The sequence below is a fragment of the Hylobates moloch genome, unplaced genomic scaffold, assembly GCF_009828535.3.
Source record: "Hylobates moloch isolate HMO894 unplaced genomic scaffold, HMol_V3 SCAFFOLD_18, whole genome shotgun sequence".
NCBI classification, from domain to species: Eukaryota; Metazoa; Chordata; class Mammalia; order Primates; family Hylobatidae; genus Hylobates; species Hylobates moloch.
The window spans coordinates 25,891,490-25,963,578 of NW_026652293.1; the positions used below are offsets into that span (position 1 = coordinate 25,891,490).

The 72,089-nt window shown below is 36.8% G+C and overlaps 1 long non-coding RNA gene across 1 annotated transcript; it reads left to right on the forward strand.

Annotated features, from left to right (window-relative positions):
• Nucleotides 1-7,812: 7,812 nt before the first annotated feature.
• On the forward strand, nucleotides 7,813-44,507 carry LOC131381866 (uncharacterized). The gene is made up of 3 exons (XR_009210880.1): nucleotides 7,813-8,230; nucleotides 11,136-11,252; nucleotides 44,235-44,507. It is a non-coding gene; the product is annotated as an uncharacterized LOC131381866 (long non-coding RNA).
• The last annotated feature ends 27,582 nt before the right edge of the window (nucleotides 44,508-72,089 follow it).

Here is a 72,089-nt window from a genome sequence, read left to right on the forward strand (position 1 = left end):
ACAGAACTATCTATCCGAAATCAACAGAAATTCATTCTTCTCAGTACCACATGGCACTTATTCTAAAATTGACCACATAATTGGAATTAAAACACTCTTCAGTAAATGCAAAATAACTGAAATCATAACAAACAGTCTCTCATAACACAGTGCAATCAAATTAGAACTCAGGATTAAAAAACTCACTAAAAACCACACAATTACATGGAAATTGAACAACCTGCTTCTGAATGAGTCCTGAGTCAATAACGAAAGTAAAGCGGAAATCAAGAAGTTCACTGAAACCAGTGAAAACAAAGAGACAAAATATCAGAATCTCTGGGGCACAGATGAAGCAATGTTAAGAGGAAAATTTATAGCACTAAATGCCAACATCAGAAAGCTAGAAAGTTCTCAAATTGACACCCTAACATCACAACTAAAAGAGCTAGAGAAGCAAGAGCAAATAAATCCAAAAGCTAGCAGAAGACAAGAAATAAATAAGATCAGAGTAGAATCAAAGGAGATAGAGACATTTAAAAAACCCCTTAAAAAATCAATGAATCCAGGAGGTGTTTTTTTGAAAAGATTAACAAAATACATAGACTGCTAGCTAGACTAACAAAGAAGAAAAGAGAGAAGAATCAAATAGGCACAATAAAGAATGATAAAGGGGATATCACCACTGATCCCACAGAAATATAAACTACCGTCAAAGAATAATATAAACACCTTTACTCAAATAAACTAGAAAATCTGGAAGAAAAATGTATACATTCCTGGACACATATACCCTCCCACGACCAAACCAGGAAGAAGTCGAATCCCAGAATAGACCAATAACAAGTTGTAAAATTGAGGCTGTAATTAATAGTCTATCAACCAAAAAAAAAAAAAAAAAGCCCAGGATTAGACAGATTCACAACTGAATTCTACCAGAGATACAAAGAGGAGCTGGTACCATTACTTCTAAAACTATTCCAAATAATTGAACAAAAGGGACTCCTCCCTAACTCATTTTATGAGGCCAGCATCACCCTGATACCAAAACCTGGCAGAGACACAACAAAAACAGAAAACTTCAGGCTAATATCACTGATAGAAATCGATGCAAAAATCCTCAATAAAATGCTGGCAAACTGAATCCAGCAGCACATAAAAAAACTTACCCACCATGACCAAGTCAGTTTCATCCCTGGGACGCAAGGCTAGTTCAACATATGCAAATCAATAAACATAATCCATCACATAATCAGAACCAAAGACAAAAATCACATGATTATCTCAATAGATTCAGAAAAGGCCTTTGATAAAATTCCACATCCCTTCACGTTAAAAACTCTCAATAAACTAGGTATTTAGAGAGCATATCTCAAAACAATAAGAGCTATTTATGACAAATCCAAAGCCAATATCATATTGATTGGCAAAAGCTGGAAACATTCCCTTTGAAAACCGGTACAAGACAAGGATGCCCTTTCTCACCACTCCTATTCAACATAATATTGGAAGTTCTGGCCAAGGCAATCAGGGAAGAGAAAGAAATAAAGGTTATTCAAATAGGAAGAGAGGAAGTCAAATTGTCTCTGAAGATGACATAATTCTATATTTAGAACACCCCATCATCTCAGCCAAAAAGCTCCTTAAGCTGATAAGCAACTTCAGCAAAGTCTCAGGATATAAAATCAATGTGCAAAAATCACAAGCATTCCTACACACCAATAATAAACAAGCAGAGAGCCGAAGCATGAATGAACTCCCATTCACAAGTACTACAAAGAGAATAAAATACCTAGGAATATAACTTACAAGGGATGTGAAGGACCTCTTCAAAAACTACAAACCACTGCTCAAGGAAATAATAGAGGACAAAAACAAATGGAAAAACATTCCATGCTCATGGATAGGAATAATCAATATTGTGAAAAGAAACTATCATCAGAGTGAAGAGGCAACCTACAGCATGGGAGAACATTTTTGCAATCTACCCATCTGACAAAGGTCTAATGTCCAGAATCTAGTAGGAACTTAAACAAATTTACAAGAAAAAAAAAACCAACCATCAAAAAGTGGGCAAAGGATATCAACAGACACTTCTCAAAAGAAGACATTTATGCAGCCAACAAATGTATGAAAAAAAGCTCAACATCACTGATAATTAAAGAAATACAATCAAAACCACAATGAGATACCATCTCATGCCAGTGAGAATAACGATTATTAAAAAGTCAAGAAATAATAGATTTTTGCCGGGCTGTGGAGAAATAGGAACACTTTTACAATGTTGGTGGGAATGTAAATTTGTTCAGTCATTGTAGAGGATAGTGTGGTGATTCCTCAAGGATCTAGAACCAGATAACAATATGACCCCACAATCCCATTACTTGGTATATATCAAAAGTAATAGAAATCATGCTACTATAAGGACACATGCATACGTATGTTTATTGCAACACTATTCACAATAGCAAGGACATGGAACCAACCCAAATGCCTGTCAATGGTAGACTGGATGAAGAAAATATGGCACATATACACCATGGAATACTATGCAGCCATAAAAAGAAATGAGATCATGTCCTTTGCAGGGACATGGATAGAGTTGAAAGCCATCATTCTCAGCAAACTAACACAGAAACAGAAAACCAAACACCGCATGTTCTCATAAGTTGGAGCTGAAAAATGAGAACACATAGAGGGGAACAACACACACTGGGGCCTGTGGGGGTGCATTGGGGGAGGGAGAGTGTCATGAAGAGTAGCTAATGGATGCTGGGCTTAATACCTAGGTGATGGGATGATCTGTGTAGCAAACCACATGGGCACACGTTTACCTATGTAACAAACCTGCACATCCTGCATATGCACCCCTGAACTTAAAATAAAAGTTGATGGAATAAATAAACAAATAAATAAAGTAAAATATGATAATGACAAAGGGAAAAGAGTTGCTTTTGCTCTCTTTAAATAAAAAAGGAATGCACTTAAAAAAAATAAAAAATAAACTATTTCCTCTGGCTCAAAGACTAAAGAATGTTAGGCTGCCTATCTCAGGAATTCTAGTGTTGAGGTGATGAGAGACAACCCTTATGATTTTCTCATCCCGTCTCTAATGTGAGGAATATTCAGCACCTCTCTTTCTTCCTCCCTACTCCAAGCCAAGCTGGTCTCTCCTAAACATCACTGTTCTAGCTTCCTAACCTCACTCTGTTTTCTCTCTTAATCTTCAGTCAATACAGAAGTTCAAGTCATCTCTTCAAAATATATATCAGCATATCATACTATTTTCTATTTCGGTGCTTTTTGATAGTTTCTCATAATAATAAAATAAAATCTAGTGTCCTCAGTGTTCTTTTATACTGTGGTCCCTGGCAACCTTCCTAAATATGTTTCCTATTTCTCTATGGTCCCTTCTGCTGAAGCCATACTAGCATTCTTCTCAAACAGCCCAGTCATGCTCCTATCACAGGGCCTTTGCATCCACCATTGCCTCAGCCTAGAATGCTCACCCCACAAATGTTTGTCTCACTCACCCTTTCATTTTATTTAGTTCTCTGCTCAAATGTCACCTCCTCAAGGAAGTCTACTCCAACTACCTTAACTATACTAACCCTCCCATCTATTCCCTTATATTTCAGATATTTTAGTTTCATATTTTAGATATTTTATCTAATACCTAATACTATCTAATAATTATATAAAAGAATATTACTTATTCATTGGTTTATTTACCTATTGTTTAATTATCTCGTGAAAATTTAAATCCCATGAGGACATGAAGTTTAATTTTTGGTGTTATATATATATTTGTTCACTGTAGTATTTTCAGCATGTAACCTTGCAGATATTTCAGCCTCAAAAATTGTTTGTGAAATAAATGTCCTAGCCACTTAGACAATAATACCAAGAGAAAATTCCTCAAACAACAGCTCCCATTTTTCCCCACATTAGAGGAATTTGCTGTTTAGGTCTCATGTCTTGTAAGTTGTTATGGTTAATGAGAAAATGGTAGTAATAAAGACCCATCAATGTCAAAGTAGGTGGATTTTCCAGGACTTAGTACTAATTTTAAGGGAAAAAAAATCAAATAAGTTATAGAGAGAAAGAAGAAGATAAGTGTTGACAAAGATTTTGGTTGTTTTGAGAAAGTAAGATCAGAGATTGAGGGAAGCAACTGGGCCATGTGAGCCACTTGCAGTCAGATTGGTAATTACAGGTTTAATAGTTACAATTTGCTTTGTCAGGCTGTGCATGGTGGCTCACACCTGTAATCCCAACACTTTGGGAGGCTGAGGTGGGTGGATCACTTCAGCCTAGGAGTTTGAGGTATTAGTCAGGTATGGTGGTGCACACCTGTACTTTCAGCTACTTGGGAGGCTGAGGAACAAGAATCGCTTGAACCCAGGAGGAGGGGGTTGCAGTTAGCCAAGATTGCGCCACTGCACTTCAGTCTGGGCAACAGAGTTAGACTCTGTCTCAAAAACAGAAACAAAACAAAAAACCCCCGCAACATTCTGCTTTGTCTTGTGGCCTCCCCACAAGGTCATGATAGACCCCAGCTACCCATTCAAACTTTGGATCAGATGTCGAAGCTGATAACACCTCACACACAACACGATGATATAAAGCTTTATTACTCACCTACCAAGGCTTTCTGGAGAGGGCGAGGTTGCTCCCAAAGAATTACTAAAATGACTTCAGAGAACCAGGGATACTTGGCTTCAGATTTTTTTGGTGGTTAGAAACCGGGGCCAGGTGCAGTGGCTCACACCTGTAATCCCAGCATTTTGGGAGGCCGAGGCGGGCAGATCACAAGGTCAGGAGATCGAGACCATCCTGGCTAACACGGTGAAACCCTATCTCTACTAATAATACAAAAAATTAGCCAGGTGAGGTGGCGGGTGCCTGTAGTCCCAGCTACTTGGGAGGCTGAGACAGGAGAATGGTGTGAACCCCGGGGGGCGGAGCCTGCAGTGAGCCACGATCTAGTTACTGCACTCCAGCCTGGGTGACAGTGAGACTTCGTCTCAAAAAAAAAAGAAACTGGGACTGGGATGGTAGTACCTTAGGTGGGTGGTAACCAGTGTGGTTTAAACCACTCACCATTGACAAAGAAGAGAGCATCTAGGCTTCTAATTAAGCTTGTGAGGCACAATGAGATGAGAGGGTGGTAAGTCTTAAGGGCTGCCAGCAGCCAAACATCAAAAAACGATGTCAGGTCCTTTATTAAACTTTGGTTATGAAAGAGCTGCATCTTTGCCACCTCTACCTGAAATTTAGTTTTTTATGTTGTGAGATTTTTAATCTTTTTTCTTTTGTTTTTCCAATGAACTTTCCCAATACAGTTTAATAACCACTTCTTAATTATTTAAAATAATGAACTGAAGTCACAAATATGAGTATCTTCCTGGATTTTTCATTTTGGACTTTTCATTATTATGCTTTCCAGAATCACAGTATTTTAAATATTATAATATTTTAAATACCATATTACACTGTTTTATGTATTTCATGGATAGTATATTTTTTCTTTTCTTTTTTAAATGTTTTGGCTATTCTTGTGCTTCTTTTTTTTTTTTTTTTTTTTTTTTTGAGACGGAGTCTTGCTGTCGCCCAGGCTGGAGTGCAGTGGCGCAACCTCGGCTCACTGCATGCTCCGCCTCCCGGGTTCACGCCACTCTCCTGCCTCAGCCTCTCCGAGTAGCTGGGACTACAGGCGCCCACCACCACGCCCAGCTAATTTTTTGTATTTTTTAGGAGAGACGGGGTTTCACCGTGGTCTCGATCTCCTGACCTCGTGATCCGCCCGCCTCGGCCTCCCAAAGTGCTGGGATTACAAGCGTGAGCCACCGCGCCCGGCCTCTTGTGCTTTTTATTATTAAAAACTTTGGAATCAGCTCCTGCATTCTTCAGATTTAAAAAGCTATTAAATTTTTTATTGAGATTTCATTGGATTATATGTTAATTTATGAATATTTGATGTCTTTTGGCTATTTAATGTTTACCTTCTGATACGGTTTGGCTTCGTCTCCACCCAAATCTCATCTTGAATTCCCATGTGTTGTGGGAGGGACCCGGTGGGAGGTAATGGAATCATGGGGGCAGGTCTTTCCCGTGCTGTTCTCATGATAGCAAGTCTGTCTCAGGAGACCTGATGGTTATTTTAAGGGGGAGTTTTCCTGCACAAGCTCTCCTTTTTATCCTACTGCCATCCATGTAAGACGTGACTTGCTACTTCTTGTCTTCCGCCATGATTGTGAAGCCTCCCCACCCACGTGGAACTGTAAGTCCAATAAAACTCTTTCTCTTGTAAATTGCCCAGTCTTGGGTATGTCTTTATCAGCAGTGTGAAAATGTACTAACACACTTTCAAAATACAGTATGCCACTCCCCACTTATTCAGGTCTCTTTTTGCATCTTTAAATGGGAAAGCATTGTCTTGGTAGAGGGCTTGTGCAATTCTTACTAAGTTATTTCCTTATATGTTCTAATTGGTTATTGGCAGTATATCAAGAAACCAACACTTGATTTGAGTTGTTTTTCTATTTGGTCTAATTATCAAACCCCTATTACTTTGTAAGTTATGTGACTTAATTATTTTAGAATTTCAAGGTAGGCAATATACATACAGTGCATGTTTTGAGTCTTCTCTTCTAAAAATAGATCTCATTTTTCTCCTTCACATAGCATTGGCTAGGGTCTCAAGTACAAAGTTGAATAGTCAGATGCTATAGTCTGAATGCTTCCCCAAATTCAGATATTGAAACTTAATTCCACTGTAGTGATATTAAGAGATGAGGCCTCTGGGAAGTGATTAATTCATGAAAACTCCATTCTCGTAAATGGATTAGTGCTTATAGAAGAGCTGGAGGAAACCAGCTTTGGCCCTTTTTTCCTTCTATTCCTTCTGCCATGAAAGACACAGTGTTCATCCGTCCAGAGGATGCCACAACAAGGCACCATCTTGGAAGCAGGAAGACTGCGGCATCACAGACACTGAACAGGCCAGTGCCTTGATCTTACACTTCCCAGCCTCCAGAACTGAAAGAAATACATTTATATTGTTGATAAATTACCCAGTCTGTGGTATTTTGTCATAGCAGCACAGACTAATGAGAGGTGACAACGTGCTACCAGCCCTTGCTGGCTCTCAGCACCTCCGCAGCCTCCGCGTCAGCTCTGGCGGCGCTGGAGGAGTCTTTCAGCCCGCCGCTGCGCTGTGGGGGCCCTTCTCCCGGGCTGGCCGAGGCCGAAGCCTGCTCCCTCTGCTGGCGGGTTGGTGTGGAGGGAGAGGCGCCTGCCGCAGCCGGGGCTGCGCACACCGCTTGCGGGCCGCACGGCTTCTGGGTGGGTGGGGGCTCGGCGGGCTTGGTGTGGCCAGCCGGCGCCTGCTGGGCTTGGGGGACGAGCTCCCTCTGAGCTGCCGGTGCCAGAAAGTCCTGCAGCGAGTGCCATTGAGAGGTGAATCCCGCTGGGCTTCTGGGTTGGGTGGGGACCTGGAGAACTTTTCTCCCTAGCTAAAAGTTTGTAAATGTACCAGTCAGCGTTCTGTGTCTAGCTAACCTGATGGGGACTTGGAAAACTTTTGTGTCTAGCTACAGGGTTGTAAATGCACCAATCAGCACTCTGTGTCTAGCTAAAGGTTTGTAAAGTCACCAATCAGCACTCTGCCAAAACGGACCAATCAGCTCTCTGAAAAAGGGACCAATCAGCTCTCTGTAAAATTGACCAGTCAGCTCTCTATAAAACGGACCAATCAGCAGGATGTGGGTAGAGCCAGGGGAATAAAAGCAGGCCACGCGGGCCAGCGGCCGAAACCTGGTTGGGTGTCCTTTAGGTTGTGGAGGATTTGTTCTTTTGTTCTGGGCAATAAATGTTGCTGCTGCTCGGTGTTTGGGTCTGTGCCATCACCGGGAAGGTCTCCAGCTTCACTTCTGAGGCCTTTACTCCTGAGGCGGGTGAGACAACGAGCCCACCAGGAACCCAGCGGGAGGGAGGAACAACTCCAGGTGCACCTCCTTAAGAGCTGTAACACTCACTGCGAAGGTCTGCAGCTTGACTCCTGAAGCTAGTGAGACCGCCAAGCCACCAGAAGGAAAAAACTGTGAACACGTCTGAACATCAGAAGGAACGAATTGCAGACACACCATCCTTAAGAACTGTAACACTCACCGCAAGGGTCTGCGGCTTTATTCTTGAAGTCAGCCAGTGAGACAAGAACCCACCAATTCCGGGCACACTGAGACATCAGGTGAGAGTGGGCATGCTTGTTTACTGCTACTGACTCGAGCAGAGATGTTCCTCATATGACAATGGTAGATACAACATCATTTTTGTTTTCTAGTAGACAATCTCAGTTTGTTAAAGGAATGTTATTTTTTTATTCGTGGATTGATTTATGCAAAATGAAGGTTTAATTTTGCCAACTGTTTTTACTGTGTTTTTGTATCTTTTGAAATGATGTAACAGCATATTTTTCTTTACTCTGTTAACAAAGATAATTAAATTAATTTTAATGCTATGTTCTCAAGTAATCCATACCTGGTCAAGTTCAATTACTCTTAATTCTAGTGGATTCTATTTAGGCATTTTGCATATGTTTAACAAGTCGGTTTATTGTTTAGAGATGGAGAGTACTTGTGTCAGGGTTCCATCAAGATACAGAAAATATACCAGTTATTTGATTACAGGAAATTTAACGTACAGAATAATTAATAGAACATGGGTTACTAATAATGAAGGTTGGGGTAAAAGAGGACTGTAAGCGATCCAGAAATAGCAAGTGCAACAAAGTAATTGTCGGTAGCAGCTCAAAGTAGCAAGCAGCTACTATTTTTAGGCCAGGGAAGAGAGTCCGATGAGAGAACTAGAGTAGGAGAGCTGCCTCCCCTCAACCAGATGCTCTCCAGTGGTAAGACTCAGATTTCTTCATCAAGAAAATGGCAACCACAGTAAAATGCAACCTGCCAAAGATGAGAAAACTCACCAACAGTCATAGACAGAGCTAATTTCTGTAAGTGGGATACATTGCCTGGACAATGTGGCTGGTCAGAGATAATTGGAAAGACCGGCTGGTGAGGAGAGCATGGCCCAAGGGTACCACTAGTGCTCAGCAGCACAGGCAACTGGGCTCTCAAATTGTATAATGATAACAAAAGAAAGTCAGAAAGCAAATGTTTTCCTGATATTGTTGCCTTGCATCAGCCGACAAAAGAGAAAAGTTTAGTGTCCAGACCCAGTATCACAAAACAGGGCAAAGAAGAGTGGATATGGGGCTGCGAGAAAACAATTTGATAACTGGCTAAGAGTGGTGTGTTTGTTTGTTGTTTTTTGTTTTGTTTTATTTGAGATGAAGTCTTGCTCTGTCACCTAGGCTGGAGAGCAGTGGTGCGATCTCAGCTCACTGCAAGCTCCACCTCCCGGGTTCACACCATTCTCCTGCGTTAGCCTCCCGAGTAGCTGGGACTACAGGCGCCTGTCACCACGCCTGGCTAATTTTTTGTATTTTTAGTAGAGACGAGGTTTCATCGTGTTAGCCAAGATATTCTCGATCTCCTGGACCTCGTGATCCGCCCGCCTCCGCCTCCCAAAGTGCTGGGATTACAGGCGTGAGCCATCGCGCCCGGCCTTGTTTTTTTTTTTTTTTTTAAACTATTGCTATATTTGTTTGTTTAGATAGCAAGTAAATGCTAGCTGTATAACAGGAGTGAGAACGATTTTTAACTTCTGTTGTGATTTAAATTATTACACATAGGACTTATTTATGAAAGATTAGAATCAACAACAAAACTGTTCTGGTGGCTCTGGACTCTGACTGGATTTAATCACTGGGTCTGTTACTAAATGCTTGAGAGAACTTAAGCATTTAATCTCTGTGTCTCATTTTACTCTTCTTTAAAAGTGAGAATAACGTGAGTAAACTCATTGCTGTGGATGGCTTTCCTCATGAGGCAGACTCTGAGATGAAAAATAACATGGCAGAAGTATTAGGACTACTGATGGGATCAGAGCAGGGGAAGGCAAATGAAGGGGGTTGGCAGAGGGTGAAGTTTTACTTCAATGCCAGAAGAGAGTGTGACTTTGGCTAAGTTGCTCTGCCTACGTGTAAATGGTTCAGTATATATACCTTAAAAATAAAATTATGGGCCGGGCGCGGTGGCTCACGCTTGTAATCCCAGCACTTTGGGAGGCCGAGGTGGGCGGATCATGAGGTCAGGAGATCGAGACCACGGTGAAACCCCGTCTCTACTAAAAAAATACAAAAAATTAGCTGGGCGTGGTGGCGGGCGCCTGTAGTCCCAGCTACTCGGAGAGGCTGAGGCAGGAGAATGGCGTGAACCCGGGAGGCGGAGCTTGCAGTGAGCCGAGATCGCGCCACTGCACTCCAGCCTGGGCAACAGAGCGAGACTCCGTCTCAAAAAATAAAATAAAATAAAATAAAATAAAATAAAATAAAATAAAATAAAATAATGCAGTTACTTACAGGTGGAAGAAGCTGAATTTGTCCATTGAACCTAAGAAGCTTAAGAGAAATCAATAGATGCTGAATACATACACATACACACACACATGCATACACACACACGTGCACACACACATGCACACACATACACATACATGTGTGGGAAACAGGAGTGGGAAAAGTAGAGTATAAACTTTTCAGTTTTTAGTCAAGTTTTTTGTGAATCATAATAATATTAAAACATAAAATTGCATGTGTTAATACTGCTGTGTATATTTTTGAGTGGTGTTTTAGATCTGTGCCTCCCAAAACTCTGTATGATAGTTATCTCAATCTTCAGATAAGGAAATTAAAAAGCAGAGAGGAAAAGTGATTTTTTTTAAGATTGCAAGGCTAGAGAGAAGCAGATTCAGGACAGGAAACCAGGTATTGACTTCTTCATGAGTCTTTATCCACTGACGTTCCTGTTTGCCAAAAGTGTCAGACACATATGTATGAATTAAAAAATGCATTTTACTTCAGAGTTTAAGTAATTTTGAAATACATGTAATGGTTATATGTGATTCTCATTTATTCCACAATTATAAGAAATGGGAATACATAATGAACTGATTCATGTTTTTTTCAAGCTAATGTGAAAATATAAGTATTAGAATGAATCTCTCACAAGAAGTTTTTCTTTTTTCTGAGACAGGGTCTCACTCTGTCACTCAGACTGGAATGCAGTGGTGTGATCATAGCTCACTCAGCCTCAAACCCCTGGGTTCGAGCAATTCTCCCACCTCAGCCTCCAAAGTAGCTGGGACCACAGGTATGTGCCACCATGCCAGGCTGATTTAAAAAAAAAAAATTAGAGATGGGGTCTTGCTATGTTGTCCAGGCTGATATCAAATTCCCGGCCTCAAACAGCTTCCCAAAGTGCTGGGCTTGCAAGTGTGCACCAACACACCCAGCCTGGAGGCTTCTTAAAGAAAGATTATTCATTTTTTCAGTAGTCCAAAATGACAATTGCATTGTAATTTTAGGTAATCTGTGTCAAGTTAATTTAGGTTATTTAAAATTTCTCTGATTGAGAAGTAATTTCTACTAGAAGCTTTTAAAGTAGATTGCAAAGAACGCTATTCCTCAAAATAGAGGAACAGTTTATATTATCTGTTCATTTTCTTTCTTACTGGCATGAATATTTGAAATCAATTTGTAACAAGCAACGTGTCTGAGTTTTCTTTATTTGCTACTTCCTAGCTAGACACTTCATAGCCCCATGCAAAGAAAACATACGTTCAATTAAACCACATATAGCATGCATCAATAAATCCATGCTGAAATTATCTTAGAGATGAGAACTTATGATATCTTCACAGAAACTATAAAATAAATTATTGCTTTAATCTTAGGTTTGAAACACAAGGACTGACTGCCAGACCTTTTTAGAATGTTTAAAACTTACAGGTATTGTTCCAAAATGTTGCTTTGTTTAGCTATATAATATGTAGATTAGCCAGCAGTAGACATGTAAGTACAGTATGGGCGCTGTATGTACATTAATGAGAAAATGTTTTTCTGTACATTTTCACCCTGCAGTATTATGGAATAATTACCATTTTTCATTCTTAACATAAAGGTAGAATCTAGAAAGTTTCTTCCTATTTCTAGCACTGATTTAATTTGCTGCTTTAATTTGGAGGGCATAAGGACAATGAATGCATGGTGGAAAATGAGTGTGTATGAATATGTGTGTGTGTGTGTGTGTGTGTGTGTGTAGAAAAGGAAAGTTGTCCTGGGGAAAAGTACTGGATTAAAAATTTCTTGATTGTTGCTGGAGGGCACTGTATTGCCAGGTCCCTGGATGTGGCATGAAGACTGTTCTTTACAAAACTCTAGAAGGCACGATTTTCATCAGATTCACAGCCAGCATGGCCATATACAGTATGCCTGTATTAGGTAGCCATGTTTATTGCCCCAAATACTACCGAGCCATAGGCAGTAACCTGGCTTTCTTTTCTGTAAAAATTATGTTAGTAAAACTTGACTACCTTATTTAGAAGTTTGCGTTAACTCAAGTTTAGCATGAAGTTGCTTTCTTACATATTTTAAGTTTAGCCTAAAGGTCTCTCTATACATAGTGAACTATAACCTAAATGGACATATAAACAGACTGTAACCTATTCTTGTGCCAGTCACTGAGTTTTGGCCAATCAAAAGGGGACAACTGTTCAAACCATGTTCAAATAAGGCAAACATTAAGCTGTAAACAATCTGGCTGTTTTTCTACATCATGTCTTTTTTTGTTGTTGTTTTTTTTTTTTGAGACAAGATCTCGCTCTGTCACCCAGGATGGAGTGCAGTGGTGCAATCTCAGCTCACTGCAACCTCTGCCTCAGCCTCCAGAGTAGGTGGGATTACAGGCAAGCACCACCACGTCTGGTTAATTCTTGTATTTTTAGTAGAGACTGGGATTTCACCATGTTGGCCAGGCTGGTCTCAAACTCCTGACCTCAAGTGATCCACCCGCCTTGGCCACCCATAGTGCTGGGATTACAGGTGTGAGCCACCACACCTACCCACGTCCATTTTCTACAGGTCGCTTTCCTTTTTCTGTCTATAAATCTTCCACCACGTAGCTGTGCTGGAGTCTCTGAGCCTACTCTGATGCAGGAGGTTGCCCAATTCATGAATTTTTCTTTGCTTGATTAAACGCTGTAAAATTAGTTTGCCTGAAGTTTTTCTTTAAACAGTATAAAGATGGCATTAAATTTAAAATAGGCCAAAATGTTTTGAAACAAACCTTAAGTGAATGTCAACCTTTCACTGAGGTCAACACCACAAAGGTGAGGTAAGACTTTCAGCATGAACAAATGAACCAAGAAAAGCTGGCAATAAAAACAATAAACCACTGTCAAAAACAAAACAAAACAGTAGAGCACCTAAAAAAGGGGGGAGGGGAAGAGAAAAGAATAAATAGATAATTATATGCATGGCAAATATTATATTAAAAGTTAACGGGTGCAGCACACCAACATGGCACATGTGTACATATGTAACAAACCTGCACGTTGTGCACATGTACCCTAGAAGTTAAAGTATAATAAAAAATATATATATATACATATATATACATGTATATATATAGCATTTATTAGTGCATATCCTTTGTGTGTAAAGATTAAAATCTGGCCTACGCTAATGCAGGCCAATCTCAGAATGACTTCACAGCAGGAAGGAAACCTAAGTAAGACAGAAAAGATATACTTAAATATGAAGGTGTAAATGTCCTAAAGAAAAGAAACACAATTTTATGAGGTCGTAGAGTATAGGAATCTGTCTTAATCTGAGTGTCTAGAAAGTTCTGGACAGCCGTTGAGCAGAGATTTGTCTGGTGAGTAGGGATTAACTGGGCAAGGAGGGGTGATGACATTGGAGGTCATTTCAGAGAGAGGTATTCCACATTCAGAGCTGTGATGGGAAGAAACATGGCCTGTCTGAGGAAGTAGAGAGAGACCCATGTGACGGATGCTCAGAGAACCAGTTACTGAAAGAAGACAGAAGAATGGGCAGAACTACATGTGAACAAGTGGTTCTTACAAAATTGTTTGATCTGTAAATTAAAAGCAATAGGGTAATCAGAGAGAGTTTTAAGTTGGGTAAGGTTTGACAGTGGTTTGGGGATGGAGTGTATTTCAAATGGTAAGTTCCTCATTTTGAAAAGATGACTATGAATACAGTACAGAGAGCTGCTTTGGCAAGGAAGGTATTTGGAGAAGGCAAAGGTGGTTGCTCCCTTGATTGCAATTTGTACAGGGATTACTAATTCTACATTAGTACTGTTAGAATTCAAGAGATGTTAAGATGGTAATAAAAGCTTTGGCATTGGATTGCTATACAAGAGTCGATAGGAAGACAAGATTTCTGGCTTGTGCATCTAGAAGTTTGGTGATGCCATTTCCTAGGACATGAAACACAGAAAAATGATGAGATTTGAGATAGGAAAGGATGAAATGGATATTAGGAGAACAGTTTGGGACCTGTTGAAAGTAAGGATCTTTTTAAGGTGTCCCCAAATGGAAATGTCTATATGAGTCTGAACTCAACAAAAAAGAATTTGAGGACTACATAAATTTGCTAGTTATTGGTATGTAGAGGGTAGTGAATCACTGGTTTAAATGCAATGACCTATAGAGAGGAAGAGCAGAAAGGAGAAATTAGTCTGAAACTAAGCCCCACAGAATCCTAGCTTTTAATGGCTAATTAATGGGTGGGGAAGGGTGAACCAATGGTGCCTGAGGGGAGGCCAGACAGCTTGAAAAGTAGAAGCCAAATGAAGTCAGAGTTTCAATAGGGAGGATGCGGTGAATAGTGTCACACAGTGCTCTGGACCCCTTTATGATGAGGGTTGAGACATATTCCTTGGCTTCTTACCCGATTCAAAACATTTCCTCCGACTGGTGGAGGAAGATTGTATCAGTTAAAATACAGCATGTCACTTGGAACTGGACAATACAGAGTTAAAGAGATATATGGATTATTGGTTTCCTTAGAAAAATCAGAAGGTATAATATTGTGTCTGAAGTTTTACCATTTTCAGGAGTTCACTTAAGAAAACTTGGTAGCTACAGTAGGCACACAAATTCATATGTCTAGTATTACGCCTACCATTTACATTTTCATTAAAATGTAAAATCATTAGGAGAGGTATTAACTTATTAATAAAAATGGTTGATTAGTAATCAGAAGCATTTTCATGAAAATGATAGCAGATGCATATTAGATTCCGAGACAGACAAAATATGCCAAAGTAAATCAGTTTGGGTGAATTGTTTCCTCATCAGTTCCTGTTTTAAGGCAGAATTATATATTTATTGTCTCAGAAACAGACTAAAATGATAAAATTTAAAGGTGAATTGGAAGAGAAATAGGAAAGTAAGTGGGTAGATTATAGGTTTTTCCTAGTAAAAACCTTCTCTTTTATAAGTTAAATGAACAGTGGAATTGTTCCTGGGATATAGGGACTTAGCATCTCTGCATCAGTATTTGTGGATGATAAAATATCCTGTTATTATAAGAGTGAGTAGGAAACAACCTTGTCTATATCAATACCATCTTTATATGATTAATTCATCACACGAAAAATATACCCCATTCATTCTAGTAAATATAGTAATTTTAATAAGATAGCGTAATAATGTGGAAAATAAAATGACACCCAGTTTCAGAGACTTGCTTACATATCTTTGATGGGTGTTGAGATCAGAATGTAAAATAACTATGATAGCAGTTTTTTCTTGTTTATGAACTAAAGTTGTTTGGATAACCAAGTAAAAATGTGTCATTGAATTACATACTGTGTTTATACAAGACACATAGATGAAATAAAATATATCACAACACATGAGGCAAGAAACTTAAAGATGCATGATATTGCTTTTCGCATAGTCAAAGAGAGAAGCACGTAAAATATTAAATTTCTCACAAGTGGGTTCTCCATGATCTCTCCCCTGTTCCTAACCTGACTTCTTATTTTCAGATCTTATCTCCTCTCCCGTATGACATTTTCTTCTAATATTCAAACCTTCACTCACATTTTGGAAAAAAAGTCTCCCATCCCAACTCTGTATCACATGTTCTTCTCCTAGAATATACTTCTGACATCTGGAACAGCTGGAAAATAACCACAGGTTTTAACAGTACCATTAACAGTCCCCTGTGGCATCATCAGTCGCACAAAATATTCTAGGGCAGCACTCGATTGACTCTGTCCCCTAGCATGATTTCAGACATTTTCACCCTCACACACTCCCAATTTCTCTGATTGGACTCTTTGAATCTTTCCCTCTACTGTGGGTTCACACACACATTTACACGTGTATGTGCACCCACACACACATATCAGTTGCTTACACTGAAATTGTTGAGTTTTTACATCTCTCTTCTACAAAGACTATACTTTCTTGATGAAAAACATTACTTTTCAGAAGTAGTCCAATCCAAAGCCATATAAGGTGATAAAGAAATTGTTTTCTGACTATCACATACTTCAACTATTCTAAGCAATAGATAAAGTGATTCACATTTGTATATATGTAAGTCCAGATTCTTCATTCCTGGCTCTTAAATGAGGCACTTCATAGTACATATTGCTGAGACATAGGGGCTACTACCTGGGCTACATATGCAATTATTTCTAATAATACTGTATACTACGTTCTGATTCTTAATCAGGGGCCCACTTCACATTCAGGCTGTGAAGAGAGGGAGGTTCTGTTGCAGTTATACGTGTCTTCAGATGTAAGTGAACATGAGGCTTCACATTCTCCAACATTTTGAAATGTTTTTCTAGGCTCTATAGGGAAAATTGTGTTTGATAGAATTCCCTTTCTGTCACAACATAATTGATACTTTACACATCTTCAGGGTTGATTCATTATTTAGTCATTAATTGATTGTCTCAAATTGTTATTTTGTTCACTTAAAGTTTGGCTACTATTCATAGGTTGTTTATAAATGAGTGAATTGGAGTAGAGTATCTTCAAGCTCTCTTTTTATTTTCTTTCTATATGATTTGTGCAGATTGATTTATACACTCACCTACTTCAGTTATCATTACACAGGTTTGGGCTCTGCCTTTTTAAATATGCTTCTTTGATCTCCTAACAGTACTAATGCTCCCCATTCCATTCCAGCAAACCGAGCCCTATGAATTCCCAAGTATTTTTTCTATATTCAAAGAATTTCAGTTCTCACTGGAAGAAGACAATTGAATAGCTGATAACAGCAGCAAGGGTATATTTCCAGTGCTTTCTGATCATTTCCTGTAAAAAAAAATGAGAAATTGTCATGTTCTGATAGTGTTCAGTGAGTTTGAAACAATTTTGCTTAGGCAGATACCAGGCTGGCTGCATAAAAATCACCAAAGATGATTTTTAAAATACAACTTCTCAGTATCTCAGTAGGTCTGGAGTGTGGTCCAAGAATCTATATTTTTTAAAGTTCTTCCAAGCAATTCTGATGCGAAGCCAAATTTGGGAACCTCTGCTATGCTCTGTTTGCTTCAGTTTGCCATCTAGCAGATTGCACTGTTCTAAACTGCTTCATCATTTAATATACATATATGCACATGAATTCCAAAGTTTGTCACTCACTATCGATGAAATCTTGGCCAAGCAATTTAATATCTGAGTGCTTTAGTTTCTTCACTAATAGATATTTTAAGCATAAAATGAATTATATGTATCTAAAATGCTTAGAATAATGCCTGAGATTGAAAGATGTTAGTATTTTCATTTTTATTAATCATTTATTTTTTAGTCATCAGACATTTATGAAGAATTTATAAAATTTCAGCCATAGCTTTTCAAACCTGGGGAATAGTAAATAAAGATCATCCCGCTTTACTGCTGTCCCTAGAAGTGTAGTATGAAAAACAGATTTATAAGTAAATAATTAAAATTGATGTGTTTGGATCAAAGACCTAAACATAAGAGCTAAAACTATAAAACATTTTGAAGAAAAATAGGGGAAAAATCATGACATTGGAGTTAGCAATTTTTTTGGATATAATACTAACAAAAGAAAAAATAGATAATTGTACTACTTCCAAAACTTTTGTGCATCAAAAGAGACTATTAATATAGAGAAAAAGCAGGGAATGGGAGAAAAGTTTGCAAATCATATATTTGTTAAGGGGTTCAATCCAGAATATAAAAAGAACTCCTACAATTCAACAATAATGACAATGACATAAACCTGATTAAAATATAGGTAAAAGATTCGAATAGGCATTTTTCACAAGGTATACAGATAACCAATAGGCACATGAAAAGATGTCTAACATACTGATCATTAGAGAAATGCAAATCAAAATCAGATATAAGAATGAGATATCACGTCACACCCATTAGACTGGCTATTATTAAAACAACAACAACAACAAATGTTGACAAGGACGTAGAGAAACTGCTTCCTTGATGTCCGGAGTCATTTTAATCTGCATATTTCTGGTTCATAATTAATTGTCTAAATTATATGTAATTTTAAAGGACTACTATCAAGGGAAGAATCTTATGTTAGAAATTTGTATATTTTCAATGATAACTTCCAAAATGCCCATGACAGATCATAGTACAATAGCTTTCAAGTTAAATCTGCACAGTGTTGACTGTGTTAGCTTCCACTAACAGAGTTTGTCCTGCCTACTGCCAAGTGGCATATGGACCCCAATATATGACCAAATAGGTCTCTAGAGCTACAACTATAGAAGAAAAAGTCTGCAGACATAAAAATTAGGGTGAGAATGGATGGGAAAAGAGTTACAAACTTGGTTTTCATTTACTGTGAACAGATGATTTTGGTTGTAAAACTTACTAAAGGCGAGAAATGTGAAAACAATGAGATAATATTTTATACCCATAAGAATGGCTATTATCAAAAAAGGGAAAGAATAGTAAGAAATAACAGATGATAGTAAGTGTGATAAATAATTTTACATGTCAAATTGGCCAGGCCACAGTACACAGACACTTGGTCAAACACTATTCTAGTTGTTTTTGTGAAGGTGTTTTTTAGATGCTCAAAGGCTAAATCGGCAGACTTTGAATAAAGCGGATTGTCTTCCACAATATGAGCTGGCCTCACCCAATCACATAAAGACTATAATAGAAAAAGACTGAACTCTCCAGAGGAGAACTTCTGTCTTTGAAGTGAAACTACAGCATTAACTCTTCCCTGGCTCTTCATCCTTTCAGCCTACTATCTTGCAGGTTTTGAACTTGCTAACTTCTACTATTGTATGAGACGATTTCTTAAAATCTCTCTCTCTCTTGCTCACTCTCTCTCATCTCTCTCTCTCTCTATATATTTATTTAGATACACATGTATGTATATGTGTGTCTATGTATATTTATGTGTATATTGTTTTTAAAAAATAATTGAGTTTTGTGTGTATCTGTGTGTATATATAAATACATATATATACACACATACATTCTATCAGTTCTGACACACATACATTCTATCAGTTCTATTTCTCTGGAGAATCCTGCCTAATACCATGAGAACATGAAGTTAGAACCCTTGTGCATTGCTTGTGGGATGCAAAATGGGAAGCCACTGTAGAAAATGGTAAAGCAATTCCTCATAAAACTAAACATAAAATTACCATATTAATCATATATCCAGCAATTCAATTTCTGGTTATATACCAAAAAGAAGTGGTAGCAAGGACTCAAACAGATATTTATATACCGTGTTTATAGCAGCATTATTACTATAACCAAAAAGTAGAAGCAATCAATATGTTCACTAACAGAAGAATGGACAAACAAAACGTGGTATATACATACACTAAAATATTATCCAACCTTAAATAAAGAGAAAATTCTGACATGTACTATAACATAGATCAACCTTGGAGACATTATTCTAAGTGAAATAAGCCAACTCTAAAGAAAAGAAAATTGCATGATTCCACTTCTATAAAGTACTTAGAGTCAAATTCATAGAAGTAAGAAGTACAGTGATAATTGCCGGGAGACGGGGAGGGAAAAATAAAAAGTTGTTAAATGAGTATAGAGTTTTAGTTCAGTAAGATGAGAAGAATTCTGGAGATGGCTAGTGGTGATGTTTACACAACAACATGAATGTAGTTAATACCACTGAACTCCATGTCTTAAAATGGTGCAGGTAGCAAATTATGTACATTTTACCACAATTTTTTAAATCGAAAATAAGTTTTGGTATAAATATATAAAAACAGAACCATATATTTTAAGAATTACTAAAGTGACAGTGTTGTCACTATTAAGTGAGAAGGCAACAAAACAGTTGTTTAATGGGTACATATTTTCCATTTTGCAAGATGAAAACAACCCTGGAGATTGGTCACACAACAGTGTGAATATATGTAACACTACTGAACTGTACATTTAAAAATGGTACATTTTATGGTCTATATATTTTACCACAACAAAAACTCAACTATTTAAAAAAAATCAATGTATATGGAATTAAAATGGAATTAAATATAAGGAACTGTGGGTTCACAGAAGAAAGGAACAATGAATCCTGCTGCATAGGATAGTGTGGGAGAACATTCATCTCTCCTTACAGAAAATACAGTGGTACTAATATGTTTTAAAGGGTTAAGGAAGGAGCACTGGAAGAACAGAGAGGATCCACGCGCAGTGTTCAGAGTCAAGTGAACATTTTAACCAGTTAAAGTATTTCAATAATTTGGAATTTGAGGGTGGAGGATGCTCAAAAATGAAAAGATTGCAGGATTCCTTCCTGCCCGCCCGCCCGCCTGCCTGCCTGCCTGCCTGCCTGCCTGCCTTCCCTTTCTTTCATCTCGCGCTGTTGCTCAGCTCACTGCAGCTTCCGTCTTCTGCGTTCGAGAGATTCTGCGCTTCAGCCTCCTGAATAGCTGGGATTACAATCACATGCCACCATGACTGGCTAAGTTTTAAATTTTTAGTAGAGACGGGGTTTTGCCATGATGGTGAGGCTAGTATGGAACTCCTGACCTCAAGTGATCCGCCCACCTCGGATTCCCAAAGTGCTGGGAAGACAGCCGTGAGCCACCGTGCCCGACCTTATTTCATTTTCAAACCTGCATGATCCACATGAATTATTTTGGAAATTGTTTTAAAAATACAGTATCAGGCCCTGAGACATTTCCCTCATCCTGAGTTTTCTGGAATAATTACTTAGTGTCTTTCACTGCTTGGCTTATATTCCTGTATTATTATTATTATTATTATTATACTTATGGGATACATGTGCAGAATGTGCAGGTTTGTTACATGGGTATACACGTGCCATGGTGGTTTGCTGCACCCATCAACCCATCATCTACATTAGGTATTTCTCCTAATGCTATCCCTCCCCTTGATCCCCACCCTCTGACAGGCACCAGTGTGTGATGTTCCCCTCCCCGTGTCCATGTGTTCTCATTGTTCAGCTCCCACTTATGAGTGAGAACATGTGGTGTTTGGTTTTCTGTTCCTGTGTTAGTTTGCTGAGAATGATGGTTTCCAGCTTCATCCATGTCCCTGCAAAGGACACAAACTCATCCTTTTTTATGGCTGCATAGTATTCCATGGTGTATATGTGTTACATTTCGTTTACCAGTCCTATCATTGTTGGGCATTTGGGTTAGTTCCAAGTCTTTGCTACTGTGAACAGTGCTGCAATAAACATACATGTGCATGTGTCTTTATAATAGAATTATTTATAATCCTTTGGGAATATACTCAGTAATGGGATTGCGGGGTCAAATGGTATTTCTGTTTCTAGATCCTTGAGGAATCGCCACACTGCCTTCCACAATGGTTGAACTAATTTACACTCCCACCAGCACTGTAAAAGCATTCCTGTTTCTTCACATCCTTTCCAGTATCTGTTGTTTCCTGACTTTTTAATGATTGCCATTCTAACTGGCATGAGATGGTATCTCTTGTAAATTTTTTTTGAAGTTCTTTGTAGATTTTGGATATTAGCCCTTTGTCAGATGGATAGATTGCAAAATTTTTCTCCCATTCTGTAGGTTGCCTGTTTACTCTGATGATCATTTCTTTTGCTGTGCAGAAGCTCTTTAGTTTAATTAGATCCCATTTGTCAATTTTGGCTTTTGTTGTACCATTGCTTTTGGTGTTTTAGTCATGAAGTCTTTACCCATGCCTATGTCCTGAATGGTACTGTGTAGGTTTTCTTCTAGGGTTTTAGGTCTTACATTTAAGTCTTTAATCCATCTTGAGTTAATTTTCAACATCTTGAGTTAATTTTTGTATAAAATGTAAGGAAGGGGTCCAGTTTCAGTTTTCTGCATATGGCTGGCTGGCCAGTTTTCCCAACACCATTTATTCAATAGGGAATCATATCCCCACTGCTTGTTTTTGTCAGGTTTCTCAAAGATCAGATGGTTGTAGATGTGTGGCATTATTTCTGAGGCTCTTTTCTGTTCCATTGGTCTGTATATCTGTTTTGGTACCAGTACCATGCTGTTTTGGTTACTGTAGCCTTATAGTATAGTTTGAAGTCAGGTAGCGTGATGCCTCCAGCTTTGTTCTTTTTGCTTAGGATTATCTTGGCAATGCGGGCTCTTTTTTGGTTCCATATGACATTTGAAGTAGTTTCATATTCCTGTTTATTTATTTTAGTGGTTTTAAAAAAATTATGGTACAGTACATTGTCTCAAACCACATTTTGAAAGTAAGCAAAGTAAAAGTAATGAATGAATGAATGAACAACAACAATGAAAACGGTGGTGATTAGAGGTATGAGCACTGGGTTGGTTGGTTTTGCATTTTAAAGGTACACTAGTTGTTTAATATTTCTAGGAATTGACTATTCCTTGGAGAGACACTTCCCTACAGGGTCAGCAAGGCTCCAGATATTAAAACATCAGAATACAGAAAATAAAATATATTATTAAGATAGTCATATATCAAGGAAACAAAACAAAAATCTCAGTAACAAGATAGTTAAGAGTGTCACTTTCTAGCACTGTAAAAAGAGATGCTCTTTTAGATTAGAGATGACGTTACTAAGCTCTTTCTGTCAGGTAATGAGGTCAAACTGAAATTGCAATTAATTTAGTTGGGATTTGAAGTTTAAGGAGAGAGAGCATATATAAACTGTTCTATAAATAAAGCTAGTTTTGAAGACAGAATGCTAGGGTAGGATCTGGAGGGGGAAGTTTCTCTTTTTTTTCAGAAGAAAGATTTGGATATCCTTAGACTAAATGAAAAATCATTATAAAGGGAGAACTGTGAGATAGAGGAGAGTATGTATAATCTTTGGAGCAAAGTGCTGAGTGAAGAGGATCTGAATCGCAGGTGGAGTGATTAGATTTGAGTAAAAGAAACAATCGTTTCCTTGGGTGCAGATGTACTTGTGCATATGCCTATGTGAATGTAGATGAGATCATTAACTTCTGACAGCCTCTATCATCTTTGTGCAGTAGATGAAAGGGAATATAATGACAATTTAAAAGTTGAGGGGAATATGAGTTTCTTAAAGTGGCAGGGGAAAAAAGTGTTGGCAATAGTCCAAATAAAATTGAAAAATATAAATTTGTAGTCATTCCAGTGTGCATGATTCTGCCTTTTTTTTTGGCAGTCCACAGCAGTCGATGTAAAATATTCTGAGGGTGGATTCTTAACTACATTTATAGTTTGCAATTTCATGAATGTGGAATTATGGACACGTATGTTAGGAAAGGAAAGCCAGCTAAGGCAGAGATAATGATAAATCTAGGTGGAAAGGGGTCAAAGAACAAAGTACTTCAAAAGGTAAGAGACATAGAAAGATTAATGAAGTATAAGAGCTAACAAAAGTGTTCAAAACAAAATACTGGAGTTTAGACTCTGCAAGGCAATAAACTCCAACTTGTATAAAAGTAACTCCATTTTTGCAGTTGTACAGGCCAATCCTTGAAGTCACCCTTGTCTTCTCTATTTCTAACATAGCTCCATCCAATCTCTCAGTAATCCTTCAAATACATTTAGATCCCAACTACTCAGCACCATCTCTCCTGGATTAATTAGACTTTCTGCTTCCACCTTGCCTTCCCAGAGTCTATCCTCAGCCCGTAAGCCAGCAAAAGCATTTTTAAAAAGTAAATTCGTGTCACTCCTCTGTTCAAAACCCTGTATATATCCCCATTTCACTCTGAGGGAATCTTTACAATAGCCTCTCTTACTTCACCTTCTACAATGCTGCTGCTTGCTTAATTTGTTTTATTGTTGCTATTCCTCAAACTCAGCAGGCATACTTTCTGATTTGAACTGGCTATTCCTTCTCCTTCAAATAATCTGACAAACTTCCTCACTTCTTTAAAGTTTGGGTCCAAATCATGCTTTGTGACCACTCTTTTACATAAACTGTCTCACATTTTCTCCTTAAGCTGCTCTTATTTTTTCTTTTCCTTAATAGCACTTTTTTTTTTTTTACCTCTAACATACATAATTTACTTAAAGTATTGCTTATCATCTGCTCTCTCTCAGTAGTGTGTAGGCTCCTAGAGAGAGGAATATTTGTTTACAAATCTATCCAAACTGTCTGGAATGGTGAATGCCACAGAGTTGTGTTAAATTAAAGCTTTTTCAGTTAGTGATTTGGAAAAGTTGAAGTAAAGAAACAATGACAATAGGCACCTGGTTATTTTCCTACAAAAATGAATAGTTCAAAAGAGATTTCAGCATAGATGAATTTTGAGGTATGTTTAGATGCCTTCATGCTAGACACAGGAGAGGTAGGTGCTTAAGAGATGTCAGCATTGAGCAAATAATAAATGATTATATACAGATCAAATGAAATGGCAGTCAAGCCATAACAGATTGAATGAAGATATTCTGTGTCTTGCTTACCTTATGCCTCATTTAGGTGCTGCTGTTCTGTGAATGTGTCCCCCAAAGTTCATGTGTTGAATACTTAATACCCAATCCAGAAGTGTTTGGAGGTGGGGCCTAATAAGAGGTGATTAAGTCATGAGGGTTATGCTGTCATGAATGGATTAATGTCATTATTGTGGGAGTAAGTTCATTATCACAAGAGTGGGTTGTTAACAAAAACAATTTCAACTATCTCTTGCTGTCACACTCTCTTGCCTTTCTGTCTTCCTCTGTGGGATAATGTGACACAAGGCCCCTAACCAGATGTTGGTGCCATGCTCTTGGACTTCCTAGACTCCAGAACCATGAGTCAAATAAATTTTTATTGTTTATAAATTATCTAGTCTCAGGATTCTCTTATAGAAACACAAAACAGATGACAGATAGATGGCTTTGCACATACATCATGGAGTTACTCTTTTACATGTATTTTATATGGTAGAATATTTTGCTTTATTTCATTTTCTGCAAGATATTTGGGATAATCTTTGTCATCTCAAAGACAAGCTAAAAAGTTTTAGAAGAAAGGAAACAAAAGTCAGAAAATCTTGGGTGTGAAATAATTTCTGGATTGATCACATTGTCTTGTTGTTTTATTTTGCTTAAATGAAAAAAAAATAATGATTCCAGCTGGAGTAAAAATTCAGAACAATCCAGAATAAAAGAACAATTTTCTGATTCTGCTACAAAGAAATGAATTACACATTACAAAACGATTGCCTTCACATTATCCAGGGCAACATTATCCCATCAAAAGTCTGTGTTATTCAATTCTTTTGTACGCTTTAATAACAAAACCTGTGAGTTGGTAAAGTTACGTAAAGAATATATCACTATCATTTCAGGCAATGTGGTATTACAGCTTACAAGAAATGCCTGGGAGCATCCCACTTGCACTTCTTCAGAGACAGCTTATTTTCTATCTTGAAGACTATAAAATAAAAAGTGAACATAACAAATGTTTCAGTTTGTTCCCTAGACATAGTATAAAGCAAAGGCAATACATAACCGTAATATAAAACATGGCAATCTCTTTCTTAAGGTGTTCATATTTAGCAATATCTTTGAAGTTTCATTCATTAGGCAAATGGGGAAACCAAGACTATTATTTCTCCTGAAAATAATTTTTATTTAAGCACATAATGTAGAAATCTACATTGTTATGTGCTCTTATGTCCTGTTATATAGAGGGCAACTGCAAGACATCGCATTGCATTAGGCTGCAGACCACTAACTAAAATCATCAGAACCTACCCACTCTTTTGTATCAGAATGTAATAAAGGCATATATTCTCCTACAGGTTTTGGTTGTTCTCCAGATATTTCCTCTCTAATATATAGTGTTTTAATTTGCATTTCCCTAGTGGCATATGATGTCGATTATCTTTTCCTATGCTTGTTTTCTATCTGTATGTCTTCTTTAGTGAGGTTTTTCTATCGATCTATTGCCCATTTTTAATTGGCTAATTTGTATCCCAGATGTTTAGTTTTAAGAGGTCTTTGTATATTTTGGATGCAAGTCATTTATCAAATATGTGTTTTGCAAATATTTTCTATCAGTCTCTGGCTTGTCTTTTCATTTTCTTAACAGTCTGTTTCACAGAGCTCAAGTTTTTAATTTTAATAAAATCCAACTTGTCAGACTGTAGTTTCTGCCTTTCCTATTTAGCGGCTGGTGGTGAATTTTTGGACTTTTAAAAAAACTAATTTGGGTTCTCTTTTTCTGAGTGAGCTAAATTTATTGATCCTACTTCATTCATCACGTTTCTTGTTGACTATCTGTTCCTTCGCATCCATTTTTTTCCTTGATACATCTTCTAATATCCCCCAAGCCACTCCTTTTTCAATCCTTTTTATTTGCTATATATGTTACAATTTTATAAAATTCTTTAGGGTTCATCTTTGAATGGATAGATGGATTATGAATTTTGCTATTTCTTGCCAAAATCTTTTTAAGATGGGCTGTATAAAGTAATTAGATATATTTAATATTATTTTTCAGATTTTTTGTAAAGATAAGCTGCCTCTGATTAATATCTTCTCTCATTGTCATGAGTATTTAGAAATAATTTTTTAGTTGTGATATTGCAGATAAAAGCCACTGCTGTTTCTCATGTAGAACTCCTCCTGTCTGCATCTTTTTAAGCTTAATGGTAGCCACCCAAGCATTGAAATAAATTTCTACTAGCAACATAGTTAAAGAGGCCTCAACTTTCCAGCCCTAAGAGTTAATATAAAGCTCCCATTCTTATTCTGTGAATGAGAAAAACTAATATGTTTGTGAAATTCAACAACATGAATATTATGACTCACCTTCTCTCCTGAGATAGTCACCATTCATAAGTTTAATGGAACATAATATTCAAGGCATGTCTATATTTATATCTATATTAAATATACCATTTATATATTATCTATTTATAAATTGATGATAAAGACATAGGTAAATATAGGTACAGAAGGCACTTTTCATGCTTAGCATACCAAATTCATTTTAGTTGTGTCTGAAATGCACATTAATTCATGGCACAATATTTCACATTTTCCTTTTCTAATGATCCTACTTGAATCATTTGAAAATTCAGGAGATCAAAAATATTCCTTCATTATTGGTTCAAAAATAATGATAAAAAAGGACTGTGGGATGGGTAGATACGCAATTGAGTTGATGAGAAATAACCTGAAGAAAATATCTTTAAAAAGTACATACCTTAATTTAAAATTATTTTATTGCTAAAAATGCTAACAATCATCTGAGACCTTAGCAAGTCGCGATCATTTTGCTGGTGGGGAGTCTCACCTTTATGTTAATGGCTGCTGACTGATAATGCTGGTGGTTGCTAAAGGCTGGGGTAGCTGTGGCAATGTCTTAAAATAAAACAACAATAAAGTTTGCTGCATTGATTAAATTCCTTTCACAAAAAAATTTCTCTGTAACATGCAATGCTGTTTGATAGAATTTTATCCACAGAACTTAAATCAAAATTAGAGTTGACTCTTTCAAACCCTACTGCTGCTTTATGAACTATGTGTATGTGATATTCTAAATCTTTGATTGCCACTTAAAGAATGTTTACACCATCTTTGCCAGGAGATCCCATTTCGAGAAACCACTTCCTTTCCACAGCCATAAAAAGGAATTTCTCATTCATTGTAGTTTTGTCATGAGATTGCAGCAATTCAGTCACATCTTCAGGATCCACTTCTAATTCTTGCTATTTCCATCACCTCTGCGGTTATTTCTTCCACTGGAGCCTTGAACCCTTCAAAGTCACCCATGATGGTGGAATCAATTTCTTCCAAATTCCTGTTAATCTTGATATTTTGGCCCCTTCTCATGAATCACAAAATGTTCTTAATAGCATCTAGAATGGTGAACCCTTTCCAGGAGATTTTCAATTTACTTTACCCAGATCCATCCAAGGAATCGATATCTATGTTAGCTATAGCCTTCTGAAATATATTTCTTAAATAACAAGACTTGAAACTCAAAATTATTCCTTGATCCATGGGCTGCAGAATGAATGTTGTGTTACCAGGCATACAAACAATATTAATCTGCTTGTACATCTCCATCAGAGCCCTTGGGTGACTAAATGCGTTGTCAGTGAGCAATAATATTTTGTAAGAAATCTTTTTTCCTCAGTGGTCGGTCTCAAGAGTGGGCTTAAACTATTCAGTAAGCCATGCTGTAAATAGATGTGTTGTCATACAGGGTTTGCTGTCCTGTTTATACAGCAGAGGCAGAGTAGAGTTAGTATAATTCTAAAGAGCTCTAGGCTTTTTAGAATGGTAAATGAGCATTGGCTTCAACTTAAAGTCACCAGTTGCATTAGTCCCTAATAATAGAGACAGCCTGTCCTTTGAAGCTTTAAAAGTGGGCATTGACTTCCCTCTAGCTATTAAAGTCCTAGTTGGCATCAATCTAAGGCTGACTTGTCTATGTTGAAAATCTGTGGTTTGGTGTAATCACATTCATCAATTATCTTATATCATCTAGGTAACTTGTTGCAGCTTCTACATCGGCACTTGCCACTTCATCTTGTATTTTTGTATTGTAGAGATGGCTTCTTTCCTTAAACCTTGTGAACTAACTCCTGCAAGCTTCAAAATTTTCTTCTGAAGCTTCCTCATCTCTTTCAGGCTTCATAGATTTGAAGACCGATAGGGTCTTGCTCTGGATGAAGCTTTGACTTAGAGAATGTTTTGACTCCTTTGATCTTCTATTCAGACCATTAAAACTCTTTTCTTATCATCAGTAAGGGTATTTTGCTTTCTTATCACTCGTGTTGACTGGCATAGCCATTTTTCATTTCCTTCAAAAATTTTTTCTTTGCATTCACAACTTGGCTGTTTTAAGAGGCTTAGATTTGGCTTGTCTCAGATTTCAACACGACTTCCTCACTAAACTTAAGTATTTCCAGCTTTTAATTTAAAGTAAAAGAAGTTTGACTCTTCCTTTCACTTAAACACTTAGAGACAATTGTATGGTTATTAACTGGCCTAAATTCAATATTATTGTGTCTCAGAAAATTGGGATAACTTAGGAGAGGAAGAGAGACAGGACAATGGCCAGTGAATGGAGCAATCAGAACACACACATTTGTTGGTTAAATTTTCTGTTTTATATGGGCATAGTTTTGGCACCCTGAATCAATTACAATAGCATTAGGTTGGTACAAACATAATTGCAGCTTTGCCATTAAAAGTAATGACAAAAACCGCAATTACCTTTGCATCAACCAAATAGCATTGAAAATCACTCATCACAGATCACCATAATAGACATAATTATAATAATTTTAAAAAGTTTGAAATAGCGTAAAAATTACCAAAATGTAACACAGAGACACGAAATGAGCACATGCTTTTGGAAAAAATGGTGATAAACTTGTTTTGCACAGAATTGCCACAAACCTTTAATTTGTTAAAAAAAAAAAATACCCACATACAAAATCTTTAAAGTGCAATGAAAGGAAGCACAGTAAAATCAGGTATGCCTGTAAACACATTTAAATAAGCACTAACACTTTCCATCATTCAACAAATGATGTTTAATGATAGTAGTATATGTTTAGTTGTGTATATTTTTTATTCTTCTTATAAATGAAGGTGGAAATATGTTGAATATAATTTAAAAGTAGATTCTATGAGTTTTGTCTTTTGGTGTCCTATAACTTCTAATTACAACTGTGAAGCATAAAATCACGTTAAGTATTTTATCTTTTTAAAAAAATAAGTGCCATGAAGGTTCAAGAAATGGAAGGAGACACTTTCATTTCTTTCCTTTGGAGTGCATTGTCTTTCATGTTTCTTGTAAAGGTACAACTTTCATGTAAATTTCAGTGAACATATTCTTTGATTTGTATCTTAAAACCATCTCTCCAAATCAAAAATGACCTTTGAAAAATTGTCTTTTGATATGTTTTTTCCCAAGTTGCTTCAATATGGAATTCTAGAATTACACATTGAACATTTACTTAATATTTGTCATTTTTATTCCTTTATTCTATATCACATATGTTTCTGACTTATGCTCTAAACAAAAGAAAGTTGGCAAATAAGAAATAATTTAAAATTTGATCAGATAACAAATTGAGTCTCTTCATGTTCAATAAAAAGTATTTTTAAGAGCCTGTTATGATTGTCAGTGTGCAAAACACTAGTACCAAATATTTAAAGACTGAATGCCTAATAATTAAAGGTATAGCTAGTACAATATAGATGTAATTCAAAAGTATTTAGTAAGTACAATGTGGAAATTATGATGCTAAGCAAGACTGAGATATGGAAAATTCATATCCAATTGGGAATTCCTTTTCGTGAAAGTGCTATCATTTGAACTAAGCACTAATTATAGACAAACTTTAACAATAGAAAAAAGGGGAAAGGATTCCAAAGAGTTTAAAAACTGACCCCCCATGTATCTATAAGTTTCCTGAAGATAGTTCTGCAACATTTTGATTATCACAGGAAGATACTCAGAATTGACACTAATTGTCCAAATAAATTGATCCTGTGAAGACTGTTTGCTCTTAGCAGTTGCTAAAGCCAAGTATTGTTGGAACTTTGATTAGAAATCAGGTCCTTTGACTACAAGAATTAAGAGCTTAGTTTGAAGTTCATAATTCTTAGTTTATGTCCCTACTGTTATTAATATTTATTCATTCATTTATCTATTTATGAAATATCTATCCGGTGCTTACTGTATGCTGGAAACACTGATGTGAATAGATATTTTCTCTTACATACTTTGCATTTTCTTATGTTAGAATTAGATTAAGGGGGGGTAAATGTTAGGAAATCAAAGGAAATGTTTACAATTAGTAAAATAAAACAGAAGCAGGGTGGGGCATGCTGGGTAAGGGGAGGTGGCAATTGACAATTTTAAATGGAGATGTCAGAGAAGGCCTTCCTAAGAAGGTAATAATATTTAAGCCAATACTTGTAGGAAGTAAGGGAGTTGTTCAAGTAGACATCTTTGGGGAAGAACGTTCTTGGCAGAGGTAACTTCCAGCTGGCTTAAAATCTCTAAGGAGAGAATGTGCCTGTAGGATTTAAGAACCAACAAGGGGAGCCAGTGTGACTGTGCCAAAGGGAGAATGGGAGAAGGACAAACAGATCAGATCAGAGAGGCATTAAGGACAAAAGGTGTAAGTCTTGTGGGCAGTGTAAAGGTTTAGGTTTTGACATTGAGATGTGAACTCTTGGAAGGTTCAGGTCAAACAGGGAACATATTTTGACTTCCGTTTTTAAAGTATCATGCTGAGTGCTGTATTGAAAATAGACCATAGTGGAGCATGTCAAGTAGAAGTTTGCAAACATTTTAGGAGATGATTGCAATAATCCAAGCAAGAGATAATAAAAATTTGAACCAGCTTGTAAGCAGCAAAAATATGAAAATAATGTATCTTCATATTCGAGCAATGATGGGGCAAAAGTATGATCTTGGAGCAAGTGCTTTATTTTGAAGCCCACCTGATAATGGAAAAACTAATATGCTAACATAAAAACAAATTAAACAACGACAAAGTGCCTCAAGGATGACTTGAAATCTTTGGAATATAGAATAGTTTGAGTTTAAAAGAGGTCAAGGTAACAAGACATGCTCAAAGAGTAATTATTAAAGTGATGATGCACACAGTGTGTGTAATGGAGAGTTTAGTCAATAAAGTAATTCGATATTTATTTAACAAATATTCGTTGGGTGCTTTCTGTGTGGCAGGCCCAGATCTAGTTGTTAGTGATAGAATCAGGACACAAGGCAGAACATAAATCTGCTGCTTTAAAGTTAAAAATCTAGGCCAAGAGGATCATGAAGAAAAGTTTCAACCTGCGTTCATCTACGAAGTCATGTCTTAAGCAGCATATATGGTTCCAATACTGTATCAAAAGCATGCACACAGTTAAATTCATAATCGTTATACAAACCTCTTACATGTATAACATTCACTCTATTGATTCTAATAGTCTATTTTAAAATATATAAAAAAATTTTTTTAAGTTCTTGCTTTGAACAAAATTTTGTTAAAAATGTACCATGTTTGTCTTTCACCATAAAAAAGGCTTTAAAAATATATATGTGTATATATGTATATATATTTATACATATATACATGCATATCTGTATCTGTCTATGTATCTATCTATCTATCTGTCTATCTATCTATCTGTATTTAAGATGGAATCTCACTCTGTCACCCAGGCTAGAGTGGAGTGGTGCAATCTTGTCTCACTGCAACCTCTGTCTCCCAGGTTCAAGCGATTCTCATGCCTCAGCCTCCCGAGTAGCTGAGGTTATAGATGCACACCACCACATCCGGCCAATATTTTGTGTGTGTGTTTTGTTGTTGTTTTTGTTTTGTTTTTGAGACAAAGTCTCGCTCTGTTGCCAGGCTGGAGTGCAGTGGCGTGATCTTGGCTCACTGCAACCTCCGCCTCCCAGATTCAAGCAATTCTCCTGCCTCAGCCTCCTGAGTAGCTGGGACTACAGGCATGCCCAGCTAATTTTTTGTATTTTCAGTAGAGACGAGTTTTCACCATGTTGGCCAGGATGGTCTCGATCTCTTGAGCTAGTGAACCGCCCGCGTCAGCTTCCCAAAGTGTTGAGACTACAGGCGTGAGCCGCCACACCTGACCATTATTTTGTATGTTTAGTAGACACAGGGTTTCATAGTCAGGCTGGTCTAGAACTCCTGATCTGAAATGATCCACCTGCCTTGGCCTCCCATGGTGTTGGGATTACAGGCATGAGCCACTTCGCCTGACCTAAAATATTTATTTTCTTTTAACACTCTCTTAACTACTTAGGCAAATAACCCTGCAGTCTTCTTCATGTTATTACTTGTCAGGATCAAGATAATTTAATACCTATAGCTATTTTTATGTTGTTTTTCTTTAGGCCAAAAGAGGCATTAAGACCAAGGGTTGTCAACATGGAATTTTGAGAGTTTGGAGCATAATTTTGTTTTACTTGTATTACTTAATTACTTCTGACATAAAATTTCATCTTCTGATCCTTTGTCAATTCACTCAAACATCAAGGTTCTATCAGATTTTTTTCACTTTAGATCTGTATTTTAGTATTTTTAAACATATACTGGTAAGATATATTTTTGTGCATTGTTCCTGCTGTAGCAATTACAATGTGAATACAAAGAATTTAGCTTCTGTTCCTCATTGATATGTGAGTATACCTTTTTGCTTTCTACTTCCCATATTTAGGCAGCTTCTTATAATAATGACATTATTATAAACTCTACATTAGTAGAGTCCTGTATAATGTATAAATTCTCTAAGTTGCACTGTTTTATTTCATTTTCCCGTAGTGTCCGTAGAGATGAGGGGGAAACAGAAACCACTCTGGTAGGTTATTACTGGTGGCAGAGCTGGATCATTAACCACAAGTCCATAAATTTCAGCATACTGTTTTCCATTTTATTTTCAAGACAGTTTTAAAAAAGATCATTCGTAGAGATATTTACGAAAATAATTTAAAGCATAAATAAATCATACCTTCTAACTTAAATTTATGTAGATACTTATGTGGTTCCAAACATCAATATTTTTATTCCAAAATATTTATTGAGTATTAAGCATTATACTTGGCTATCTACAGTAGAGATATATATAGTGATGTGTAGGTAAACATTTAACAGTTGGCTTTCTGTGGGGAGAAAAGCCCTTATTTGAAGTTTTTGTGGTCTTCTTTTATATAAATACTATGACTATGGTTGATTTCAAGCTATCAACTTGATATTTACTAAATGCCAACTTTAAGAGAGATGTTCACAGTCAGCTCTGGAAAGCTGGTTACAAAATCTGGTTCCAGCTCAGGCTCAGAAAGATGACCATACAAAAGGAAAGATAAGATAGTGACAAAAATAGACCCTGCCAAAACCTCACAAGGCAGTATATAATGTATATAAGAGAGTTGTGGAAAACAGTTTAAACATTTCAAAATGGAAACGCTTGAACTCTTGGTCTGACATTCTAACTTTGAAACATGAAGAGTATCCTACTATTCTTTGCTTGAATTACTTTTTCTCTTCTAATTTCTAGCATGTTGCTAACTTGCCACAACTTAGAGTTTTGTTTTTTTTTTCTTTTTCACTTGGGCAATCTTTTCACTTTAAAATTGCTTTTTCCCATGAAGTAGCTTTTTTATTTTTATTTCCATTTAACCTTAGAGAGTTATAAATTGGCGCTTTACTGTTTGTCAATAAGAGCTCTATAAACCAGTCCACTGCTAGGAAAGATATGGGACTGAGGTCTGAGATTGATTTTAGTTAGTATTTATTTAGAATGATCACAGAGAGCATTTCTTGACAAAAAGCCCATTTCAAACCCTTAAGAAAAAGTGAAAAACTTCATCTTTCCTGCCTAAAGGTAGCTGCCAATTTTCAAAAAGCATGAGCAATGTAGCTCTATGGTTTTCCTATTTTCTGTGGCAGAAGAGGAGCCATAATATTTTTCCTGTCTAACATGACCCAGTGTGATCCATCTGCTTTCCTGCCTAAATCAATTTCAAAAATTCTCTGTAGAATTTACTGCTGCCTTGGAGTCACATTGAATTATATGTAAGGACATTTTCCCTCTATGCATCTACTCTAAGTGGTGAAATGCATAAAAAAAAAAAGGTTTTCTGCAGTATATATGTAATTTAATATTTGGCCAATTTTATTTTAAATCTTCTAAATATTTTTATTGGATACACTTAAATATGGGGCATTGTTTGAGTTCTTTTTCATGGCTTCTTTGATTGCTACTATTTTAAATAAATACCTGTGCAACTCAAACTCAAAAGAACAGAAACAAATTTTTTTTTTCTACATTGCAATCTGTTCTGGCTTGAAAAACACGCAATATATTTTTAAATTTGGTGCCTGCCACTATACATTATCAGAGATGAATGTGCATAACTAAGTTTTCATGTTCTACTTGGTATGCTGATAATTCAGGTTGGCTGTTTTATCATCACGTTAACTTGTCTAGGCCACCAAAGATCAATGAGAACTTGAAATTAACTGCAGGTAGCTATTCAAAAAGCATATTGTTACAGATGTAAAAATGTGCATGTGGTTATGAAAAAGAAAAGTCAATTCCATTGTATTATATCATGCATACATCCCTTAAAATTGCTTCATCAATATATAATGTGGCAGAAATAAGTAAAATAAACAAGAATTCTCCTTTTCTCTGTTTTCTGTCATTTCATATTAGTTTTAATGAAAATACTTCGATTCAGTACATCCTGTGGAGACTAGGAAAAATATTTCCCTATAGGTTTTGTTGTTCAGTGGTTATTAAACAGACACTGGATGGCTTCATTTTTTTCTAAGACATTGATTTGACTATTATTATGCTTCAGTAAAGTGGGATTTATAGAGCCATATTTTCATCTGTATAATTCCAGGAAGAGGAAAGCTTGATGAAAGATTTATCTATTTATTGAGAATGATTAAGGAGATATTTTGTAGTTAAGAAAAATCGTGTATTAATAAAATAAAATATTGTTTATTTCTAAGATGCCAATGAAGGTGGAAAACATTATAGAGTATAATATCTTAATCTTTTAAAAATATTTTGTCACATTTCTTATATAAATCAGGACAGAGTTTATTACTTGATTATATTTTATCTGAGATTTTTAAAAGTATAAAATCAACAAGCAAATTTAAATGCTATATAAATTTAGAATTGTACCAAAAAGTAAGTAACATTAAATGGATATAGAGAGCAAGTACAAATAAATATTGTAATAGAGCAGAGTGAAAGAGAAATGTATTTGATTTGAATATAAGAAAGAGCCAAAAAGGCAATATCTGGCACCTACTCAACAAATTCCTAGAGCCATACTTTCCAAAGTCTCCATTACTGAACTTGGTAGCTTATGTATCACTAGTAATAGCAATTATCATTTAATTTGTGAAAAATACTAGATGCTTAGTAAATGAAGAATATAAAATGGGTTTTAGCTCTTAACAATCAGGTAAAGCATTTGTAATAATCAAGAGGAAGAGCATAATTTAAACAATCTTTAAACCAAATTAATAAAATGCTCAGAAATGTTATAGGGAAATTAACTGACTTCAAACTTCAGTTATCTTTAAACTGTTTTAGAAGCAAGTAAATATAAATAGACAAGCAAAAATATTATCCCAAATCCTTTATGGAATTACATAGGTTAAAGGAAGACAAAAATAAATATAAGAGTAGAAAGTTCTGGTTCTATTCTTTAAGCTAAGAACATTTCCTTCAACCCTAATTCTTCTTGTTCTTTCAAAAGAAATTGGAGTAGTTTACAGATTGAACAAATGTTCAAATTTTAGGACACTATTTACTACTGGAAGTAGTCTCTGTACATTAAAAGGTCGTGTGTGTGTGTGTGTGTGTGTGTGTATGTGTGTGTGTTATATACAAAGTCTCTCTTTGTAGATAGGCCCTAATGTGCTTCTCATAACTTTGGATGTCTGCCTATTCATTTAGCCAAATAAGGGCCAGCTTCCAAGAACAGGATTTGAGATCATGTATCATCACCACTTAGACAAAGAGGCCAAACTGTGTTCTCCAACCAATACTTACCAGAACTTTGATAGAAGGATATTAGAAATAGACAGTAACAAAGCAATGCTTCATTCGTTTTTTGTTATAGCTCCCTTAACAAATTTACAGATGTGAAAGCATTCACACCATAGGTTTTAGGCATCCTTAGGTCAACTAGCCAGCACCCGAAATTACAGCAAAATTTTTCCTTTTCTACTTCAGGCATTAATTTATAAATGTGTCAGCAAAGACAGCTTATTCATTAGCACACACATGCCTCAAGATTCAGTTACACCAAAGGGTCACCACGGACAAGATTTCAGAAAATTGTCCAAGAGTAAGGAGGTATTTACTTCCTCATCTTATCATCTCGTGAAATTTTACATTGAAAGCAGATGCCGACTGATTTGCAGAAACCCGACACCTCATTAAGATGAAAATAAGAACAAGTGTGAATAGTGAGTGGTAGAATAGTGACCTAGCTGTTGAAATTCAGTTGATAACTTGTTAGCATCTCATCTTGAAGCCCAAAGCTCTGGTGATGTTTAACATTTTGGGTAGCCTAAAAATCATTTGTGGCTAATGTTACACGTGACAGCAAAATGTGTGGGTAAAATGCATCTCATGTATTCATTTTCAGGAAAGCAATAGAAAAGGATAGAGTCACATATGGCACAGTCACATATGGTAGATGGTTACCACTTTGATTCTGCCTCCTGTGAAAACATATGCAACTGATTGACACAACAGAGTGTACACAAGGGGTGGCCAAGAGGAAAACAGCGATCATGCCTATGTAAATAGCATTGCACATTAGCAGCTGCAGGGCTGGGATATTGGCTCCCATGGCCAGACTAAGGTACATGGATTTCTGACTTTCTGTCTGCCGGAGGTCAAGAGAGATACAAAGCAAACAAATCAGTCCTGTTTTAGCAGGTGAGACCAGAGATATAAATAAAAAATAATCAATGAGCTTCTGAAGGGAAAATGGTCTTTGACTTTCTCAGAATTATGCAGAATAAAATGAACAGTTTATTAGAGTCTCATAACTCAACATTTTATTAGATTTGTACTAAATTGTTTTACTGTGATAAGAATAGAATATACATACAGCACCTAGATGCTATATACACTAGTCCTCCCTTATTTGGGGGAAATATGTTCCAAGACCCCCGGTGGATGCCTGAAACTTCAGATAGTACTGCACCCTACATATATACTATGTTTTTTTCTATATATACATATGATGAAGTTTAATTTATAAATTAGAAAAGAGCAAGAGATCAACCATTATAATAATAGAAGATGACAATTATAACAATATTTGAGCATCACTACTCCTGTGCTTTGGGATAATTATTAGGTAAAATAATGATCACACTGACACTGAGATACTGCCACGATCTATCTAAAAAATGAGATGGCTCATAAGTGACTAGCAGGCGAGTAGGGTATGCAACATGGATGCACTAGACAAAGGGATGATTCATGTCCCTGGTGAGGCAGAGCAGGACAGTAGGAGAGTTCCTCAAGCTACTCAGAGCAGTGCACAATCTAAAACTTTTACATTGCTTATTTCTGGAATTTTCCATTTAGTATTTTTGGACTACTGTTGACCACTGGTAACAGAGACCATAGAAAGCAAAACCTGTGAGAAGGAGGAACTATTGTACACATAGAAAATGTGAGCTATTGAGGAGAAATAATTAGAATTTATTAGTAATCAAAACTAAAAAATAGTTTTTCCTCTATTTTCATTTTGAAAGTTTTTTGAATTGTACTAACAGTTTCAACTTTTTCTTTACAAGCTAGTAAAACAATGGAGTCAACATATGTTTTCTACTGGCAAAAAAAAAACCACCAAAAAACAAAAAATTGACATACCAGGTAGAATACAATGACTGTAAATAATATTTTTACCATTTTGAGATTTATTTTTAGTCTAATTTACTTTAAACATGACAGCCATCCATTTCTGTTCCTTATGTCTTAACTTCATCTGCATTAATATAATCTTCATTATTATCCATAAAATCAGAAAATAGTAATGAAGTCAGTATATTGTATGTTGTAGCATAGTGATGTCACTGTCCTTATGTATTTTTTTAGTGGAGTATTATTTATATGTAGAATACAGTCTTACACAAAACCTGAATACATAAACGTGTAAAAATCAGGCTTTTTAAATAGAGCAAGTCCAGAAATACATGTAGTCATTCTGCCTGTCTCTATAAAACTATTGGTTGGAAAATTATATACTGCTATCTTAGAAAGATTGGAAGTCACAGATACTAGTCCACTCTCAGCCACTGAAAAATATGTCACGCCTGTGTAACCTCAGTCTCCTCATCAGTAAACTGGTGCTAGAGGATGGAGAAGGGAAAGTTATCAAGAAAAGCAAATCAGATGAATTGAAGAAAGCCTGCTATAAAACTATTTAAGTATTATTTTTATTATCGCACATAAAAGTTGCAAACAACAAAAAATGCTTTGCTCCTTTTGTGACACTGATGAGTCCTTAGAATGCAGCATAGACACATGCACACGTATGTTTATTGCAGCACTGTTCACAATAGCAAAGACCTGGAATCAACCCAAATGCCCATCAATGATAGACTGGTTAAAGAAAATGTGGCCATATACACCATGGAATATTATGCAGCCATATAAAAGGATGAGTTCATGTCCTTTGCAGGGACATGGATGAAGCTGGAAACCATCATTCGCAGCAAACTAACTCAGGAACAGAAAACCAAACACTGCATGTTCTCGCTAATAAGTGGGAGATGAACAATGAAAACACATGGACACAGGGAGGGGAACATCACACGCAGGGGCCTGTTGTGGAGGATAGCATTAGGAGAAATACCTAATGTAGATGACAGCTTGATGGGTGCCGCAAACCACCATGGCACTTGTATACCTATGTAACAAACCTGCACTTTCTGCACATGTATCCCAGAACTTAAAGTATAATTAAAAAGTAATAATAACAATAATAAAATATTTAAATGACAAAAAAAGAAAAACAATGTAGCATAGAGAGAAAATATCACCTGGGTCATAATAGTTCCCTCTATCTAATAAAGATTTTATAGGACTTGTCCATACAGAGGTAGAGAGTGTCATTGCCCTATTAATTATTCATGAATGTGTTTGTCACAGGCTACCCTGAGAATCATAAAAACATTAAAAACAATTATGTGGAGACAGATAGTTTTAGAGTGAAATGGTATACTGACTAAAACCAAATATAAGGACTCTTTCTGTTTCATCAGTGAATTGTTTCCTCAAAGAAAATATGGGAAATCTGTTAAAACATTTTACATAGTTATATTGTTCTAATAATAAGATAAAAACTAGAAGTTTTGGCTATTATAATTGATACTGCCTTAAATGTTTATTCCTGTAGATGAGGAAGAGTTTCATTGTGAATAAGTTTTCCAGTGCCATGTGTTATGTGTAACAGAAACATATTTAGTAAGGAGACATGATACACCCACATGGCACAGATTGATATAATGTGTATCTGGTGTTTGTAAGGGAATGAAATACAGTTCCAGCATTCAACTTTAGCTTAAGTGAATCTTCTGAAAAAATATATCAGAGACTTGTATGATTGCTAAAACAAATGATACAACAATGTGTCCCATATTGATGAAAAAATAGTATTCTTGGCTCACATTCTCTGCCCGACCTCATTTGTATGTAAAGCAGGTTGAATTTTTTATCATTGACAAGGAGTTGTGAGTGGCTAGGAAGTAACTACCTTAAGGTAATTTGATTTCTCAGTTCCACATCAATTGGGTATGGTACTTTTCACTTTCTTTACCCTTGCACTTTTGGTGGCATTAGGGATGTCTAAAAAATGTCCTGTGTCAACCTCATAATAATGTTTTCTCATAGTTTATGAAATTGATTCTTTTGGATCCCACTTATTCTATCTTGTCCTTATTGTATTCATAATTCCTGCTGAAAATGCATACCACAGTAAGTGTCATCTTTCCCTGAATCGTAGGAATATGCCACATAATCATGTGAGCATTGTGGAATCAGGAGATATTCAATTGTAATAAATTTAAACTTCATTTCCATGAATATTGACTGACATTAGTTGTTTGGGGTGTTAACTCTGTATCCTTAAATTTATGAGAAAAATATCGGTACAACTCCTGGCAGGCCAAACAAGGCTTGGTAGATGTAAACAGGTAAGCAAATCTGGAGAAGGAATTACCTGATTTTGCTGACCTTGTTAGAAAACACTTGCTTACTTTATCAATGAGCAACGTATTATATTTCTTCTTTTATTTTTCTGTCCGAGGTGGCTGACATACTTTTCACTGTTGAGCATCTTTTCTTGGCCATTATTAAAGTCATATTTTCTTTGGTCAAAAGATGTGCGTGCTGAACTTTACAAAAAAAATACAATAGCCTTTATGAAATCACCGAAGCCTTAATGGTGACACCAATCATGCTACTCACTGTCAGTATTCTCATTGTGCTATATTAGAAAAAAAAAAATGGCAGATGAGGTTGACCAGAAGCATACTTCCACTAAGGCTATGCTTTATCAAGTGTTTTGGTCTTTAGGAATATGTTTGTTAAGACAAAGTGATTGGCCCCACCTACAATTATGAAGACAGCACATTTTGATTAGTTCCCTCTGTTTATTTTGCTTGAAGATAGACTAGCAGCATCTTTATACATAACAAGGAAGGCAGAGTAATTGATCAATATCTTCAGATATGAAGTAGCAGTCATTTTACTTCAACTTGTGTGTCAGTTAATTTTTACTGTGTGACAAACTATTCCAAAACTCAGTATTATGATACGACAACAGTTTATTTGTTTACAATTCTGTGGATCAGCAACTTTGGCTTAGCTTAACTGGTTTGGCTTATCTATGTCACATGCAGTATTGGCTGGGTTTGCTCTCACATTTGTGATCAGCTAGCAACGGAAAATAGAAACAGGTTTTTCTATTGCTTATATGTCTGATGGTGCAGTGGTTGTTACCAGTGATAACGGAGTTAAGTAGGCATATCCCACTCATCGTCTAGCAGGCTAATCCAAGCTTGCTCACATTGTTGTAGTCACAGTGTTTTCATGTGCAGCCAACAGAGGGCAGTTCCCAATGTATAAGCACTGTTTGAGCTTCTTCTTGCATCACACCTGATAATGTCTCATTGGCCAAAGTGAGTCACATGGTCAAATCCTGATTCATAGGGTGGAAAAATTAACTGCATGAGATGGAGTTACTTCTCCATCTCATGGGGCATACTTCAAGTCACAGGAGCAGCTCCAAGTTACATTACACAAAGGCATTCATATAGGGAAGTGAAAAATTAGTGACCATTTTTGCAGAGGATCACCACTCAAATTATGGATTATGAACTACAGTGATGAGTCAGACTGCATGGATTTGGATCCTAGTTTCAGCATGTACCATCTTTTAATTTGGACAAGTTCCTAAACCTCCCTGTGCTGAAATTCCCTCATATATTAAAAGATATTATAGGATCTTCTCATAGAGAAGATTAAATGAGTTGCTTCTTGTGGTTGTTTGAAGAGTGCTTATGCATAGTAAAAGTTCGGTAAATGCTAGTTATTATTCTCTTAGCAATACAAATAACTAATAACGTGTTATCCTTAAAGTCTGGGATGCACATTCCCATCCACATAATCTCTTCCTTTCTATATCCACACATTTCTTGATCTTATCTGGATCTGGGATCTTGCCCATCACCCCTTTATTTTTCATATTCAGGTTTATTTTGTTAATAGCCAATGTAGTCTTCACCAAGTGTTAAACATGGAGTTTTTTAAAAAAGGAGACCCTGTATTTAAGACCCTGGTCGATCTTTTTGTCCTTTGAGCACGCCAAACCTGTTTCTAACTCAGGGTCATCAAACTTGTTCTTCCCTGTCTGGAGTACTTTTACCCTGTTCTCCCCATGGTTGGTGCCATCTCATTATTCAGACAGCATTTCAAATATCATTTCCTCACAGAGGACTTCTCTGCTCGCCATACCTAAGAGAGTCTCTCCTCATGAATTACATTACCTCACTATCGCATGACCAGTTTTATATACTACATTGCACACCTTACTCTCTAAAATGTTTATTGTCATCTTCCCCCACTTGAATGTAAGCTCCATTCGTGCAAACATCATCAGTGCAGGTATCTCTAACCCCCACAAGAATGCCCTGTCTGTAATAGGTTTTCAGTACATATTTGATAAACTTATTGAAAGCACACTGTATTCCTATGTGCCCTAAAGTCCCTGACACCCCATTATACACCCTGAGTGGGTTCTTGGTAAATGTCTGTTTAATAAAGGAGGCAAAATTTATTCAGTTTGTCCGTTTATTGGCATATTATGCAGGTCACTACTTACATAGGGGATTTTTAAATTAAAAAACAAGGAGCTAAAACATCAAGCTAGAAATGATATTAAGGACCGAAGGAAACTTGTATAGTACAGAACAAAAGTAATAGATGTGCTTGAAAGCAATAATTCAGTTAGGTCTCTATTATCTGTGCTAATGAAGAGGAGCAATGAAGCAGATGGTCCATAACAACAGATAATGAAAAACTATTTGCATTTAGCTCTGGGATGCATTATTCAGAGTCCCTAACTTGTAAACAGGTTATGTTCCAAAGGTCATTTGTAAATAGGTTATTTTGGACTCAGACTACATTTCCTAGAAAATAATATAGCTGCTTTATAGTACTAAAAATATTTAGGAACTAAAGAGCAGCTAGAACGCCATTATACCATTTTAGTAAGGAAAAAGCCTTTCAGTTTCCAAGTAGATAAGTCTGGAGGATGTTCTCACTAGCCACAGGTCTGCTTTACCCCATCCATCTCGAAGAAGCAAAAAACTTCTCTTCTGCTTCCACTACTTTCAGCTCCAAATTAAAGTCTGTGGTAACTATGCTCCAAAGACGGTTGTGGTAGGTAGTGGGTGTAGATTCTGGGATGGTATACTGGGGCTCTATACTAAAGGTCTGCAGGTAGTAGACAGACATTATCAGAACTGCTCCAGTAGCTTTGTGAAGACTCTTCTGGAATGGGAACTAATGGGAGGTAGGCAGCCCCCTTTAAGTCAGGTGTCTGACATGAGGAGATAAAAAGATCTGTGACAACTAGCTTGATATTGCTCAATGCATCAAATTTCAGATCAATTCTAGAAGGTGTAGCCCTAAGAATAGGAGATAATAAAGTTGGAATTTTGTGAAAAGGTAGCATACAAAGTGACAATGATATTTTACCAATATAACCATACGTGAAAATAGGTCTGAAGTTACATGCGTTATGACACTGTGTATAAAGTTATTGTTATTTTTTTTTCTTGAGACAGAGTCTCCCTCTGTCGCCCAGGTTCGAGTGCAGTGGCATGATCTCAGCTCACTGCAACCTCCACCTCTTGAGTTCAAGTGATTCTCCTGCCTCAGCCTCCAGAGTAGCTGGGACTACAGACGTGCAGCACCACACCCAGGGAATTTTTGCATTTTGTAGTAGAGATGGGTTTTTGCCATGTTTGCCAGATTGGTATCAAACTTCTGACTTCAAGTGATCCACCCACCTTGGCCTCCCAAAGTGCTGGGACTACAGGCGTGAGCCACTGTTCCTGGCTGACAACTATGTATAAAGTTAAACACAACTAAAATAACTAAAACTTTTAGGATATATAGATGGAATAAAATTATATAAAAGAAATCAAAGGAATGACAGATCTGGAGATCAGTGTGACAGCTATCAGGGTGGGAGGAGAATGGAATTTGAGGACCATATGGTTAAGTGCAGATTTTTGTCAAAGACTTAATTTAGTCCTGGATGCTTTTTTCTATCCTCATAATACTTATTCCCTTATAGACATTCTCTTATTTTATTTTATATTCTTTAGCTTTCCTCTATTGTGTACATTTCTAAATACATTGTTTTTATTTTCCAGATTTATTGTGATGCTCCAAGCACAGACAATTAATTTTAAGTGTAGTGGCAAGAATAGGTGTCATTGATTAGGTGATATTTGGTCAAAGTTTGAAAAAGGTTAAATAATTAGTCATGATGATAAGAAAGAGCATCCTAGGAAGTAGGAACAGCTACCGCCAAGGTCCCAAGGTGGGGCTTTCCTGAATTTTTTAAGGAAAGGCAAGGAAGCCAGTGTGGCTTGAGTGAAGTCTGCAAAGGAGTGAATACTAGGAGATCAAGATAGAGAAAAAACAAAGAAGCCAGAGCATCTGGGACCTTGCAGGCCATTGTAAAGCCTTTGTCTTTTACTGTGTGCATAACGTGTGTGTGTGTGTGTGTGTGTGTGTGTGTGTGAATGTGGAGGTATGTGAAACAACCGAGGTTTTGAGCAGATGAGTGTTATGATACAACTTATGTAGTAAAAGACTCCGGACATTGTGTTGAGGAGAGACAGTGTTGGGGTGGGAGGCAAGGCTGGAAGTAGCCCAAGTAGAATCCATTAGGAATCTATTATAAAATTTGAGAAATAAAGATGGGCTGGAAAGGGGTAGTAGTGATGGTGGTGTTGAAAAGTGGCCAAATTCTGTAGGATGTGAGAAAAAGAGAAGAATCGCAATGATGGCAAGGTTTTTGGCCTCAGCAACTGAAAGACCGGAGATACCATCTGCTGAGATGGGGAAGACTATGAGAGGCATAAAATTTTAGAGAGACAATCAGGAGTTCTGTTCGAACACACTAAATTTAAGATTTTTATCACATATTAAATAAAATTTAAGTTGGGTAACATAATATGTGAGACTGGAGTTCAAGAGAGAAAGAAATCCAGGCCAAAGAAATAAAATTGAGATTTTTTGGCTTTATGGATAATATTTACAGTATTGGGCTTGGATGAGATCATCATATGTTATCAACCACTGTAAATTATCATTGGAAATTGCAAAACAAAATTTAGCTTTTATATTCATTCTTCAGGTTTGAGAAAATCTTTTCAAAATGGATTTTCTTTCCAATAACCCTTTTCTACTATCTCCCATTATACATACTTCATTGGGGTTTGTTTTTCATTTATATTGTTTATTTATTTGTTCCTATGAGGTATATTACTTCTCAAATCTAAGTTTCATTGCCTATGGCCTTTTGAATGCTGTCAGTGATTCACCCTGGTAAAATAAAACTTTATATTTAGAACACAGTCCTGTTATCTGTTATTTTATTGTCTAATTCAAATTCTTTCTTCACTGGGAAGTGAATTGCTTCATCTCTATTTAGAGTTGTAATTTGAACTCTAGAAAGAAACAAATCCTTCAAAGCCATTAGGAAGTTGACACATAATCTTACCAGTAAAGGGAAAGGCTGCACAGCCAATTGACTGTCTTCTATTTGCTTAGTTTATTGACACTGTGTTAGTCTCAGAAAACCGGCATATCATTTTAAGAGGAGGCTTTGTTTCCCTCATCTTATATCCTACACAAGATCCCCAGAGTAGTAAACACTGTGTAGTACCCCTAGATGGAGAATTTTAAAAAATAAAACAAGATATTGTTCTAACAAACATTCAAATTTCTAGTAGGTAAATATCTGTTAAGGTTTTTTTTTAATCACATGTGAATTTTCTAAAGATCCCTTCTGCTGAATAATATTATTTTTATATTCATCACTTTCTTTAACCACATCCTCAAATTTCTTTCACCAATAATGCTGCTCCTTGACCAGTTTTACTCCTAGAGTATTTTACATGTATTTAGAATATTTTTCAGTATACTTTTTAATATTGATGACAATATCAGATCTTTGATCTGCTAATGCATCTTGATACATATGCTTTTGAACTTATTTGTAAAATTGATGTCAGTGTATTAGAGTTTATACACCCTGAGTGGGTTCTTGGTAAATGTCTGTTTAATAAAGGAGGCAAAATTTATTCAGTTTGTCAATTTATTGGCATATTATGGAGGTCATAATTTGCCATTTTATATGTTTATTTATAATGGGAATTGGCTCATATGATTGTGAAGCTGCAAAGTCTCACTATCTGTTGTCTGCAAGATGGAGAATCAGGAGAGTGGGTGGTGTATTTTGGGAGGTGATGATGGTGTAAGTGAGTTCAAAGGTCCAATAACCAGGAGTGCTGATGCTATGCCCTAGGGTAGGAAAAGATAGATGTCCTAGCTCAAACAGAGAAAATTCAACCCTTCTCTACCTTGTTCTATTTGGGCCCTCACTATGTTGAATGAGACCCTCCACATTGTTGAGGGCAATCTCCTTGACTGAGTCAAATGATTCAAACTCTAATCTCTTCCTGAAACACCCTCACAGGAACACCTGAAGGTAATGTTTTGCTGCCTTTCTGGACATCCCTTAACACAGTCAAGTTGACACATAAAATTAACCCTCAGTGAAGTTGGTAAATAATTTTTAAAGAAATTTGCCTAGAATTAAAAGTACATTGTTAGGTGTGTTTATTATCCACATATTTAAAAAATAGTCGCTGTAATACTAAAGGATGTACCATTGATTTTATTGTTATCAGATCACCACATAATAAAAATTGACTACTCAGACTGTAATCATTTCTGCTTAACTTTTCGAAATGTGGATTCCATATTCATTTCTTTATTTCATTGTGCCTTCTATATTTCCTTCAAAGCAATGGATTTAAAACAACCGAGTTGCTACTATCGCCATGTATTGGAAATTTGCAGAAAAGTCTAGGATGAAATTCAGAAGAAATTAATGCACAGATACAACTGGGGAAGATTTAGCCTTATAGACATGGTTTTAGTAGTAGTGTTGTAGATAGACTCTTGAGTCTATAGATTGCAATTTTTAATGTGTTATCTATGTCACCTTGAGCAAGTACCTCACCTCTCCCCTCTTGGAGTCTTTTTAATAGATATAGATATTAGATATGTATATATAAGTATACGTATGTTAAGAAGTGAATATATATATATATAATAGGAAGTTAAAATACACAATTGAATATAGTGAGGTCTGGTTAGACAGAAGAGTACAAGTGGGAAAGCCAGTGTTAAATGTAGAGTTAGAGATGTTGAACTTAGTGGAGACAGCTGTGAGGGCACGTTGGCAGATGATGACTATATTGGTCCATTCTCACACTGCTAATAAAGACATACCTGAGACGGGATAATTTATAAAGGAAAGAAGTTTAATTGACTCAGTTCAGCATGGCTGAGGAGGCCTCAGGAAACTTACAATGATAGCAGAAGGGGAAGGAAACACATCCTTCTTCACATGGTGGCAGGAAGGAGAAGTGCCGAGATCAAGAAGAAAAGCCTCTTATAAAACCATCATATCTCCTGAGAACTCACTCACTATCACCAGAACAGCATGAGTGCAACTGTCCCCATGACTCAATTACCTCCCACCAGGTCCCTTCCATGATACATGGGGATTATGGTAACTATAATTCGAGATGAGATTTGGGTGGAGACACAGCCAAACCATATCAATGACCCTAACTGATTTCCATTCTGATCTAGGTGTTTTAGATAAGAACTGCCAGTAGGCCGGGTGCGGTGGCTCACGCTTGTAATCCCAGCACTTTGGGAGGCCGAGGCGGGTGGATCACGAGGTCAGGAGATCGAGACCACGTCTCTACTAAAAATACAAAAAATTAGCTGGGCGTGGTGGCAGGCGCCTGTAGTCCCAGCTACTCAGAGAGGCTGAGGCAGGAGAATGGAGTGAACCCGGGAGGCGGAGCTTGCAGTGAGCCGACATTGCGCCACTGCACTCCAGCCTGGGCGACAGAGCGAGACTCCATCTCAAAAAAAAAAAAAAAAGAACTGCCAGGAGGAAGTCAAGCATATTGGAAAGTGGTCATCCTAAGCCAAGACTCTTGCAGAAGAACAGAAGGCCAAAGTCTTGAATGGACAGTGCAATTTTGACCTCCCAGATGTTTTTAATAATGATTTGGTACACACTTGACTCTGAACATAATGACGAGAGCACACTATCCAAGCTACTGGAGCAGGCTATGAGTTATCCTGAAGATGTAGTTTTGTTTTGGTACTCTTTAGTACTCGATAGCCAACAAGCCCAAGACATGTCTCATCTTAGTGTTGTTGTTGACACTCATTCAGAGATCATGTTTGAAGGAAAGACCTCATCGGCCTTTTGTAGGAGAGACTTTGGACTAATTATAGCATAATACTCTATTTTTAGAAAATCTCTCTTTGAAAGTTTCCGTCTGCAGTACCAGATTTTGCCATATTTGTGTACTTTTCCTCTTTTCAAATGTTAAAGTTACATAATTCTACCTGGCATATAAAATATATGTAATTTACAAAATGGATGTAGTAGTTTATATTATCAAAAAATGATATGATTCTTCGCTCAAAAAATGTCTTCTGCACTTTTGCCTCTCTCTGCCTGTATCATTCTTCTCCAGATATTTCCATTACTGGTATTTTATCAGGCAATTTCTTGAAGATTCCCTTCTTCAAGGCCTCCATTGAACACCTATTTAAAATTGCAACATCCAGCCCCCCGTCAGACTCCCCAATTATGTGATTTATTGCCATTCTCGACTTATTTTATCTCTGTATAACTTATCACCATCAAATATAATATGTTTATTTGTTTTGTTGTCTATCCTTTACCTCACAGAAATGAAAGGTCCATGAGGCTGTTTTATGTGGTTCTTTGACTGTTGTGGCCTCAGGACCTAGAATAGTGCCTAACGGGTAGTAGTCACTTAAAATAGATGTGGTAGGCGACCAAAATATGTGTGCAAACAAATTATACAAGACCTTTCATAGACTCATAGAGCTACTTCCAATGTGGTCCAGGTGCCAGAAGCATCAGCATCACTTAGGAACTTTGCTTGTTTTTCTAATACAGCCTTGTTTGGATATATAATTGTTCATATACCAAACAATTCATTAAAGTATATGATTAAATGATCCAAGGTTGTACAACTATCACCATCATCTTAGAATATGTTCGTCACTCCCCAAAAAACCCATACCCATTAAGTCACCTCTACTTTTCCTCAACTTTTTCAAAAGTTCTAGGCAACCACCAAACTACTTTCTGTCTCTGGATATTTCATATAAATGGAATCATACAACATGTGGTCCTTTCTCGTGGCTTCTTTCACCTAGCATAATGTTTTTGAGTTTTGTCCTTGTTATAGCATGGATTAGTAAATCATTCCTTTTCACTGCGAGATAATTGCCCATTGTATGGCTACAACACATTTTATTTATCCATTCATCAATTGATGAAAATATGAATTGTTTCCACTTTTTGGCTATTATGAATAATGCTACATTCATGTGTACATTTTTGTATGGACACTTACATATATTCAATATCTTTGAAAGCACTTAATCACAAAATTTTTATTCAGTTTCTCAAGTATCATTTGACATATTACTATTTTTACTAGCTTTATTGAGGTATGATTGACAAAAATTATATGTAAGTTGAATTATGTGATGTTTTGATATGCATATACATTGTGAAGTGATGGCCACAAGCTAACCCATCACCTCAACTAGTTACCATTTGTGTGTGTTTGTGTGTGTGTGTAGTGAGAACATTTGAGATTTGCTCTCAGCAAATTTCAAGGCTACATTATTAGTAACTATCATCATCATGCTGTATATTGGATTTCCAGAACATATTCATCTTGCAGTTAAAATTTTGAACCCTGTGACCAACATCCCTCCTTTTCCTCCACTTTTCAGCCCCTGGTAACTACCATACTACTCTCTGTTACTGTGAATTCAACTTTTTTTTCAGATTCCACATATAAGTGAGATTATGCAGTATTTGTCTTTTTCTGTTTGGCTTATGTTACTTGGCATAATGTCTGCCAGGTTTATTCATGTTATCACAAGTGGCAGAATTTATCTATTCATCTCTCTGTGGACACTTAGATTAATTCCTTCTCTTGGCTACTGTGAATAGTGCTGCAATGAACATGAGAGTGTAGATATCCTTTTGAGATGCTGACTTCATTTCCTCTGGATATGTACCCAGAGTGGGGTTAATATTTCAAATGGCAGTTCTATCTGTAATTTTTTGAGGAACTTTCACACTGTTTTCCATAATGGCCATACCAATTTACATTTCCACTAACGGTAATGCAGACTTAACAGTCCAATCCAGGAGGTACTGAATCAGAGGCTGCATTTTAACAAAACCCTAGGGTGAGTTGCTCATTAAAGTTTGGAAAGCAGGTATGGAGTAGGTACTCAATGAATGTTTCCCAAACCTAAATGCCATATACTAACAGCTGTGGGCTAGCAAAATGTACATAATTATGGTCTTTTAAAATTAATGCAGTTTAGATTAATGAACAAAGAGAACCAATAACAGAAGGGAGCACTGGGCTTTAAATGTTTAATGTTCTAGTGTGTATCATTTTGATTCTCCTGGAATTCCGCATTCAGGTTTAATCATTTGTTAGGCATAATCTTGTGATGGAAACACTAAAGGAGATATGAAGAGGAAAGGACATTTTAATTAAAAAAAATCAGATGTTATTTGCCATAATTAGTGGAGATAATCACCCATTAGTCAATAAACTTAACAGGAAGTATTTTTTAAATAATTAAGATGATTAAATACAGGATTAAAAAGTTGTGAGAGTGAATGCCGTGTGTTTTTGTTGTTTCACCTCTTAGTGTTTTTTTAGTTATTTCTAAATCCTGTAAATGTAAAAGTACAACAGTAGAGGCACTTTTAGAAAGTAAATGTTTTTTTCTGTCTTACTTGAACTGGTACCTATTATTTTCTACTTTGGGCTGGTTCCTTGAAACACTGAAGGCAGAGAAAAATGGGAATAATTATAGTAACAAAAATGTTTTGAATGAATAAACACATTATTATATCAATCAACCAATATGAGGCCTTAGATACTAAGGTGAGGGCATTGAATATTATGATTAGCATTAGGTCTTTCTGGTAAACAAGACCATGGTGAGTTTTCAACCTAAATTGTCCTAAGAAATGAGGAGGAGTAGCTGCCCTGTAGGCTAGAAGGAGAAACTGCCAATGAGAAAATGGATACAACAGAGAAAACCTCTTTCCAGTTGTATACATGCTGGCCTCTCTCTCTACATCCAAGAATACTCTGAATATTGCTTAAAGGATCATAAATACTTTAAAAACTGAGCCATACATAAGCCTGCTCCTATATATTTTCATATTAAAAAATTTACCTGTGTACATTTTCATTTTCTTTTTTCTTCATAGTATTTTAAGAACATTTCATGAACTTGAAAAAACACAAATATAATACTGTAAATGAACATCATGTTAATTTATGTTAAATGCTGATTTAATTTCAATTATAAAATGGGCTAGAATGAAAAAAGAATAAATGAATTCGTAAAGTCTAGGGCCTCTTTTTACTTATGTCATTGGGGCTAATTTTCACGTTCTATCTTTGTATTATTCTTAAGTTAAACAGGTCTTTCCCTCAAAAAATGTCTAGTTTGTCTAAATGACACAGTTACACAAATGATCCATGTATCTACCACAAAAGGGTAGGAATGTGCAAAAAATAAATTACACAGTGTGTACACAAATCTAGAATTTTCTGATCTTTCTGGTGAGAAAACTTGATTAAATGACTTTTTACTAGTTAATAAGAAATATAATTTTCCAGAATAAGAAATCTGAGCTAAATTTCTGCTGTGATAAAATTATGATCATCTATGAGAATAAATACTCTTCACAAATATTTTATTCATTTGCAATTGTCACCTTTTACATTAAATGATTTGTTGATGCCTTTTTTTTCTCTATTACTCTGGGGCATACTTCTGGAAGAAGGATATTAAATATGGACATGGCCAAATTTTGCAGCTAAGACATTCTGCATTTTGTAATTTCAATATGCTGTATCCAAACAGTCCAGAGGTTTTCTTCCAGTAACATAGTTACTCTCATTGTAAATGTCATCGTGTCTTGTTTTTTTTTTAAATTTGAACAATAGAAGTAACATTACTTATGTTTTGGTAGAACTGAATTTTCAACATTTAAGTGTGTTTTCTCCAGACAAACTTACATTTCTTAATTAAATATTAAAAAGTAGTTGGAAATAATCAGCGAAATTACTACTATGGAGATGACATTTCAGAAAACCTGTATATCCCACTCTGTTGCTGCTTCCTTGCTCTCCCTTTACCCTTACCAGATAAACTCTAAAGTTGATAGTAAATGCTTTTGTTTTTCTACCCACAATTACTTTCCCCACTTTTTCCTTACTAAATAAACCTCTGTTTCATTCAGGTATTGCCACTTTCTGTGTGACTATGTGCAGGGTAGGTTTATCCCAACCACAGACTCAGTATTTGAGTCTTAATTGACCTCCGCCAGTCATTAAAGATCCCACCTTCATTGCCATTGATTGATTTGGGTACAGTTGAAATGCAGTTGTGGCCACTGAAATGTGATTATGTCTGCTGGGAGATTTCTGGTAAAGATTTCCTCCCCTTTTAGAAAGATGCAAAGGAAGAGACAATCTCTATTTCCCAAGAATAGGCATCCTATGTCAATTCTGTCCCCCAACCCCCAGGATTATGGAATTACGCTTCCTTGGAAAACCAGAACAGAACATGAATCACCAAAGAATTGGTATTTTCTGCTGACTTCATAGCGCCACTTTTCAACTGCAGCACTGGGAGTAGCATGGAGCAGAGCTTCACACATTCCTTAGAGCTCAGTACTCTTCCCACTGAGATTTGGAAGTCTGATCCTCTTCCTAGTATTCTATCAGAACAGCTCATGCAAAGGAGCAGTCCGAAGACAGACATGGAAAGCTTTCTGTCAAGATAGTAAGTGGGTACTTATGTTATTCCTTGGAAGGAAAAAGAAAAAGAGACACCTGAGTATATTTGCATCCCAAGTGTGCAGGGCAAGCCATTTTGTTACACCTGTCATCTATTTCAGGTCAAACCTGATCCTCTTATCTTGAGAATATTAACATCTTTTAAGCTGGAAGGCAGTGTGGGATAGTAGAAAGAGCATGGACTTCAAAGCAAGACAGATTTGGAACTGGCTCCCAACTCTCCCATTTAAAAGACCATTGACCTGGTGTATGCTTTATCTCTGAGCCTCAGTTTCTACATTTATGAAAAGGAGAGAACAATACTTAAGATACCAGATTGTTAGAAGGATTAAGAGATAATTTATAAAGTGATTGGCACCTCAATTGGCATATAGGAAGCAGTTAACAAATGCTAGTTATTATAATATGTTAAACCTAGTGATGTCTCTGTAAAATCAGCTGTAAAGAGATTTCTATGCTGTTATTTATTGTCAAGGAGGGTTTTTTAACCAAATTTTCTTAGTGACTGATGTGTTTCACCATCAAATTATTCACGTAGTAAATATCCCATATTTAATAAATTTTAAAACAAATAGCAATAATAACTACCATGATAAAAACACATAATCCATTACTCATTTGGAGATCTAGAGAATCCAGAGAAGTGGGGAAGGAGACAGAGCACATTACTAAACCATGTGAACAATTTGGATGGAGAACTGAAAAAAAGCCTCTCTCTTCCTTGCCTGAGTCTCTGGATGGTGTAGACATTTACTACAAGAGTCAGTCTGAGGATTGCCCCATATTTGTGGGGGTTCTAACGCTCTTTGTTTTGTTCCACTCAGCTTTCTAATATGCTTTAAAGTGGAGATGAGCACCAACTTTCAGTGGCTGCTTTCGTTTAAGGGAATCAGCACTGTAACTGCAGAAATTCTTCTGGGAGGATGGTTTTGTGTTTGGGCCCACTGTTGATGCAAACGTGTCTCTATTTACATGATATGCTGATCATTTCAGTTGGAAGTTGCTAGTTAGAGAAGATGTACTATCACTTTCTTCCTGGAACAGCCTTTCCCCTACAGTTTACCTAATTAACTCACTTATTCTTCAGGCCTCAGTTCAAACATCACTTTCTCTAGGAAGCGTTCCATGACCTCCAGATTAGATTAGATCTCATACCACATTTCCATAGCTTTCTGAACCCTACAGCGTTTATCCCACTATGTAATTTTGTGTATGTGCCATTGTTTATTTAAGATATATGTTTCCTACTTGAGGGAAAGACGTGCGAGGGCCAAGGCAGGGTCTGTTTGTAAATCACTGCAACTGGACGGACAAGTACTATGCTAGAAGAGAGTGAGTACTGAATACATATTTTAAATTAATGAAGTAAAGAAGTAATGTTAAAAAAACCTGAATAAAGTGAATGAATCAATGAATATCATACTTTAATTCACAGAATAGCCAAATCCAGGAGCACCCCTTTATGTGAGCATAATGGTCAAAACCTGAAGCCTATGAGGTTAAATCCTGGCCCCATAACTTGCCAGCTGAGGGTCAAGAGGCAAACTATTCAATCTCTTAGTGTCTCATTTTCCTTATCTAAACAAGGGAGATAATGATATTGCTTCCGCCCAGGGATGATATGAGAATTAAAAGAGTGTGTGGCACATAAAAAGCACTAAATATATGCACACCATACATACCACCCCTCTTTCTCTCTCTCATGTGGAATTCTCAGTGCCAGTGCATTCAATCATTGGTATTTAAATGCACTTATCCTTGGCTTGCATTAGTGTAAATACTTTATGTAATCTGTTACATATGAGCACAAAGCTTAGAACTGCTACAGAACTCTTGCAAACATGAATTGGCTAGAGCCAGAAGCACAGGTGAAAAGGCCCAGAAGCACAGGTAAAAAGGATGAAACGAACCTGGAACTTAAATGACAAAATTGGGTCAGTGACTTAACCAACACTGGATTTATTATCTTTTGCAACTTCTTGACACGTGATGTGATAAATGTCCCCACATACAAGCCACTTGGTATTAGAACTTCTGTAACATTAAGTGAGAAGCTTTCTATATGATATGACTAGACCAATCTAGTCATCTACTTTCTGATAATATCCAAGTAGTTGAAATCTCGTGGAGATAATCTTAACGTCCTTAACATCTAAAGTGGTTATCACCTAATTTGTTGGATCTAATCCCTTTTGGACTCTGTGCTTCTTTGCAGTCTTTTTAGGTTTTCCTGGTTCTCCTTCTTCTGGCCTCCTACGTGGTTGTTGTAATTATCTGTGATTATCTGCTTGCTTATGATTCCTATGAGTCTCCTACATTAGAACATAGGCTACCTGAGAGCAGAGACCACACTGCTTTGTTTCCTACTTGATATCCAAGTAATAGCAACACACCAACAATACCAAAAGACACACCATATGAATGAATAGGTTCAGTCTATAAATCAGAAATAATCCACAGCCTACATTTATGGATAATTAAACTCATTCAGTTAGGGTAAAATTATGGAGGATAAGTTTCTTATCAGGTCCTATCCAGACTCCATAACATGTAATTTATGGACTTAAAAAATGATTTTTTAAAGAATGGTTTAAAGATACAGTAAAGCTTGAAGAAGTAAGTTATAATTTTGAGAGGAATAATTGCCTTATTCCTTATTCTCTAGATAATGAGAGTGCCCATCTCATGTAGTTATGGTGAGGATTAGGCAGAATTGTACAAGTAAAGCACTTACAGGTACAGTAAGCACTCAAGTTTGGTTAGCACTAATTATTACCATGTGTAGTTAAATATATATTATATTACCTTTACTTAATTCAATAATACCACAAGGAAGTTAGCCTTATTTCTTTTTTCTTCTTCTTCTTCTTATTTTTTTTTTTTGAGTTGGAATTTTGCTCTTGTTGCTCAGTCTGGAGTGCAATGGCACAATCTCGGCTCACTGCAACCTCTGCCTCCCGGGTTCAATCGATTCTCCTGCCTCAGCCTCCCTAGCAGCTGGGATTACAGGCATGCACCACCACATCCGCCTAATTTTGTATATTTAGTAGAGACGGGGTTTCTCCGTGTTGGTCAGGCGGGTCTCCTACTCCCGACCTCAGGTAATCCGCCCACTTCAGCCTCTCAAAGTGCTGGGATTACAGGTGTGAGCCACTACGCCTGGCCACAGTTAGCCTTATTTCTATGGTCCTGGTGAGAAAATTGAGGCTCAGAAAAATTGGCAACTGGCTCAAGGATGCAATCAAAGTTACTAGTGCAATAAATATCATGCAACTCTAAAGTGGCTTCTGTTTCTATCATGCCATTCTGGATAAACAAGCTATAGCCAATATGATACAGATAGTAGAAGTGCTACTTCATCTCTAATGAAGTAAATGTCTCCTGAAAATTGAAAATTGAATGAGTGAAACTATAGGTTACCCAGAAAAACTGTATGTAACAAAGGTAAAGATACATTTTCAAGGAATTAAAACAATTCTAGAAGTTGGCAAAATGTTTTATTACTCTTCCCCTCTTATTGGATTATCTTGACTTAAGCTTACAGCTATTTCTTAGAGACATACCACCAACTTAATAATTTACTGGGAGCTGTTGTAATTTACGTGTCAGTGTCTCTAATTTAAACAGCAATGATATGTACCTTTTTATGCATGAAGATAAGCTCTTCGTTCTTAGCTCAGAGTTTGTGTCAGCAATCATTTAGATTGCTCAAATATCAGATTTGCTGATGAGAGAAAATTCCAAGCTGTGGTTAATTGCATCAAATGTTTAAGTGAAAAGCATCTTCTTTACAACCCTCAACTATCATCAAGGAGGGGGCTAAGTACGGTCTGAACTCTCTTTTTGCAATTTTATAGTGACAAAACTGCTGACCTGGTTGTTCTGTCATCAGCTCATGCTGAACCCAAAATGAAGAAAATAAAATACAAATTTTGAATCTTTGTGTAAACATCCAGATGACATATTCTGCAAGTAAGGCAGTTTTGAATAATAAAAACTTTTGTACAGAATTTTACATTTTGTCATGTACAAAAGCTTACTTCAAACATTATGTAAAAGGAGATTGAATGTTCCTTCCCAGATGTAGCACATTGTTTTGGATGACCCAGCCCTGAAATCTGCTATGATTAGTAAATAGAAAATGACTTTTTATTACTTTTCTAGTTTTTTCCCACAGGAACACAAGTCTACAAATGTATTTATTAATTATTATGCTCTCTTTATATTTTCTCTGACCACCCTAAAATAAGATACTGAAGTATTTTACTCCATAAATAAGAAAAGGAAACTAATGAATCCATTTAAAGTAGTAGTCATAGGCTTTAGAAAGCATCAGAAAGGTGTTTTCTGATGTTTCTAAGGTGGAAAAATTGAGTACAGTGAGCTAGGATTGAACCACTGCACTCCATCCTGGATGATAGAGTGATACATTACATTATATGAAATTCAGTTATCCCTCCTTCAAACAGAAGATAAACACCATTGAATTTAAATTCCTTCTAGAGCCCTTCTTCTGTAACCCAAAACTTAACATTTCTCTCATTCTTGAAGTTAGTAATATTAAGACTATCTCTCCCACAAGCTAAATATCCTCTCTTTTTTTGGGTGTCATTCTCAATTTTTTTGAAACAATACATTTTTCTGTCTTACTTTAATTCATCCCTTCTCATCCATTTCTCATCCATTACATTCTAGCATTCATATCTATCCCTTCCCCCACTGAAATCGATCTCACTAAGTCACTGATGTTCCCAAGTTTTTAACACAAGTTTCTGTCTTTGGTTTTTCAGCCTAATTTTTAAAATATTACTACCAATAGAATTGTCTCCTGGATTTCCTCAATATCGTTGCTATTTCTTATCTTTCCATTCATTAAAAAACACATTGATTAAATGGCTACTCTGTTAGTCATTCATCTAGACACAAAAGACAAATACAGTAAAGAATGACCCTAACAGTTTGGATATGTGTCCCTGCTCAAATCTCATGTTGAATTGTAATCCCCAATGTGGGAGGTATGGCCCCATGGGAGATGTTTGGATCATGGGGGCGAATCCCTCATGGCTTGGTGCTTTCTTCAGGATAGTGACTGAGTTCTGGAGAGATCTGGTTGTTTTAAAGGGTGTGGCATCTCCCCCACCTCCCCTCTCTTTCTCGCTTGTTCCTGCTTTTGCAATATGACATGCTTGCTCTCTCTTTGCATTCAGCCATGACTGTAAGCTTTCTGAGGCCTCCCTAGAAGCTGAGCAGATGCCAGCACTATTCTTCCTGTAAAACCTGCCGAACCAGAAGCCAATTAAACTTCTTTTCTTTAAATTACCCAGCCTCAGGTATTTCTTTATAGTAAAGCAAAAACAGCCTAACATAGGCCCCAACTATTTTGGCGTGCAAGGATACATTTTACAATAAATAATTACAACATAATGTCATAGTGTTATAAAGGCAGTATGTACATGGGTCAATGGGGGTAAGAAAGAATCAGCCTCTGATTTTTTATTGGAAATAGTTTCTCATGATTTATTCACTTGCACATCTTCAATATATACTAATATTAAAAAGCTTACTGATTATTTTGTCTCCTGCTTGGAACACCCTCTTGACCAAAAAATACATATTTATAACTAGTATTTAATACTATCACTTGAATATGTTGTAATCATCTTAAAACAAACATGGAATTCCTGATTTTTTAAAAAAATAAATTAAGAATGAAAAAAGTCTTCTACTGTATAAAAATCAATTCTACAAGAAATGTGAAATTTAATGGAGAAACATTTCCATTAACATAAAGAACCAAAGATATGGCCGGGTGCGGTGGCTCACGCCTGTAATCCCAGCACTTTGGGAGGCTGAGGTGGGAAGATCACGAGGTCAGAAGATCAAGACCATCCTGGCTAACATGGTGAAACCCTGTCTCTACTAAAAATACAAAAAATTAGCCGGGTGTGGTGGCATGTGCCTATAATCCCAGCTACTTGGGAGGCTGAGGCAGGAGAATGGCGTGAACCCAGGAGGCGGAGCTCGCAGTGAGCCGAGATCACGCCACTGCACTCCAGCCTGGGCTACAGAGCGAGACTCCGTCTCAAAAAAAAAAAAAAAAAAAAAAACTAAAGATATGTACCATTATTTTTAATTTTAAATATTCCAAAAACAGATTCTAAACATTCCAAAAAAGAAAAAGATAAAATGCACAAGTTGAGTGGAAAGTGATACAATTCAAAAGAGTCTATTGAAAAGCTACAAAAAACAAGAGCAATTGGTCAATTACCAATTCAAGAACAACATATAAACATTTGAGGTCTCATATCCCAAAAATGTTCTGAAAAATTGTAACAAAACAAAAAAACCCAATAAGATGTCAAAGAACAATCCTGAAAAAAAGAGAGCACTCATGCTAATATTATTTTTCAATTTTATTTAGCATGTAAAATAATACACAAGTTGTTTTATAGAAATACAATGTATTCATGGAATGTAATACTTAATATTGTGACAATGTCATCTCTCTGTAAATTAAGCTATAAATTAAACGAAATGATAATTAACATCCTAATTGAGGCCTGGCACAATGGTTCATGCCTGTAATCCCAATACTTTAGGAGGACAAGGCAGCAGGATCACTTGAGGCCAGAAGTTTGAGACCTGAGCAACATAGCAAGACCTTATCTCTGCAAAAAACAAAATAAAATAAAAAATTAGCTGGGCGTGGTGGTGCACACTTGTAGTGCTAACTACTCATGAGGCTAAGGTGGAAAAATTGAGTACAGTGAGCTAGGATTGAACCACTGCACTCCATCCTGGATGATAGATTGAGACCTTGTCTCTAGAAAATTCATTAATTAATACTAATTGAATTTTAAAAATTATGACAATAAAATGAATCTAAGGTTTTGTATTGGAAGACAAATACAATTGAATAGCCAACATTTAAAAAATTATAAATACTATATTCATCCAAGTATAAAATATATAATTATTTACCAATCTAAACATTGTGATATTGACATGACAATACAGATACAAGTAAATAAAAATGGAAGGTCCAGAAAAGAGCGAGTGTTAAGACAGAGGGAGAGAGAAAGCTAGTAGAATGGAATTTTGAATCAATGAATAAATTATAAAATATTTAGTAAGTAATGTTTTAACAATTGCCTACTGATTTGAGAGAAAAAAATAGATTAATTTGGATATCACACCACAAATAAAAACTTTATATGGATATGAAGTAGAGTATCAAAAATAACAGGAAAATCAAATTTAGTAGAAAATTTTTGTTTTTAATATGATGTGAATGGGGAAAGATTTTTGGAAGATGGAATAAAATGCAAAATAATAAATGATAGCTTAAGAAAATTTAGGGCTGGGGGCGGTGGCTCACGCCTGTAATCCCAACATTTTGGGAGGCCGAGGTGGGTAGATCATCTGAGGTAAGGAGTTCAAGATCAGCCTGGCCAACATGGTGAAACCCCATCTCTACTAAAAATACAAAAAATTAGCCAGGCGTGATGGCGTGCACCTGTAATCCCAGCTGCTCAGGGGGCTGAGGCAGGAGAATTGCTTGAACCCAGGAGGCAGAGATTGCAGTGAGCCGAGATCATGCCACTGCACTCCAGCCTGGGCGACAGAGAGAAACTCCATCTAAAAAAAAAAAAAAAGAAAAGAAAAGAAAATTTAGAATTTGTATAGATTAAAATACCATAAACAAAGTTAAAAAATAAGTGACAAAGACCCATAAAGTACATATAAGCATATGTTTAATAATACATGAAGACCTCCTCTAAGCCACTATGAAAATAGAAAACAAAACATGAAATCAGTGGCATAAAATAATAAGGATGTGTTTGGGTAATTCAGCTAAAAAGAAAACTAACAACAAAACTCGTGGAAATGGTCAATGAATATTCAAAAAGATACCCAAACTCACTGGTAATTCAAGAAATTAAAACCACAAAAATTAGGCAAGAAAAAGAAATAAAAGGCATCCAGATAAGAAAGAAGTTAAATTGTTCTGTTTGCAGAAGACGTGAGTTTATATATATAGAAAACCCTGAAGACTCAACCAAAAACTATCAGAACTGATAAACAAGTTTAGTAAAGTTGCAGGATATAAATTCAACATACAAAAACAAGTTGTATTTCTATATACTAAAGATGAACTGTCAAAAAATAAATTAATAAAGCAATCTCATTTGTAGTAGCATCAAAAAGAACAAAATACTTAAAAATAAATTTAACCAAGGGGGTAAAAAATCTGTACACTAAACACTATAAAACATTGATGAAAGAAATTTAAAAAGGTGCAAATCAATGTAAAGATACCCCGTGTTCATGGATTGGAAAAATTACTGTTGTTAAAATGGCCATATTACTCAAAGTGATCAACGAATTCAATGTACTCCCTATAAAAACTCCAATGGCATTTTTCACATAAATAGAAAAAACAATCCTAAAATTGGTATAAAACCATAAAACACTCCAAAAAGCTAAATCAATCTTGAGAAAGAACAAAGCTGAAGGCATCACACTTTCTGACTCCAAGCTATATTAAAAAGCTATAGTAATCAAAACACTGGTACTGGCACTAAAAAAAACAAAACAAAACAAAACAAAAAAAAAAACAGGCATATAGACCAATGGAACAGAATAAAGAGATGATAAATAAATGCATACATATATGGTATACTATTGTGTGACAAGGGCATCAATAATATACAATGGGGAGAGTCGCTTCAATAAACTGTTCGGAAAAATGAATACCCACGTGTAGAAGAATGAAATTGGATCCCCATTTTACACCATGCACAAAAATTAACTCAACATGGATTAAAGACTTAAATGTAATATCTGAAACTGTAAAACTCTTAAAGAAAAAATAGAAAAAAACCTCCTTGAAATTGGTCTTGGCAATGATTTTTTAAATATGACACCAAAAACACAGATAACAAAAGTAAAATTAAACAAATAGGACTATATAAAACTAAAAAGCTTCTGTATGCAAAGGAAACAATATAAAAAAGCAACCTACTGAATGGGAGAAATGCAAACTGTATATCTGATAAGAGGTTACTGTCCTAAATATATAAGGAACTCATACAACTCAGTAGCAAAAAATCAAAAATAAAAACAACCATGAATACTACAATTAAAAATGGGCAAAGGATCTGAAAAAAACATTTTTCTAAAGTAGACGTACAAATGGCTCTCAGGTACTTGAAAAGGTGCAAATACTACAAAATGCTAAAAAATGAACATACATATATAAACATATATATGTATCGCATTGAATTTCAATGAAATAGAAAAAAGCTAAAGGTTGATCAAAAAGAAAATGGCTACATAAATGATTCTGTCTAGCCAAGTATAAAAAACAAAACAAAGCAAAAGAGACCTTTTTACATAGAGATGTGCAATAATTTCCAAACATTTAGTTAAACTAACTGTGATATTCATGAAAAGCAAACCCTGAAGCAAAAATTATATGCTACTGTGCTATTAGAGAGTGCAATTCCAGCAAAGTAGGAAGCACCAACACCAGGATGCAGGGTGGCACTAGGTATCCATCCCCAGTAATTGCTTGATCTCCAGGGACGGTATGTATTCCCAGGGAAACAGCAACTTGTCAGAACACGACGGCTCATTCTGCTAAAGAAGGCAGAAGATTTGTCATGAGCTCTCATCTCCCATATCTCAAATATTTGCCTCACAAGTGTCAGTCCCACTGCACTCCTGTGATATGCGTGTGGACACCTAGAGAGATCTGCTTCAATGACAGCTTTAACAAGGATGCCAAGAGCCAAGGGGTGAGAGCTGTGGAGCAGGCAGGAGACAGCCGCTACTGGGTTGTACCTGCATGGAGTTGGTGGTCATCCACACATTGCTGGTTGCCTCAGTAAAGTCTGAGTCAGGACATCAGAAGCCAATGGCCTAGGGGAAAAAGTGAGACCGAGAGGACCATAGGGAGAAATAAGATTAATGTAACATGTATGTTGGGGGTCACTTAACTTTTAGATGCATGGTCACATAACTTTTAACAGTGCTTACCTCCGTGGAGATTAGATTTAAAAGGAGAAAGTAGGCCGGGCGCGGTGGCTCACGCCTGTAATCCCAGCACTTTGGGAGGCTGAGGCGGGCGGATCACGAGGTCAGGATATCGAGACCATCCTGGCTAACATGGTGAAAACCCGTCTCTACTAAAAATACAAAAAATTAACCGGGAGTGGCGGCGGGCGCCTGTAATCCCAGCTACTCGGGAGTCTGAGGCAGGAGAATGGCGTGAACCCCAGAGGCGGAGCTTGCAGTGAGCCGAGGTTGCACCACTTCACTCCAGCCTGGGCAACAGAGTGAGACTCCGTCTCAAAAATAAATAAATAAAATAAAAGGAGAAAGTAAAATACGTTTTGCTTTATATACTTGCCAAATGACTTTGTAAGATGTTTATGTACTATTTCAACACAGTTATATTTTTAAAAGAATAATGTATACAATTTTGCATACTCAGATGCCTAACTGCAGGAACAATTAGGCCAACTCTAATTATAAATTTGGTTTATCTGAAACTTAATTTGCCGTATCACCCATGACTCTGTTTTCTATGTTACTAGCATCATCATAGATCCAACAACCAAAAATAAAAACCTTAGTGAAATTCTCAGTTCTCCTCTCTCTCTCTCTCAATCCACACATAGTCAATAACCATGAACGTTGAACTTTCAAGCGAACACATGATGGGTCAAAGCAGATATCTGCAAAGTCATGTAGATGAGCCAGGCCAGTTCCCAGTTGCAGCAGGCTATCATTGATCATATGTGTTTACATATCTAAAGGAATAATGAGTCATGCAGAAAGCAGTGGCACGGGTCAAGAAAGATTCATAGGTTTATTTACCTTTCTGACTTACTTTCCCCATCTGTAAAATGAAGGCCAGTAGTAGTATCTGCGCCATAGAAACCAGAGTAACAGAGATTAATAGTGCCAGTGCATTGCCTACAGTGTTCAGGAGAAAATCTATCTCGACAAGCCCTTATGTCGGGTGTATTGAATTGCAGCTGCAACAACTATTACCATTACAACCCAGATCATGGATTCTTACTAAGATCCAGGCATTTTTCCAATTGCTTTACACATATGCGTAAACACTCTTAAGCATCACAAGAATCCAGTATGTTAGTAATATTTTCATTTTACAGATGGGAGAAGTGATTCCCTGAGATACTAGGTATCTTGGTCAAGGACAAGTAGTGACTAAGTGGTGAAGCCAAAGTTCGATTCTCATTGAGTCAGGCTTCAAACTCTGCTCTTCAATGGTTATGGCTGCTCCAGTCTAATTATTGTAGTATGTCTGAGTAGCAATAATCTCTATGCCAAATTGCTTCGATATGGACTAATGATGTTGAATTTTCAAGCACAGAGAGCTAAAAAGCCAGATCCTCGAACCTGTTGATCCCTCAAAAGTGTTCGCACTACACTGGGGTATGGGGCATAGCAGGTGCTCTCATGTGTACAATAGCATCTTGTTTTTACCTCTTGCAAAAATGATCAATTTAACAATACAAAACCAGTGGTTAAGAACATGGACTTTGGAGTCAGCTCCCTGTAATCAAATCCTGTCTTCATCATTTATACTGTTTGTATGACCTTGGGGAAGTTCCTTTACTACTTTGTGCCTCAGTTTTCATAATTGTTAATAGAGCCCATTGTATGTATATACATAAACTAGACAATGAGCTCCTCGAAAGCAAGGACATAATGCTTATTGTGCTCTGTACTTCCAGAACTCAAGACAGTTGCTAGAATATACCAGGTACATCATAAATATCGGTGGGCTATTGAGTACATGAAATGGAATAGGCTGTTTCTCTTATTCTATCCAAACTACTTATACTTTAGAATCAGCTCAAGTTTTCCTCCTCATTATTCCAACTTTCATCACTAGATTGCTTCACCATCTGGTCTTCATTTATATACAGTCATGCAATTCTACATTTTCAAATGATTGGAGGTAGGTAATTTATAAAGCTTTCTTCAGAACTATGTACAATCTATACTATAAAAGTGAATCTTAATTTAGTGCGAGCTGATTTGGTCACCACTTTATCTGGTCAGTTCTACTCCATTCCACTCCAACTCAGGTTAAATGTTCATTTCTCAGGAAAGGTTTCAATACGCACAGACTAGTGTGCAGTCCATATGTTGCCTTCTCATAGCATGCTGTGCTTATTACAATTGTCATTAAATAACAATTTGTGTAATTGTTTGTTTAACGTTCATCTCATCTCTTGCATTGTGGGCTTCCTGAGAGCAGGGGAATTGTATGGCTTACTATTTTCTGTATCCCCAGAGTCAAATACAGAACCTGTACTTGGGTATGCACAATATATCATCCTTGAATATATTCTCCTAGGCAATGCTTTGGCAAATGACAACTTTCAAGTTTTGGGTTTTTTGTTTGTTTGTTTGTTTGTTTTTTCTTCAGAATCTTCAGTGTAGGAGAAGTCTGGATTGATTATAACCTTTAAGAACTCTGTGCTATCACTACACATTGTTTTAAAACAAGTCTTCCAATAAAGGAAAGCATACTGTGAAAAATATGGCTTCTCCCTTGGGAAAGTCTGGGTAGCCATTTAGACCAGCAATAAAATGATGCACATGGTAATCTAAAATCTTGATATATTTCATAGAAAACTCAATATTTTTTCTAAACTGCTAGATAGAGCTTCAGTAATTAAAACATAAAGAATATTAAGTCATAATTTCTTTCATAATTACAAGAATAATGTTGTCTTCTTTATGCACTATTTTTAAATTAAGCATTTAATCAGTTGCATAGGACAGTTTATGTGGGAACAATGCATGGGCAACTCTATTTGTCTATCCATCTATCTATGGAGCTGTTGAGCAATCTGTCTAAATTCTATTACAAAGAATGGTTGGAGAAAAGATTCATAAATAGACTTAAGATTAGTTTAATTCACTCCATTCATCAATTTATAAATGGTCTATTATTACCTGGACAGTAATTCAATTGCATCTGCAGTTTGGTTTAGCATGTAGGAACTGAATATTCCAATCAAAGTATATCTACAGTTTTCAAAATCAAGTATCAAAATGATTTTAAAAGATAATCAATATAATGAATAAATAAAGCTTAACTGGAGGAAAAGTTTCCCAGACATCCATTAATCTCAGAAAAATAACAGAAATGGCCCATTAAATGTACATAATCAAGTTCCACAAAGAAAAATGAAGAGAGGACTAAAATGTTTCTATTAAAGACTTTCTTTCAATGACTTTTTTAGGCCAAATAACAAATTGTTATTTTGAGATATGGCCATCTTGATTTAGAAATAAAATCAATCATCTCTATCTATTGACAACAGGGTTGACATACTGAATTTTCTCATCGTGTTTGTCTTATTTTTACATATGGTAATTACAAATTAATATTAAATAATAATATGCATAACATCCTGTCTAATCTTCTCTTTGTAAACTGAAACACTGCTTTTTCTCTCATTAAAATTTGAGTATGTCATTTCCTTTGAACTCATGTGCATCCATTCTGCCTAGGCTTCACAGGACTAAAAATATTCCAGGGCCCAGAATATTAAAGGAATTTAGTAGACCAGTGATCTAATTTTTTTTTTTTTTTTTTTTTTTTTCACTCTGTCACCCAGGCTGAAGTGCAGTGGCAGGATCTTGGCACACTACAGCCTTTGTCTCCCAGGCTCAAGCAATTCTCCTGCCTCAGCCTCCTGAGTAGCTGGGATTACAGGCACCTGCCACCACGGCCAGCTAATTTTTGTGTTTTTTACTAGAGATGGGATTTCGCCATCTTGGCCAGGCTGATCTCGAACTCTTGACCTCAAGTGATCCACCTTCCTTAGTCTCCCAAAGTGCTGGGATTACAGATTTGAGCCACCGCATTTGGCCTGATCTGATTTTTTTAAAAAATGAATTATTATGGGAAACGCTTCTGAGCGGAAAAAAATATAACAACTCAGGAGGAAGAATAGACTAGTTAATTCTTAAAATGGTTGTAGTGAACAAAAGAAAATAGGAGCCAGGTGTTTAGTTGATATTGAGAGGTGACAGCGTGCTGGCAGTCCTCACAGCCCTCACTCGCTCTCGGTGCCTCCTCTGCCTGGGCTCCCACTTTGGCAGCACTTGGGGAGCCCTTCAGCCCACCACTGCACTGTGGGGCCCCTTTCTGGGCTGGCCAAGGCGGGAGCCGGCTCCCTCAGCTTGCGGGGAGGTGTGGAGGGAGAGGCGCAAGCGGGAACCGGGGCTGCATGCGGCACTTGCTGGCTGGCTGGAGTTCCGGGTGGGCGTGCGCTCGGCGGGCCCTGCACTCAGAGCACCCGGCCGGCCCTGCTGGCCCTGGGCAATAAGGGACTTAGCACCCGGGCATGTGGCTGCGGAGGGTGTACTGGGTCCCCCAGCAGTGCCAGCCCACTGGTGCTGCGCTGGATTTCTCGCCAGGCTTTGGCTGCCTTCCTGCAGGGCAGGGCTCGGGACCTGCAGCCCACCATGCCTGAGCCTTCCACCTCTCCATGGGCTCCTGTGCCACCCAATCCTCCCCGATGAGCGCCGCCCCCTGCTCCACGGCACCCAGTCCCATAGACCACCCAAGGACTGAGAAGTGCGAGCGCACGGCAAGGGACTGGCAGGCAGCTCCGCCTGCAGCCCCGGTGCAGGATCCACTGGGTGAAGCCAGCCGGGCTCCTGACTCTGGTGGAGATGTGGGGAACCTTTATGTCTAGCTCACGGATTGTAAACACGCCAATCAGCACCCTGTGTCTAGCTCGAGTGCACCAATCGACACTCTGTATCTAGCTGCTCTGGTGGAGATGTGGGGAACCTTTATATCTAGCTCACGGATTGTAAACACACCAATCGGCACTCTGTATCTAGCTCAAGGTGTGTGAACACACCAATCAGCGCCCTGTCAAAACAGACCACTCGGCTCTACCAATCAGCAGGACGTAGGTGGGGCTAGACAAGAGAATAAAAGCAGGCTGCCCGAGCCAGCAGCGGCAACCCGCTCGGGTCCCCTTCCACACTGTGGAAGCTTTGTTCTTTTGCTCTTTGCAATAAATCTTGCTCACTCTTTGGGTCCACACTGCTTTTAAGAGCTGTAACATTCACTGCAAGGGTCCGCGGCTTCATTCTTGAAGTCAGTGAGACCAAGAACCCACAATTCCGGACACAATATGATACCAAGTAGATCTCTTTTGTGATCCTGGTTACTTCATACAGCTCCATTGCATGATCTAGTTTCATAATTTCTGGAAAACTGTGCTGGAAGATAGGGATGGCTGGGGAGATCTGGGAGAGAAAGGGGTTAATGGAGGACACTCACACCATCCCTGGCCACTTAGTCATTGGTCAGCCAAACACATGAAATAGAACTTTTTTAGTCATTAAAAGCTGAGATGAGCTATTGTCTATCAGGGCAATCTAGAACTGCCCTTATTACTCGCTTATAGACTTCATAAGAAGTAGTAACACACCTAATCCAAGTGCTGGAGAGGTCAGGAGAAAACTGCAACACTGCACTTTATCTTTGGCTGTGTCCTCACCCAAATCTCATCTTGAATTGTAGCTCCCATAATTCCCACGTGTTGTGGGAGGGACCCGTGGCAGAGTCCCCCCCTTACTATTCTCATGGTAGTGAATAAATCTCATGAGATCTGATGATTTTAAAGGGGTTTCCGCTTTCACTTGACTCTCATTCTCTCTTGTCTGCTGCCATGTGAGACATGCCTTTCTCCTTCCACCATGATTGTGAGGCCTCCCCAGCCACGTGGAACTGTAAGTTCATTAAACCTCTTTTTTTTTATAAATTACCCAGTCTCAGGTATGTCTTTATCAGCAGCATGAAAATGAACTAGTACACCCTCCCATTATTGTCTTGGCTGGAACTAAGGTAATTCCTTTGATTACTAAGGCTCAATACATGGTAGGCACACCGTTGCATCTGTTCAAAAGGCATATCCTGGACTTTTTATTAGTTGTATTAAATAGATATGAGGAAAACTTTAGCGACTCTGTAATATATTATTCTCATGTGTTTACTGGCTATTTTCTCTATTTGCTTTGTGTGTTACCTATTCCTACATCAGATATTCAATTTGATCATATATGTCTTAATTTTGATTTTTAATAACCTCTATCTTAATGTTAGTGGACTATGTTAAATTTACATTTTATCAATATTTCATTGTCTTTATGTATTCAGTTTTGTGCATTAATAAGTAGTAGCATTCAAAGTTCACAGATTCTTTTTATTTAATGCAACAAAGACCACTTATTGACCATCACCCGTCATGAGTTTGGTTTTATAAGGAACACAGTAAATATAAATCCTATGATTTTCAGGAAATCTTTCACTCTGAGATTGAAACATGTTCCATGAAAATGAGAAACAGATGTGCAATTGAAATATAAAACTAAATAAATTTAGAACTGCAATTTAAATCCCTTTATAAACCCAGATCAATATATAGAATGTATATATTTTTAAATTTTACATTGGTTTTTCCTTTGCTCTTTTCTCTTGAATGCTGTTACATTTTTGCTCAATTAACTGAAATTATACATAATATTTTAAATTATTTAATTGCAATAAATCTCCTCCTACACAGTCTTAATTGGCACAGGCTAAATGGAGAAAGTAATATGCTTTTTTTAAATTCATGCTCACCAAAACATTTCCTTGGTATTTGCAGCTTTGACCACAGGTGACTTTTTGATGCTGGGCTTTTTGTTTGATTATCAAGATGATAAGCCTCCTACACAAAAATATGTGTTAGATCAAAAAAGGTGAAGGGTAGGACTATGAGGCATTGATGATTTGTTTCTGGACTTGGAAGGCCTCAACCTCAAGGACAGAACTCAGCAGTATTAGAGGGGAAGCAGTATAGGGCAGTGTTCATCCTGGATCAGCCCAAATTAGATGTCCAAAAGGAAGCCATCCATGCAGAACCTAAAGCTGTAGGAAAGTGAGCCTGCTAAATCAGTTCATATGAATGAAGAGAATGACCAGGATATGTGACAAGCAAAGACAAAGGAGCTAGATGGGTAGAAAGTTAAACAGGGAGAATATAAGGACAATGGATGGATGATGAATATGATACTTGTGTTGCTAAAATGATTTTACAACCAAGAGAGTATTGAAAGATAAGCCAGGCAGAGTGTGTGCTTGCAAGAAGTTTGGGGAAGCAATAGCATTAACTGACCTCAGTAACATTACAAGAATTTTCACAGGTAAAGATAAAAGGGTTTCTGACTGAGGGAACAGCAGGATCAAAGTTGTGGATGCCTAAATGTACCTAATCTCTTCATAAAATACAAAAAGTCTAAACTACTGAAGTATAAAGGGGAAAGAGACTAGCAAAAAGTCATGTTGAGAAGGATCCTGAATTCCATACTGCAGGCCAGTTTCTGTCTGCAACCTGGAATCATCTAAAATTTCTGGAAGAATCAAGTGGACATCACTGAAACTGCACAAAGAGTAAATGGGGGAGGCGAGAGTCTGGGTGCAGAATCATAGGAAGACTATACTGCAGTAGACAAGAGAGAAGCTAAGTGCCAATGGCAAACAAAATGGAAAAGGAACAGTAAATATGATGATGATAATAGTAATAAGTACTTATGATTATTCAGTTATTTAATAATGACTTAAATAGCATTTAATAATGTGCCAGGCTTTACCACAGAAACTTTAGACGTATTAACTCTTTGAAAAATCATAATAACTCTTATGTTTTAGGTACTATTATTATTCCCATTAACACATAAAAAATTGTGGGACAATGAAGGTAAGTAATTTGTCCAATTTCACACGGCTGTTAAGAAATGAGGAACAGAAGATAGAGCAGGTACGATAAGTATAGGGAGAATATTCTTTACATGTTTCTTGTATTCCTACATGTTTTAGAACAGAGATACTTATTCCCTTTGTCCCTATCTTTCAAAAATGTTTGTATCTTCTATCTCCTTGGAAGATAGAGAAGGTGTCTCCTGTGAGGGCAAAGGCTTGGTGCTTTTGGTTGCATATACCTTATAAAAGATTTGGGTTTCCGAAGATCAGAATTCTTTGACTATGAAACAAACTCACTCTGTGTCCAGCATCCACCTGGGTTTTCTCTGCACCACACCAATGTGACTGAGGAGTCAAAGGAAACTGGTGTGAACATGAAGCTCATGCTGCCTGCTGTGCCATGAGTAGCAAAGTTCTTTGTGTCTGATCCTGGAGTCCTGTGTCTTCTGCAGAATCTGCGAAATTGTAGCCAGCTAACCTGTTAGCTTGTAAGATGATAAAATCTCAGATCCTTCACAATTCTCTATGATATGGTGATTTACTTCTTGACTGCAGGGATGAAAAGTATAAGAAATTGTGACTAACACTGATAT